The sequence below is a fragment of the Zingiber officinale genome, chromosome 3B (genome assembly GCF_018446385.1).
Source record: "Zingiber officinale cultivar Zhangliang chromosome 3B, Zo_v1.1, whole genome shotgun sequence".
In the NCBI taxonomy this organism is placed as follows: domain Eukaryota; kingdom Viridiplantae; phylum Streptophyta; class Magnoliopsida; order Zingiberales; family Zingiberaceae; genus Zingiber; species Zingiber officinale.
Window position 1 is genome coordinate 7,603,808 of NC_055991.1, and position 60,948 is coordinate 7,664,755.

At 41.8% G+C, this 60,948-nt stretch overlaps 2 protein-coding genes across 2 annotated transcripts; one reads left to right on the plus strand and one right to left on the minus strand.

The window, feature by feature from the left end:
• Positions 1-29,732: 29,732 nt before the first annotated feature.
• Positions 29,733-37,561, minus strand: LOC122055758 (probable serine/threonine-protein kinase At1g54610). Its single transcript, XM_042617356.1, has 8 exons — positions 36,004-37,561; positions 33,756-34,040; positions 33,346-33,663; positions 31,996-32,223; positions 31,436-31,536; positions 31,199-31,274; positions 30,656-31,093; positions 29,733-30,235 (listed from the first exon to the last, which is right to left on the minus strand). The coding sequence occupies exons 1-8, from the start codon at positions 36,607-36,609 to the stop codon at positions 30,023-30,025; spliced, it is 2,265 nt and encodes a 754-aa protein (XP_042473290.1). The 5' UTR covers positions 36,610-37,561; the 3' UTR covers positions 29,733-30,022.
• Positions 37,562-56,967: 19,406 nt separating this feature from the next.
• Positions 56,968-60,139, plus strand: LOC122055759 (chloride channel protein CLC-c-like). Its single transcript, XM_042617357.1, has 7 exons — positions 56,968-57,420; positions 57,508-57,708; positions 57,772-57,949; positions 58,039-58,301; positions 58,381-58,650; positions 58,737-59,862; positions 59,949-60,139. Exons 1-7 carry the CDS (start codon positions 57,275-57,277, stop codon positions 60,051-60,053), a joined length of 2,289 nt encoding a protein of 762 aa, XP_042473291.1. The 5' UTR covers positions 56,968-57,274; the 3' UTR covers positions 60,054-60,139.
• Positions 60,140-60,948: the final 809 nt, after the last annotated feature.

Below are 60,948 nucleotides of genomic sequence, written 5' to 3' on the forward strand. Positions count from 1 at the left end.
TTTCCTTAAGAACAAATTTTCTTATGGGCACATGGTTTATTACATAGTCCTTTTCTAAAAATCGGTCATTGATGCTAACAATGACCTTCTGATTTTTAAGACTATAAACCTACTTTCATTTCTCTAGGATAACCCACAAACAAGTGAATTCCTGTCCAACTTATCATTGTCTCTCTTCTGCATATGTGCTGGACTACCCGAATCCGAATATGCTTCAAAATAGGCTTACGCCTATTCAGCAATTCTATATGAGTAGAGAGTTTTGTCTTTGGAAGGTACTATATTCACTTCCGTTTCCAGAGTATATCCTTAAAATGATTTTGGTAATATTCTAAATAACTCATCAATCTACTTATTTTCATAAGAGTCCTATACCTTCCTTTTTCTACACCATTCTGTTGGGGTGTACCAGGGGCAGTTAGTTGGGATTGAATCCCTACTTCTGATAAGTGACTACTAAATTCTCCCAAGAGGTACTTGCCACTACGATCTAACCGTAGTGTCTTGATACTTTTACGTTGACATTACTCCACATCAGCCTAGTACTCTTTGAACTAATCAAAGCACTTAGACTTGCGGTGTGTTAAGTAAATGTATCCTTATCTTGAATAGTCGTCTATAAAATAGATGAAATATTCAATACTACCTCTTGTCTGGATAGTCATAGGATCACATGAACCAATTCTAACATATCTTTGACTCCATACCCCTTAGACTTAAAAACTTCTTGGTTATTTTTCCTTCCAAGTAAGACTCGCAGGTTGGAAAGATTTCCACTACTAATGAACCCAAAAGTTCATCAGCTACCAATGAATCCTACTTAAGTTAATATAACCTAGCCTTTGATGCCAAAGATATAACTGGTTCATTTCCAAAGGTTGCTTTCTCTTAAAGTTAGAAGATGTGTTACTAATTTCCATTTCTTGCATCGTGGGAGTTATTGGATTTATAAATTGCCAACCAACGTACCAGAACAGATAACTTCCCTCTTTTTCTTAATAACAACTTTGTTATTAAAAGAGACAGAATATCAAGTTCTTTGAATAGTTTAGAAACTGAAAACTAGTTCTTTCTAAACTTGGTGCGTAAAGACAATTACTCAAAAATCCATGTTTTATTCTTATCAAAAGATAAACATCTCCCACTGCAACAGCTACCATTTTTACAGTAGTGTCCATGTGGACTGTGTTTTAATTTTCATTTAGTTGCCGGGTTTCCTGGAACCCTGCAATGAATTACGGACATGATTAATGACATCTATATCTACACTCCAGGTACAGGTAGATAACACCACTAAACATGTTTCAACTAATGAATTAAATACACCTATATTGTTCTTAATTCTAAGAAGACAGTCTACCTTAATGTCCAAGTCCTTTTTCCAATCATTACAATTGGGACTACTAAGTCTTTTCTATAGTATGACTACTAGGGATTGACAAACATTTTCAATCCTAAGAATCACAAAAATATTTGGTCAAGATCAACTCCTTAAAATCTCCATGAATTTTGTGTATACAAAATCGAAGAGGAGATTTTATTCCTTAATTTTATTATCTCGTCAACTTTACTTTATGACGAATAAAATTAATAGTTGATCTGTCTTTGATCAAATATTTGGTCAAAACTTTTTGAATTTAAAATAACATTGATTCCTCAAACAATATTATTTAAATTCACCAACACCTCAAACACCGTGAATTTTGCATGCCACGTTAGTGTGGACGTATACAAATTCAACATTTGTAAAAGGAGGGTTTTAACCCATTAATTTTATTATCTTGTCAACCTAACTTTTTGACAAATAAAATTAATAGTTGGTATCATTTGGTCACACAAATAATAGCAATGACTCGGGAGGATACTATTAGATGTGTCTAAGTGTATACCATTACTTGACACTAAGTCCATTAATAAGATTATGCCCCTTCCGTTGGGGAAGATCACACGCTCTTAATTAACTTCCTATAGTCATCCAAAAATGGAAGTCTGTTCTAGTGATCCACAAACAAGCTCATCCGTTATGGAGGAAGGCACTCAGAGCCAACGCGCAAGCTTGTTTGCATCACTTACAAACCAGTAATGGAGACCATGGGATTTACTTAAAAATCCCTCTCCCACTTAGTTATTTATAAATGAGGAATTTTAACTATGCTAGCCTACTAAATATGTAAACCCAACATGCACACACAGCACAATATAAAAGCAATAAATTGAAAAATTAATTTTCAACTATTATGGCTTTTATCTCTAGTTGTCCTCCGTGTGTTGTCATCCCAAGTTGCTGCCATATTTGGACACCGCCACCGGGTCTAGCTGTCGCATCCATCTTGCTCCTAGTTCCGCTGCGCCTCTGATCCTCAAAAGGTTCCACGCCTTGCAAGATTCGATCCGCGACATAAATAGAATTTTACATTTTCTGATCCTATATTCCTCGAAGGAATGTACATGTAAACTAGATCGAATATAAAATAAAATTTACATCCATCGATCCTATATTCCATAAAAGGAATGTACATGTAACTAGATCAAAAAATAAAATCCTAATAAGACTAAATACAGCTCCTGCTGTATTTTATAATACAATCATGCACACATAATAAAATGCCCTTGACATGTCCAAGGGTCCAATCACACACATAATAACTATAAGCCATAATAGTTGGATCCTGCATCCACAAAGTTAGCACATCCTACTATTAACCTGCCTAAATTATGTATGACATGTGCATAATTAAACTAATACCAAATACACAGAGGCAAAACCCTAGCTCTGATACCAATTGTTGGTTGCTACTCGGAAAGCCTAGAGGTTCCACTGTACAAAAATTTTGTACAAAAGTCTGAACCTTTTCCTAGCTACCATGTGTTCTTTTAAATTAAATTTTGGATCGCCTGCGGAACTTAACACGTTTGATCCAAAACTTAATCTATTTGTTCTTTTAGGTTTTGACTTGGATCTCCTGCGGAACTTAACACGTTCGACCCAAATCACCTTAAGTTATTAATTCCATTAAATATTAATTTCCATAATTGGTTCCCAGTACTGACGTGGCGAGGCACATGACCTTCTTGGATATGAGAACAACCACCACCGACTAGACAAAACCTTTTATAGAAATCTAATATTTAATTTCCTAAAATAACTTTAGGTTAACCGAAAAGAACAATCAAATCACAAGGAAAAATAAAACAAAAGAATACAAAATCAAAAAATATATTCGAAACACTAAAATCATATGCCTCTTGTATTTGGTATTATTTCCAAAAATAACTAGTATGATACGGAAAGGAAAAATACTAGTTATACCTTTTAGAAAGACCTTTTGATCTTCTACCGTATTGCTCTTCTAACCTCGGACGTTGTGTGGGCAACGATCTTCCGAGATGAGAACCACCTTTCCACCTTCCTTCTTTCTTCTAGATTTCGGCCACAATAAACTCCTCCAAGGATGAAGAATTCCGGCCACCAACAATGCTCCAAGGGATGCTAGAGACGAGGCTTGCTTTCTCTCCTTCTTCTCCTTCCTTGATCCGGCCACAAACAAAAGCTCCACCAAGAGATGAGTTTCGGCCAACAAGAGGAGAGGAGAGAAATAGGGCCGACCACCAAAACCAAAGAGGAGAGGAAAGAAAAAGAATAGAAGTTCTTACCTTGAAGGCTCCTCTACCTCCTCTTTTATAATCCTTGGTTTTGGCAAATAATGAAACTTTAATAAAAACTTCCTTAATTCCTTTGCCATGAAAAAGAAAATTTAATTAATTAAAATCAAATTCCTCTTCTTAATCAACATGGCCGGCCACACAACAAATCTCCAATCAAAAGAAATTTAATTCAATCAAGAATTAAAACCTTCCTAATTTGTTTCCGGAAGTTTATAAAAATTTCTCCAATAATTTAATCCCTTCATGATTGGTTTATAAAAAGGAAATTTAATAAATTAAAATCTTTCTTTTAAACATGTGGATAAAAAGAAAAATATCTCTAAAATTAAAATCTCTTTTAATCTACAAATAAGGAAAGATATCAAATCTTTTCTTAATCTTTTGTAGAAATTAATAAAAGAGAATTATTAATTTTTTAAACTTTCTTTTAAATCATGAACATGGTTAAAAAGGAAAGTTTTTACCAAAATTAAAATCAACCTTTTAATCTACAAATAAGGAAAGAGATTTAGCTCTTCTCTTAATCTTTTGTAGAATCTTATAAAAGGAAAGATTTAAATTTTTAAACTCTCTTTTAAAACATGTTATCCACATAAGAAAAATTTTAAAAATAAAAATCCTTTTTATTTTAATTTGGGCCGGCCACACCAAGCTTGAACCCAAGCTAGGGCCGGCCACCTTGAAGCACCCATGAACCAAACTTTGGTCGGCCCTAGCTTGGTCTCTAAGCTAGCTTGGCCGGCCCCTATGGGATGGGTAAGAAGGTGGGTATAGTACTCTATAATTAAGAGGCTACGATAGGGACCGAGAGGAGGAATTGGTTTTGGTCTCCTGATAAAATTAAGCATCCCGTGTTCGCCCCGAACACACAACTAAACTTCATCAATAATAATTAATTCCACTAAAGAATTATTATTGAACTACCGCACCAATCCCAAATTACATTTTTGGGCTCCTTCTTATTATGAGTGTGTTAGTCTCCCTGTGTTTAAGATGTCGAATCTCCACTAATTAAGTGAGTTACTGACAACTCATTTAATTAATATCTTATTTCAAGAGTAGTACCACTCAACCTCATCATCATGTCGGACTAAGTCCACCTGCAGGGTTTAACATGACAATCCTTATGAGCTCCTCTTGGGGACATTCTCAACCTAGATTACTAGGACACAGTTTCCTTCTATAATCAACGACACACACTATAAGTGATATCATTTCCCAACTTATTGGGCTTATTGATTTATCGAACTAAATCTCACCCATTGATAAATTAAAGAAATAAATATCAAATATATGTGCTTGTTATTATATTGGGATTAAGAGCACACACTTCCATAATAACTGAGGTCTTTGTTACTTTATAAAGTCAGTATAAAAGAAACGACCTCTAATGGTCCTACTCAATACACTCTAAGTGTACTAGTGTAATTATATAGTTAAGATAAACTAATACCTAATTACACTACGACCTTCCAATGGTTTGTTCCTTTCCATCTTGGTTGTGAGCTACTGTTTATAATTTATAAGGTACTGATAACATGATCTTCTGTGTGTGACACCACACACCATGTTATCTACAATATAAATTAATTGAACAACTACATTTATCACAAATGTAGACATTTGACCAATGTGATTCTTATTTCTAGATAAATGTTTTATACCAAAAGCTAGACTTTTAGTATATATCCTAGCATCCTCATACCTTTGATTTCACCGGAGCTCTGCCTGAATCTGCTGGTCACCGGAGCAGCTATCACCGACTGAAAACTCTACATTCCACGCCTTCCCGCCGGCCAGTGAGCAAATGGCACCTCCAAACCATCCCCTCGCCTCACCCGTCTTCCGTGGACACTCCGGGACTGCCGGCGAGATGACCGGCAGGCGCTGTATATGATTTCCGCCGGCAACAGCTACTTGCAGTCGTCGGCACAAAACTGACAGAACACTAGCTGATCATAGAAATGAAGCACAACACACCTTGAAGCTTGACGAGTTCACTGCCGTTTCTTCTTGTCCCCGGCTCCAGAAACCCAACCTTCTTAGCTCGCCTCCGCATCAAGCCAAGTCTTCCGATCATCTTCCACAGTGGTGCCGGATGGTGGTGGAATGGGGCGGCAGTAGACTTGCACGATCAGAGGGAATCAACTACAAGAACCCCCTCCTCCTAATGCACCAGCGAGTTAACTAGGCAGCAGTCTTCGGGTCCTCTTGGTTGTAACAACCCTCTTGGTTGTAACCAGGTTAAAGTTCTGAGTTTTATTTTCTTTCTATCTTTTTGTTTTGTTATTAAGTGTTGCTTTATTTTAAGAGTTGGAAAGCTTTGAGAAAGGTATAATTTTAGTTGTAGGCAATTCACCCCCCTCTTGTCGGTCCTCGCTGCACCAACACAAGAATGATCCGAAAGAGATCCAAGGACTGTAAACTCTGCATACGCATCGAAATCTGCCATTAGCCAAAAAGAGTTTACAAGAGATCTATCCAACTTACAGGAAACACTACCATTTGACCATGTAAGGTGACATTCATGTTAAAGTGTATACTAAAAGCCTAGCTTTTGGTATAAACATTTAACTAGAAATAAGAATCACATTGGTCAAATGTCTACATTTATGATAAATGTAGTTGTTCAATTAATTTATATTGTAGATAACATGGTGTGTGGTGTCACACACAGAGGATCATGTTATCAGTACCTTATAAATTATAAACAGTAGCTCACGACCATAATGGAAAGGAACAAACCATTGGAAGGTCGTAGTGTAATTAGGTGTTAGTTTATCTTAACTATATAATTACACTAGTACACTTAGAGTGTATTGAGTAGGACCATTTGAGGTCGTTTCTTTTATACTGACTTTATAAAGAAACAAAGATCTCGGTTATTATGGAAGTGTGTGCTCTTAATCCTAATATAATAACAAGCACATATATTTGATATTTATTTCTTTAATTTATCAATGGGTGAGATTTAGTTCGATGAATCAATAAGCTCGATAAGTTGGGAAATGATATCACTTATAGTGTGTGTTGTTGATTATAGAAGGAAACTGTGTCCTAGTAATCTAGGTTGAGAATGTCCCCAAGAGGAGCTCATAAGGATTGTCATGTTAAACCCTGCAGGTGGACTTAGTCCGACATGACGATGAAGTTGAGTGGTACTACTCTTGGAGCTAGATATTAATTAAGTGAGTTGTCAGTAACTTACTTAATTAGTGGACATTGTTATCTTAAATACAGGGAGACTAACACACTCATAATAAGAAGGAGCCCAAAATGTAATTTGGGATTGGTGCGATAGTTCAATAATAGTTCTCTAGTGGAATGAATTATTATTGATAAAATTAAGTTGTGTGTTCGGGGCGGATACTTAATTTTATCGGGAGACTAAAACCAATTTCTCCTCTCGGTCCCTATCGTAGCCTCTTAATTATAGAGTACTATAACCACCTATACCCACCTTCTTACCCATCCTATAGGGGCCGGCCAAGCTAGCTTGGAGACCAAGCTAGGGCCGGCCATGGGTATGTTCATGGGTGAATTCATGTGGCCGTCCCTATTAAAATAAAAAGGAATTTTAATTTTAAAAATTTTCTTATGTGGATAATATAATTTAAAAGAGAGTTTAAAAATTTAAATCCTTCCTTTTATAAGATACTACAAAAGATTAAGAGAAGAGTTAAAATCTCTTTCCTTATTTGTAGATTAAAAGGTTGATTTTAATTTTGGTAAAAACTTTCCTTTTAATTATATTCATGATTTAAAAGAAAGTTTAAAAATTAAAAATTCTCTTTTATTAGTTTCTACAAAAGATTAAGAAAATATTTAATATCTTTCCTTATTTGTAGATTGAAAAGAGATTTTAATTTTTAGAGATAACTTTCCTTTTTGGAAATTATCCACATGTTTAAAAGAAAGATTTTAATTTATAAAATTTATTTTTATTAACCAATCATGAAGGGATTAAAATTAATGGAGAAATTTTTATAAATTTCTAGAAACAAATTAGGAAATTTTAATTTTTGTTTTAATTAAAACTCTCCTTGTTTTGGGGAGAAGAGTGGCCGGCCATTATAATTTGAAAAGAGAAAATTATTTTAATTAAATAAATTTTCCTTTTCAATGGCAAAAGAATTAAGGAAGTTTTTATTAAATTTTCCTTATTTGCCAAGACCAAGGATTATAAAAGAGGGGTAGAGGAGGCTTCAAGGCTAACGACTCTATTCTATTTTTCCTTTCTTTTCTCCTTGGGTGTGGCCGGCCCTTTCTTTCCTCTCCTCTCCTTTGTGTGGCCGAAACCTTCTCATGGTGGAGATAGCTTTGGTGGCCGGATCTAAGAAGGAGAAGAAGGAGAGAAAAGAAGCCTCTTTTCTAGCATCCCTTGGAGCATGGTGGTGGTGGCCGAACCTCTTCATCCTAGGAGAAGTTTTGATGGCCGAAACTTGTAAGGAAGAAGAAGGTGCTTGGTGGTTCTCATCTCGGAAGATCGTTGCCCACACAACGTCCGAGGTTAGAAGAGGAATACGGTAGAAGATCAAGAGGTCTTTCTAAAAGGTATAACTAGTAATTTTTGTTTCCACATCATACTAGTTATTTTTGGAAATAATACTAAATACAAGAGGCATACGATTCTAGAGTTTCGAATTTGTTTTCGATATAGTGTTCTTTTGTTTTTCTTTCCCTTGTGATTTGATTGTTCTTTTCGGTTAACCTAAAGTTATTTTAGGAAATTAAATATTAGCTTTCCATAAAAGGTTTTGTCTAGTCGGTGGTGGTTGCTCCCATATCCAAGAAGGCCATGTGCCTCGCCACGTCAGTACTGGGAACCAATTATGGAAATTAATATTTAATGGAATTAATAACTTAAGGTGATTTGGGTCGAACGTGTTAAGTTCCGCAGGAGATCCAAGTCTAAACCTAAAAGAACAAATAGATTAAGTTTTGGATCAAACGTGTTAAGTTCCGCAGGTGATCCAAAATTTAATTTAAAAGAACACATGGTAGCTAGGAAAAGTTTCAGACCTTTGTACAAATTTTTGTACAGTGGAACCTCTAGGTTTTCCGAGTAGCAACCAACAATTGGTATCAGAGCTAGTGTTTTGCTTCTGTGTATTTGGTATTAGTTTAATTATGCACATGTCATACATAATTTAGGCAGGATAATAGTAGGATGTGCTAACTTTGTGGATGCATGATCCAACTATTATGGCTTATTGTTATTATGTGTGTGATTGGACCCTTGGACATGTCAAGGGCATTTATATGTGTGTGCATGATTGTATTATAAAATACAGCAGGAGCTGTATTTAGTTTTATTAGGATTTTATTTTTGATCTAGATACATGTATATTCCTTTTATGGAATATAGGATCAAAAATGTAAAATTCTATCTATGTCGCGGATCGAATCTTGCAAAGCGTGGAACCTTCTAAGGACCAGAGGAGCAGCGGAACTAGGAGCAAGATGGATGCGACAGCTAGTCCCGGTGGCGGTGGCCAAATATGGCAGCAGCTTGGGATGACAACACACAGAGGACAACTAGAGATAAAATCCATAATAGTTGAAAATTAGATTTTCTATTTATTGCTTTTATATTGTGCTGTGTGTGCATGTTGGGTTTACATATTTAGTAGGCTAGCATAGTTAAAATTCCTCATTTATAAATAACTAAGTGGGAGAGGGATTTTTAAGTAAATCCCATGGTCTCCATTACTGGTTTGTAAGTGATGCAAACAAGCTTGCGCGTTGGCTCTGAGTGCCTTCCTCCATAACGGATGAGCTTGTTTGTGGATCACTAGAACAGACTTCCATTTTTGGATGACTATAAGAAGTTAATTAAGAGCGTGTGATCTTCCCCAACGGAAGGGGCATAATCTTATTAATGGACTTAGTGTCAAGTAATGGTATACACTTAGACACATTTAATAGTATCCTCCCCAACGGAGTCACTACTATCACTTGTGTGACCAAAGGGAAACCAACTATTGATTTTTCATAAAACTAGATTGGCAATATAATAAAATTAATAAACCCCTCTTACAAATGTTTGAATTTGTATACGTCCACACTAACGTGGCATACAAGATTCATGGTGTTTGAGGTAATTTTATTTGTCAAAAGTTATATTGACAAGATAGTCAATGGGTAAAACCCTCCTCTTACAAATGATGAATTTGTATACGTCCACACTAACGTGGCATGCAAAATTCACGGTGTTTGAGGTGTTGGTGAATTTAAATAATATTGTTTGAGGAATCAATGTTATTTTAAATTCAAAGAGTTTTGACCAAATATTTGATCAAAGACAGATTAACTATTAATTTTATTCGTCATAAAGTAAAGTTGACGAGATAATAAAATTAATGAATAAAATCTCCTCTTCGATTTTGTATATACAAAATTCATGGAGATTTTAAGGAGTTGATCTTGACCAAATATTTTTGTGATTCTTAGGATGTTTGTCAATCCCTAGTAGTCATACTATAGAAAAAGACTTAGTAGTCCCAATTGTAATGATTGGAAATAGGACTTGGACATTAAGGTAGACTGTCTTCTTAGAACTAAGAACAATTTAGGTGTATTTAATTCATTAGTTGAAACATGTCTAGTGGTGTTATCTACCAGAACCTGGAGTGTAGATACAAGATGTCATTAATCATGTCTGCAATTCATTGCAGGGTTCCAGGAAACCCGACAACTAAATGAAAGGTAAATCACCGTCCACATGGGCACTACTGTAAAAGTGGGAGATGTTTATCCTTCGATAAGAATAAAATATGGATTTTAAGTAATTGTCTTTACGTACCAAGTTTAGAAAGAACCTGATTTCAGTTTCTAAACTATTATAGATATTGTGTCTATTTTGATAACAAAGTTGTTATCAAGAAAAATAGGAAAGTTATCTATTCTGGTATGATGGTTGACAATTTATAATCCAATAACTCCCATGATGCAACAAATGGAAATTAGTAACACATCTTCTAATTTTAAGAGAAAGCAACCTTTGGAAATGAACCAATTATATCTTTGGCATCTAAAGCTAGGTTATACTTGAGTAGGATTCATTGGTAGCTGATGAACTTTTGGGTTCATTGGTAGTGGAAATCTTTCCAACCTGCGAGTCTTACTTGGAAGAAAAATAACCAAGAAGCTTTTAAGTCCAAGGGGTATGGAGTCAAAGATATATTGGAATTGGTTCATTCTGATTTGTGTGATCCTATGAGCATCCAGGCAAGAGGTTGTTTCAAATATTTCATCTATTTTATAGACAACTATTTGAGATATGGATATATTTACTTGATGTGCCGCAAGTCTAAGTGCTTTGATTAGTTCAAAGAGTACGAGGCTGATGTGGAGAAATGACAAAGTAAAAGTATCAAGACACTACGGTAAGATCGTAGTGGCAAGTACCTCTTGGGAGAATTTAGGAGTCATTTATCAGAAGTAGGGATTCAATCCCAACTAACTGCACCTGGTACACCCCAACAGAATGGTGTAGAAAAAGGAAGGTATAGGACTCTTATGGAAATAAGTAGATTGATGAGTTATTAAGAATATTACCAAATTCATTTTAAGGATATACTCTGGAAACGGGAGTGAATATAGTACCTTCCAAAGTCAGAACTCTCTACTCATATAGAATTGCTGAATAGGCGTAAGCCTATTTCGAAGCATATTCGGATTCGGGTAGTCCAACATGTTAGGACCAAAAGTAGCTAGAGGGGGGGGGGGGTGAATAGCTCGTCGCGTGTTCGTTGCTCGGTGTTGCTTGTTTCTTCAAGAATGCGCAGCGGAAAATACATAAACAAACACAAACACGCTAACACTAGGAGTTTACTTGGTATCCACCTCCAACGGAGATGACTAATCCAAGGATCCACACCACGCACGCACCCTCCACTATGAAAACACTCCTTTTCGGTAACTACCGAGGGCGGAGAAGCCCTACAAGACTCTCAGTACAAGAAGAAGAAAGGGTAGTAAAGAATAAGCAAAAGCTTACAAGAAATGCAGTAAAAACCCTAGCTTCTTCTTCTTCTCGTTGCAACTCGCCTCTTGACTTGGATGAACCTCCAAGAACCTTCAAGAACTGGCGGTGAGAAGCTTAGAGAGTGCTGGGGAGGAGCTGTGATGAATCTGGAATGAATCGGTGAAGTTCTGCTGAAGAAATCGCACGCCAACAGCTATAAACGACGCCAACGGTCGAATCCCAATCGATTGGATTGCTCCCAATCGATTGGGGAGGCTTTGGATCGATCCACGGATCGATCCAGAGCGCCTCTGTGCTCTGGAAAAACTTCTGGATCGATCCACGGATCGATCCAGCACTTATCGCGCGAAGCAGCAGCGTCCCAATCGATCCACGGATCGATCCAGAGAGGTTCTGTTCGTGGGGACTCACCGGATCGATCGGTGGATCGATCCAGATCTTCTGGATCGATCCACTGATCGATCCAAACCTGCTGGATCAATCCACGGATCAATTCAAACCTGCTGGATCAATCCACGGATCAATCCAAACCTGCTGGATCAATCCACGGATCAATCCAAACCTGCTGGATCAATCCACGGATCAATCCAAACCTTGGTTTTTGCCCAAAACCAAGCCCAAAGCCCCCTAAACCAACATCTAGTCAACCATGACTTGTTGGTACATAAGACCTAGCATCCGGTCACCTTGGCCAGCTAGGACTCTCTCACCAAGTGTCTGGTCAATCCCTTTGACCCACTTGGACTTTTCTCTTCTTGCCAAGTATCCGGTCACTCCCTAAGACCTACTTGGACTTTTCTTCCTCGTGCCAAGTATCCGGTCAATCACTTTGACCTACTTGGACTCACTAGAGGTTCACCTGGTTTCACCCATCTGGATTTTCTCATTGCCTGGCTTCACTCACCGGGACTTTCACCTGCCTAGTTTCACTCACTAGGTCTTTCACCTGGCTTCACTCACCAGGATTTTCCCACTGCCTAGCTTCACTCACCGGGACTTTCACCTGCCTAGTTTCACTCACTAGGTCTTTCACCTGCCTTCACTCACCGGGATTTTCCCCTGCCTGACATCCCGTTAGGACTTTCCCAGTCAAGTATCCGGTCATCCTTGACCTACTTGACTCTTCTTCACATCAAATTTGTCAAACATTAACCAAACCAAGACTCAGCTTGGTCAACCAGGTCAACCTTGACCTGAGGGATGTTGCACCAACAATCTCCCCCTTTTTGATGTTTGACAATACCACAATAACACTTACAATGCCACATGTAAGTTAGGCTAATCCCATAGCCTCATTCTTCATGCCACTAGGTAATGAAAGCATAAGTTAAGCTTTTCATTTTCCCCCTAAGAGGGAAAACTCCCTCTTAGATAATGAAAGCCTAACTTACTCCCTTTTACACGTCCTTTCATTTTCCCCCTATTGGCACACATCAACCTATGCCCCCTCTTTGGGCACACTTCAACAAATCCATTTGTTGAAAACTCTCCCCTGAAGAGTTGCTCATCATTGGTTACAACTTCACTCGTTGAACCAACATGATAATGAAGGTCCCATACCCTTCATTTATCCTTAACTTCTTCCTCAATGTAGACAAATACCCAACCTTGAGCATGTTCTAACATCTTGAGTTCCCACTTGAAATAATGAGGATATCCACTCCCCATTTCAAGTTCAAAAGCTCGTCCATGAGCATTTTCTTTAAAGAAGGTTAACCACCTTCCAAGGTTCATGAAAAATAATTTTCATGCCTTTAAAGAGTCCCTCCCCCTAAAGACTTGGTGGTAACTTCTGTCATTGCACCAACAATGACTTGGAATCCCTAAACCTTTAGGAAACCCAGATTTAGAAGTTTTGAGGTTCAAATGTTCAAAATTTGAAACAAACCTCAACCTAAACTTCAATGAAGTCTTCCTTAATCATTCCATCCTTGTTTTCAACACGAAAACACCCTTTTTATGTATACAAATGTATTTTAAGGGTTTGGAATGGTTACATAGACTAACCATGGTTCAAAGATGCTGAAGTCAGGCCTTCCCAGCCAAAATCAGCAACTTGGATCGATTGGAGTTGGGATCCAATCGATTGAACCAACCGAATCGATCCACTGATCGATTCAGTATGTGTGGATCGATCCACTGATCGATCCAGCGAGCTTCTGCTCGCAAGATTTACCTTCTGAATCGATCCACGGATCGATTCAGGAACTCCAATCGATCCATGGATCGATCGGAGTTCTGATAGTTGCTGAAATTCCATTTCAGTCAACTTCAGAAACCCCTAGAAAATTCTACAAAAATCCAAAAATCATGAAATTTCGTGTAGACATTATTTAGGGCATACTTAATCATGGAAAAATAATTTTCTATGAAAATACTTCATATTTTCAAAGATTGACACAAACTTGAAAACTTGCAAAAACTTTAGCGTTTTCTTCAAGTTTGTGTCTAACTATTCAATGGTGATTACTATCAAAAGATAGCCTTCACCAAGGTTTTCCAAAAACATTTTAAAAACATTTTCAAAACCAATATCCCATCATGTTCCTTGGGCATAATGCACACGACTTGTACATTAGCTTTCCCAATGATGGGAAAACACATAAGTATGTGTTTTGATGAACCTAAAACTCAAAAGAATGCACTAAATCAACATCTTGAGTTTTGTTCATCATCCTAACATCTCACTTGTATCTAATGTGTACTAAAAACACATACAAGTCATCTTATAGGTCTTTGTGAGATGTAGATTTTGGTTTTGCCCTAATCTAGGGATCATGCATATCTATCTAGGCATTTTGGAGATATTAGACACCCACCTAGGATGTCACTTGTTAATAAGTGTTGTTAAATGCCTTTTGTCCTTAATTACAAGGAATTAAACTTAATGCATGATAATGTTATGGCATACATCAAAAAGAAATAATTTTCAAAAGAAAATATCCTATAATTACATGATGTATGAATGTCATGACATGGTATTTTTGGATTTTTCATAATAAAACATGAATGCAAAAATAGACATGATGTCATGACATATGATGGGCAAACAATCATGGCAAGATTTAGCATAAATAAAATATACCTAGATTAACTATCCAAGTATCCTTAAAACCTTAGCTAAACTTACAACTTAAACCTAGATTGCCCTAAAGTGCTTCAAGAAAATGCCAAAGCCTAAATTGGCATTTCTAATTCCCTTGATTAATTTATGCCAGTCGAAATTAAGCATATCCTCAAATGTTGGCATATTTCATTTTTCCACAAGAGTAACACTTTAACATAAGGCTTCAATTGCCTTTAATTTTCTAAGAACATACCAAAATCACAACTTGGTAGTTCTTATGATTTCTCAATATGTGCCATTTTAAGATAAAATCAATTTTTCAACCATTAGGCACATTTACCTTTTTCCAAGAGTAACAATAAATCCATTTCATTTTCAAAGGTTTAACAAAAACCTTGAAAATACTCCTTGAGTGTCAATTTCCTCAAAGTTGGGTTAACTACCCTTCTAATCGGAGTTGACACTCTCTAACCCATCTATGGGGTAGAGAAGATGCTCCTAGGAACCCAACACCTATTGGTGCTCCTTGGATGCTCTAGGTATTCACTAGGGATAACTTCCCTAGATTCCTTCCTAGTGACCTTGTTTGGCTTCTTAGAAGCCTTGGTCACCTTTTCTAGGTCAACCCTAGGGATTTCTTCCCTTGTGACCTTCTTTGACTTCTCAGAAGTCTTAGTCACATTTGTTGCAAAAATACTCTTAGGGATGACTTCCCTAGTATTTTTGACTTGACCACTAGACCTAGGGTGTGTTCCATAACTATATGGAACCCTATGGTAAGAGGGCACATCCTTCTTAGCCTTGGGTTTGTATCCCAAACCTCTATGGCCATTAGATGACCTATGTGCTCCTAAACCTAGGCTATGCTCATTTTGCCCTTTTAGGATATTTTCCATCCTTTTTAGGGTCTTTTCTAGTTTGTCAAGTCTTGACCTCAAGACTTGGTTTTCTATCATTAAATCCTTAGATTTTGATTTTTCATTACACCCATGAGCATTTTTGTTTCTAGGCTTGTATCTATTATCCTTAGTGTTCTTGCCCAAATCTCTATCTACCTTTCTAGCCTTAAGGGTAGTAGATTTGGCATGTAGGGCCACATGCTTTTCCTTAATGCCCTCATGCTTCCTATTCTTATGGTAAATCGCATTAAAATGATAAAAATTAGAACTATCATGCTTTTTACCATAATGTAAAGAGGTAGGCTCAATAAAAGATACCTTCTTCTTTACCTTGGAGGCTCCCCCTTGACTAGTGCCTCCTTGAGCCTTGACCACCTTCTTCCCCTTGGGGCATTGACTTCGGTAATGCCCCTTTTGATTGCAAGAGAAGCATATAATATGCTCCTTGCTCTTCTTTATGTTGGGGATGATCTCCTTGGGCTTCACCTTGCCTTTTTGTGCCACTTGGCCCTTCTTCTTGGCCAATTTAGGGCACTTGCTCTTGTAGTGCCCAAGTTCCCTACACTCAAAGCATATAATATGATTTTTATTATTAATTGAAATATTTATACCTTTGCTTGTAGGGGTGGCATCTTTTCCTTTGGATCCGGAGGTAGAAGCTTCCTCTTGATCGGACCTTGATTCTCCTCCATTTGATTTTTCTTGACTTGTGGAGGTAGAATCTTCTTCCTCCTCTTCGTCTCTTGACCCGGATGTAGAAACTTCTCCTTCTTCTTGATCCGGCGTCACCAAGAGTTGCTCCCCCTCAATCCTAGAGGTGGAGGCTTCATCATCTTGAATATGAAACAAGGAGTATGCTCCCTCCTTGTTCCCTTCGTTGCATTCCCTTGAGGATGAAGCTTCTTGGATTTCCTCTTCTTCGGAGGTTGAGCATCTCTCAACCTCGGAGTCCTCCTCTTGGTCTTGCTCCAAAGAGTCACCCTCTCTGGATACTTCTTGCTCTTGTACAGTGGAGGGGATCTCTTCATGAAGCTTGGCCAATTTGCTCCATAATTCCTTTGCATCTTCAAATTCTCCAATTTTGCAAAGGATGGTGCTTGACAATAAATTGACCAAAAGCTTGGTCACTTTGTCATTTGCATCGCACCTTTGGACTTGCTCCGAGCTCCATTTGCTTTTCTTGAGAAGCTTGCCCTTGGAGTTTGTTGGAGCTTCAAATCCTTCCATTAGAGCAAACCATTGCTCTATCTCCATCATAAGAAAGTTTTCGATTCTTGATTTCCAAGAATCGAAGCTCGTGGAAGTGTACGATGGAGCCACCCTTGTGTCAAATCCAAGTCCATCTTGGAATTGCATCTTGAAGTTGAGCTTCTTGAAATCTTTAACTTTTGATGAATTTGCTTCAACTTCTTCACCCTCTAGCTTTTCTTGTTATACTTGACCCTTCCGACGATGATTCCGGTGAAGAGCGGCCTCGCTCTGATACCACTTGTTAGGACCAAAAGTAGCTAGAGGGGGGGGGGGTGAATAGCTCGTCGCGTGCTCGTTGCTCGGTGTTGCTTGTTTCTTCAAGAATGCGCAGCGGAAAATACATAAACAAACACAAACACGCTAACACTAGGAGTTTACTTGGTATCCACCTCCAACGGAGATGACTAATCCAAGGATCCACACCACGCACGCACCCTCCACTATGAAAACACTCCTTTTCGGTAACTACCGAGGGCGGAGAAGCCCTACAAGACTCTCAGTACAAGAAGAAGAAAGGGTAGTAAAGAATAAGCAAAAGCTTACAAGAAATGCAGTAAAAACCCTAGCTTCTTCTTCTTCTCGTTGCAACTCGCCTCTTGACTTGGATGAACCTCCAAGAACCTTCAAGAACTGGCGGTGAGGAGCTTAGAGAGTGCTGGGGAGGAGCCGTGATGAATCTGGAATGAATCGGTGAAGTTCTGCTGAAGAACGCCAACAGCTATAAACGACGCCAACGGTCGAATCCCAATCGATTGGATTGCCCAATCGATTGGGAGGCTGGATCGATCCACGGATCGATCCGGAGCGCCTGCTGCTAAAAACTTCGGATCGATCCACGGATCGATCCAAGACTTATGCGCAGCCTTCCAATCGATCCACGGATCGATCCGAGGTTCTGAGGACTCACCGATCGATCGGTGGATCGATCCATCTTCGATCGATCCACCGATCGATCCAAACCTGCCGGATCAATCCACGGATCAATTCAAACTCTGGATCAATCCACGGATCAATCAAACTCTGGATCAATCCACGGATCAATCCAAACCTGCTGGATCAATCCACGGATCAATCCAAACCTTGGTTTTTGCCCAAAACTAAGCCCAAAGCCCCCTAAACCAACATCTAGTCAACCATGACTTGTTGGTACATAAGACCTAGCATCCGGTCACCCTTGGCCAGCTAGGACTCTCTCACCAAGTGTCTGGTCAATCCCTTTGACCCACTTGGACTTTTCTCTTCTTGCCAAGTATCCGGTCACTCCCTAAGACCTACTTGGACTTTTCTTCCTCGTGCCAAGTATCCGGTCAATCACTTTGACCTACTTGGACTCTCACCAGATGTCTGGTCAACCTTGACCCATCTGGATTTCTCTTGCCTGGCTTCACTCACCAGGACTTTCCCAATTGCCTAGTTTCACTCACTAGGTCTTTCACCTAGCTTCACTCACCAGGATTTTTCTCCTGCCTAGCTTCACTCACCAGGACTTTCCCAATTGCCTAGTTTCACTCACTAGGTCTTTCACCTGGCTTCACTCACCAGGATTTTTCTCCTGCCTGACATCCCAGTTAGGACTTCCCAGTCAAGTATCCGGTCATCCTTGACCTACTTGACTCTTCTTCAATCAATATCTTATTGTCAAACATCTAAACTCAAACCAAGACTCAGCTTGGTCAACCAGATCAACCTTGACCTGAGGGATGTTGCACCAACACAGCACATATGCAGAAGAGAGACAATGATAAGTTAGACAGAAATTCACTTGTTTGTGGGTTATCCTAGTGTAATAAACCATGTGCCCATAAGAAAATTTGTTCTTAAGGAAATAATAAAAGGCATGTCTAATTTAGTACCAACTGTACAAGATGAGATACCACAAGGAAACTGCAACACGTATCACAAATGATACACAATTATAGAAAGTGCCTTGTTGTAGTGGGAGGGTTGTTAGGCAACCTAAATAGGTTCATGTTTTGGGAGAGTTTTTGGACTCGATCCCTGGAGGACATGAACCTGATCTCCGGTCATATAATGAAGCACTCCAAGATAAAGATGCAGCATCTTGGCAAAGAGTAATGAATAACAGAATTAGAATATATGTATTCTAATAAAATCTGGAAGTCTTGAAGAAAGCATCCATATAAAGCAACCAGAAGGATTCATTGCAAAGGGCTAAGAGCATCTTGTGTGCAAGCTCAATCAGTCTATGGACTGAGGCAAAGCTTCAAGGTCTTAGAACATCCGGTTTATCAAAGTCTATGGATTTAGTAACCGGATAAGTCTTGTGTATACAAAAGGTGTGATGGAAGCGTGGTGGTATTTCTTGTACTATACGTAGATAACATTTTTGGTAGTTGGAAACAATATCAAAATGTTGTCAGAAGTAAGGGTATGGTTGTCCAAATAATTTGATATAAAGGACTTGGGAGAATGTATATATTCTCGAGATCAAAGTAATAAGGGATCGCAAGAAGAGAATATTTTACTTATCCCAAGCTTGATACATCGGAAAAATCCTTGCTCGTTTTAAGCATGCAAAACTCCTAGAAAGGTTTCTTACCTTTTAAGGATGGAGTGTCTTTATCTAAAGAGATGTCTCCGATGACATCAAAGGAGATTGAGGACATATAGGCAGTTCTTTATGCTTCGGCAGTTAGACAACCTAATGTATGCTATGCACGAGATCAGAAATCTATTTTGCCAAGGGCATAGTTAGCAGATATCAAAGTAACCCTAGACAAGGACATTGAACTGCAGTAAAGCATATATTAAAGTACCTTAGAGGCACTAGAGAATATATGCTAGCTTACAAGATAGTTAATTTGGTCCTTGTGGGTTGCATGGATTTTGACTTCCAATCGGATAGGGACAATAATAAGTCAACCTCGGGGTTTTGTGTTTACTTTAGGAGGTAAAGTCATAACTATGGAAGAGTGATAAAGCATAGGTGTTTTTCTGGACTCCACCATAGAAGTTTAGTATATGGCAAGCCTCTGAGGTAGCCATAAAAGCTGAATGACTCAATAACCTCAAGATAGACTTAGATATGATTTCTGGTTTGTCCAAAGATTATTACAATTTATTGTAATAATATTGGTGCAGTAGCAAACTCGAAGAAACCATAAGTCTATAAAGGCAAGTAAACACAATAGAGCGCAAGTACCACCCAATACGAGAAATCGTATAAACGAGGAGAAGTTGTTGCTACCTAGAATGCATCAGATGATGACCTATAGATCTTTTCACTAAGGTCCTTAAGGCGAGAGCTTTTGATGGTCTTGTTGAAGGGTTGGGAATCAGATGTATGGCAGCAGATATGGCAGCTTAGTCTTTTAGTATAAGTGGGAGATTGTTAGAGTGTATACTAAAAGTCTAGCTTTTGGTATAAACATTTAACTAGAAATAAGAATCACATTGGTCAAATGTCTACATTTATGATAAATGTAGTTGTTCAATTAATTTATATTGTAGATAACATGGTGTGTGGTGTCACACACAGAGGATCATGTTATCAGTACCATATAAATTATAAACAGTAGCTCACGACCATAATGGAAAGGAACAAACCATTGGAAGGTCGTAGTGTAATTAGGTGTTAGTTTATCTTAACTATATAATTACACTAGTACACTTAGAGTGTATTGAGTAGGACCATTTGAGGTCGTTTCTTTTATACTGACTTTATAAAGAAACAAAGATCTCGGTTATTATGGAAGTGTGTGCTCTTAATCCTAATATAATAACAAGCACATATATTTGATATTTATTTCTTTAATTTATCAATGGGTGAGATTTAGTTCGATGAATCAATAAGCTCGATAAGTTGGGAAATGATATCACTTATAATGTGTGTTGTTGATTATAGAAGGAAACTGTGTCCTAATAATCTAGGTTGAGAATGTCCCCAAGAGGAGCTCATAAGGATTGTCATGTTAAACCCTGCAGGTGGACTTAGTCCGACATGACGATGAAGTTGAGTGGTACTACTCTTGGAGCTAGATATTAATTAAGTGAGTTGTCAGTAACTTACTTAATTAGTGGACATTTGTTATCTTAAATACAGGGAGACTAACACACTCATAATAAGAAGGAGCCCAAAATGTAATTTGGGATTGGTGCGGTAGTTCAATAATAGTTCTCTAGTGGAATGAATTATTATTGATAAAATTAAGTTGTGTGTTCGGGGCGAGCACGGGATACTTAATTTTATCGGGAGACTAAAACCAATTTCTCCTCTCGGTCCCTATCGTAGCCTCTTAATTATAGAGTACTATAACCACCTATACCCACCTTCTTACCCATCCTATAGGGGCCGGCCAAGCTAGCTTGGAGACCAAGCTAGGGCCGGCCATGGGTATGTTCATGGGTGAATTCATGTGGCCGTCCCTATTAAAATAAAAAGGAATTTTAATTTTAAAAATTTTCTTATGTGGATAATATAATTTAAAAGAGAGTTTAAAAATTTAAATCCTTCCTTTTATAAGATACTACAAAAGATTAAGAGAAGAGTTAAAATCTCTTTCCTTATTTGTAGATTAAAAGGTTGATTTTAATTTTGGTAAAAACTTTCCTTTTAATTATATTCATGATTTAAAAGAAAGTTTAAAAATTAAAAATTCTCTTTTATAAGTTTCTACAAAAGATTAAGAAAAGATTTGATATCTTTCCTTATTTGTAAATTAAAAGATATTTTAATTTTAGAGATAACTTTCCTTTTGAAAATTATCCACATGTTTAAAAGAAAGATTTTAATTTATAAAATTTCTTTTATTAACCAATCATGAAGGGATTAAAATTATTGGAGAAATTTTATAAATTTCTAGAAACAAATTAGGAAGTTTTAATTTTTGTTTTAATTAAAACTCTCCTTGTTTTGGGGAGAAGAGTGGCCGACCATTATAATTTGAAAAGAGAAAATTATTTTAATTAAATAAATTTTCCTTTTCAATGGCAAAAGAATTAAGGAAGTTTTTATTAAATTTTCCTTATTTGCCAAGACCAAGGATTATAAAAGAGGGGGTAGAGGAGGCTTCAAGGCTAACGACTCTATTCTATTTTTCCTCTCTTTTCTCCTTGGGTGTGGCCGGCCCTTTCTTTCCTCTCCTCTCCTTTGTGTGGCCGAAACCTTCTCATGGTGGAGATAGCTTTGGTGGCCGGATCTAAGAAGGAGAAGAAGGAGAGAAAAGAAGCCTCTTTTCTAGCATCCCTTGGAGCATGGTGGTGGTGGCCGAACCTCTTCATCCTAGGAGAAGTTTTGATGGCCGAAACTTGTAAGGAAGAAGAAGGTGCTTGGTGGTTCTCATCTCGGAAGATCGTTGCCCACACAATGTTCGAGGTTAGAAGAGGAATACGGTAGAAGATCAAGAGGTCTTTCTAAAAGGTATAACTAGTAATTTTTGTTTCCACATCATACTAGTTATTTTTGGAAATAATACTAAATACAAGAGGCATACGATTCTAGAGTTTCGAACTTGTTTTCGATATAGTGTTCTTTTGTTTTTCTTTCCCTGGTGATTTGATTGTTCTTTTCGGCTAACCTAAAGTTATTTTAGGAAATTAAATATTAGCTTTCCATAAAAGGTTTTGTCTAGTCGGTGGTGGTTGCTCCCATATCCAAGAAGGCCATGTGCCTCGCCACGTCAGTACTGGGAACCAATTATGGAAATTAATATTTAATGGAATTAATAACTTAAGGTGATTTGGGTCGAACGTGTTAAGTTCCGCTGGAGATCCAAGTCTAAACCTAAAAGAACAAATAGATTAAGTTTTGGATCAAACGTGTTAAGTTCTGCAGGCGATCCAAAATTTAATTTAAAAGAACACATGGTAGCTAGGAAAAGGTTCAGACCTTTGTACAAATTTTTGTACAGTGGAACCTCTAGGTTTTCCGAGTAGCAACCAACAATTTAACAGACCGAAGATCCACCAAACCACAAGCTTGAGCAAAAATCTGCATGTCTCTCATTTCATGGTTTGTAATCGGAGAACCACCTTGCTTTTCATGAATTGATAGGAATGAGTTGAAATCCCCCATTATCATCCAAACTTCAGAAATAGTAACTCCAAGATCAGTAAGAGCTTCCCATAGCGGCCTTATTGTGACAATAGAGTGAAGTCCATAAACAAAGGTCACCAAGAATCCCCTGCTAGAGATACGACAACACATGCGGCAATATATATATTGTTCAGTGGTCAAGATAATATCCACATCTACCTTGTGCATGTCCCAAAGAAGAAATATCCTACCATGATTAGACAAATCAAAATTATGCGCATAACCCATACCTACAAACCTTTGTTGTAATATGGGACTTAAAGAATCTTCATTGAGCTTTGTTTCCATTAAAGCCATAATTTGGATATCTCTCTGTTGGAGGAGGTGTTGTACTCCCCCATGCTTTAGGGGTTTGTGAAAGCCCCTAATATTCCATGCAGCAACCTTCATTGACCCCCTTTGCGGGCTGCTCACGCCCGAAGTTGTCTCCCACAACTTGGTACCGGCACTGTAACTCCAGCAGCCCCACTTGCGCTCGAAAACGTGGTTGACGATAATAATGAAGTTGACGTCGTAGATGTCGTATTAATTGTCTCACTTGATGTTGTATTGTTCTGTTCGGATGATAAGGACAAAGAGGAAGAACTTCCCAAGCTGGAATGTGCTGAAAGGATAGCTTTCTGTTGACACTCCTCTTCTACTGTCCGTATTGCCTCCACACCATGGTGATCCACATCTTGTCTCCCATTTTTGTCAACATCATGGACAACAACTTCATTACCATGTTGGTCAACAACTTGGACTTCCACTTGAGCAACAACGTCAATATCTATATTCCCATTTTGGTCAACGTCATGGACGTCCACAGGAGCAACAATGTCATGGGCTTCACCTTCAACTTCAATAGCAATTTCGCTCCCTCCATCAGTATGAGCCGCAAGATGATTAGTAGGCTCCGGATTAGGATTTACCCCAATGGTCTCCAAGTTATTACGCTCAACCGGTGTTTCCATATTTTGTTTTTGCTGTGTCGGCCTCCATTGTTGCTTCCTTCTTGTTCTCCCCCGTCCCTTTATAGATTGTGATGGCCTTTGATACCATTTTGCATATTATCTCTTGAACGATTTGTTTGCTGCCCTACTGATGCACCACTTCGACGACAGTTGTCCAAACGATGCCCCAATCTTTTACATACTTCACAGAGATCTGGTAGACTTTCATAGACGATACGGAGATCAACTTGAACATCAGTAGGCAAAGTGATGGAGACCTCATACACCCTCTCTCCAATGGCCGGAATTTCCACCATAAGTCTAGCATACTCCAAACAGTCTCTTGTACGCGTCAAGTTGTTAGTGTACATTGGTTTACCAACCTCCGATCCAACCATACTTAACACCTTTTGCGTCCAACAATCCGGCGGTAGTCCATGGATTTGAATCCAAGCAGGGACGAAACGACAATCTCCGTTAAATAGAAAACACTTTGGCATGATCTTTATAAAAATAGGAATACCAAAGATAAAATATGGACCGCCCTTCAAAACCTTTTCACGATCTTCTTTGGTATCAAAACAATAGACCACCCACCAATTTCTGTGCAAGAAATATGTGTGCGCTATCCTCCAACGAGCGCCAATAATTCTCACGCCATCTATCCTAGGGTGTCAGCCCATGAAACAACCGACGAGACAGAACCCCATTGTATCTTCAATGTCATCTATATCATCATAGTTAAAAATAAGTCTTTCTCCTTTAGCTTCATATTGGTCCAGTGACATGGCGAGTTTCGTCTTTCGATTATCCTTGAAGAGACCAGCCCAAGACTTCTTATGAGATTGTTTGTTGTCCTTATCTCCATCAGTCTTGTTGTATACTTCCGTCAGATTATTCACTGCTGGGGGTGATTGTTCCAACGGAGTTTCCACCACCACCTCCGGCGATGATGATCTTGGCACTCCTTGAGCCTGTCCTAGGGGAGGAAACTCCTACGTCCCATGTGGCAAGTCAGTCACATCAGCTGCATGATCCATCTCAATTTGATGATACACTGCACCTGCCACATAGGACCCATGACCCACCACGTCATCAGCCTTACCACTAGCCACACCATCCAACTGAGAAGAAATGTCAACCGTGAGAGCCACATCATCATCCCTGTCCATATCATACTGTACAGTAAAACCATCTGTCAAATTAATCGCCGAAATATCTATGTTGGCAAACCTTGATTCTTCACATGACACTTTTGCATGCTGTTCAATCAAAGGAGAATATTTAAATCCTTTTTTCCTTTTACCCATTACCAAGTGTCAACAAATCTCAAAACCTCCAAAGATCACCGTTTAAAAGTGCCACCTATCCTTCCAAAATCAGCAAGCCTCAATACCGTGTAATATTGCCACCACAACATGCAATTGACCAATTAAGCATTACCGAGCACCATTTAAGAAATTTTAAAAGTGAAAACGTCTAATTCAAAATGTGGTCCCTCCCAGCCGAGCACTAATTCTGAATTGCCACAATAACCTTCCAAACTCTGCACCACTCAATTAATGCGAAGATCTCGTGTAATTACTGTCAGCAAAGACTTTCCTTTTCTGCAATAGATGGCCGAAGATGCTGTTCACAAAAAAAGTCTTCACCAGTGCACGGGAAATTGACCAGCCAAGAGTCTTCTTTTGAGCACCAGAATAGAAGGGAGGAGGAAGGGAAAACCCGAGAAGACCAAGGAGAGGAAAAACCAAGGAAAACACAAAGAAAAACAAGGGAAGAAGAGGTACATGTTTACCGAATAGATCAACGAGATTTCCAATGAGAAGATAACCCCTATATTGGAGAAGAAAAACTCCAATATAGCCAGTGGGATATCCTACGACACCCTCTAGGTCCTCCTAAGGAACACCGGAGAAAAAGTCATCTTCCACGAGTAGACGTCCACCACCAAGAGGAAAGCCCGTCCACCACGAGTGGTCGCCGAGGAAGAGCCTTCCAAGGTCACTGGAGAAAGAGCCTAAGGATCACTCAACTCACCGTGTGGAAGATGGCCAAAAATCCTAGAGAGAAGTTGGAGTTTCTCTCTTTAGGAAAACACCCATCCTGACTCCTGAGAGATCTTTCACGATTCAATGGGTGACTGAGAGCTCTTTCACTGTGACAAAAGGCGAATACGCTTGCCCCCAGCGCCCCCGCCAATCCGTCCCAAAGCCAACACGGAGGAGGTAAATCATGAGTGGCTACTAGCCTTTGGAATAGTGACTAGCACATAAGGGAGGTATTTACCTCGGCTTTACCGAGATTCGAACCCCAGACCTCATTGTGGCAACACCTCATACGCTAGCCACTAGACCCATCAGAGGGGACGATTGAGAGCTCTTTCACAATTCTATGGGTGGTGGTGCATGGTCGTTCTTAGTTGGTGGAGCATTTGTCTGGTTAATTCCATTAACGAACGAGATCGACTGAGAGCTCTTTCACGATGGCAAAAAAATTAAACTGAGAGCTCTTTCATTTTTTTTTTATGAAAGGTAAATTATCATATATGGAGCGAAAGGAACGTACAACAACCTATGGCTCAAAGGTCCCCGCCCGTCATGCCCGGACCAATGCCAGATCGGAACGAGAAATCTATAAGGTCGCCTAAAGATACAATGCCGCACAAGGCTAGGCATTGGTATCGCAATAGCAGGTTGGCATACACAGACACCAACCGTCATCACAAGTTCACAAGTTCTTAAGTACAAGCCCAACCATACAAGCATACAAGCAAGCAATACTCTCACTAATGACTGTATCAACATGGCCTCCACTGTGTCCTCCTTGGCTCTCTATCTCTGCAAGCTGATGCCGGATAACCTCCACGCCCGGGACACAAAACTAACCCAGCATCTCCTCAAATGATAACTCCATGATGAAGAAGGTAGTAATCAATCCCTCGCGTGCGCTGGCATATGGTAATCTACTCCATGCAATGAAGTTGACTTGCTGACAGTAATTGATTCCAAGCAACCTGTGGATTCCAACTGTCGGATTCTCTCTCCCCTCCCTTTGTTGCCACTGAATCCATTGTGCCCTCAGCCCCTTCCTCACTAATGTCGTTGGAAGCATCAAGGACCTGTTGGTCACCGGAAGAAACTACTGTCGACAGAACCCTTTCAAAACATGTCCTCTTGCCGGCCAATGAGCATCATGGCAACACCAAACCATTGCCCTTCACGCCTGTTCTCTGCAACTACAGCGGGACCTCTGGTGAACTGGCCGACAAGCACCCTCCTTGATGTATGCCAAGAAACAGTCCCTTGCGATCATTAGCACAAACCTCGCTACTGCCGGCTGATTTGTAACGAAGGGCACTCCTCGTTGTTCACCTTATCGCTGCTTGTCCCCTTTGGTCCCCAGCTCTCAAACCATCAGCTAATATTGCTCGCCTCCATGTCAAGCCAAGTCCTCCGATCAGCGGCTAATGAGTTATGTGGAAAGGGCAGAAGAATTTGAATTAATGCAGAAACCGAACTCACAGTGTCGTGGCCAAACTGAATTCACGCTTTGAGGTTGTCATGTCAACTCTGGTTCGAATTTGAATTGCTATGTCAGCTCTGAATTTGAATTTGACAGCAACGTGAATTCGAATTTGAGGCGCCGTGTTAACTCAAAATTCAAATGTGAAGTGACGTGCCAGCTGTGGATGAATTCAAATTTGAATTACTGTGCCGAATTTGAATGAATTTGAATTTTGAAGGTGGCTTGCAACGTTGAATCAGGTGGTGGTCCATGGTCGTTCTTAGTTGGTGGAGTGATTTGTCTGGTTAATTCTGTTAACGAACGAGACCTCAGCCTGCTAACTAGCTACGCGGATGCATCCTTTCGCGGCTAGCTTCTTAGAGGGACTATGGTCGTGTAGGTCACGGAAGTTTGAGGCAATAACAGGTCTATGATGCCCTTAGATGTTCTGGGTCGCACACACGCTACACTGATGTATTCAACGAGTTTGTTGCCTTGGCCGACAGGCTTGGGTAACGAAGACTCCTCGTGATCATGCATGTCATAGAGAGCGTTAGTGACCGGGCCAGGAAAGGGGACTTCGACATTGGTCCTCCAACGCTCAAGTCAGTATATGGGAGGCAATGAACAGTAGTATAAATAGTGGAAATTGTGTAGTCTAGTGTAATGCGAGTATACATGCGCCTGTAGATAGAAACCTCATTTTATAATGTTACTATTTGTTTGTGCACGAACCTTAAAGTATTTTCCTAAAAGAATAAATCATAAAAATGCTCCGACACTTTTTATAAAATGGATTCGCAATTTATGTGTTTAGTAGAGAGGAAACTTCTAATGTACAGCTGACATGTAAAATATTCTTTATCCTCCATGGTACAAGACGTCAAAAAAGATTGTGAGGCTATTGAGTTAAGGGACCCACAGTATGTTTACAGGGCAAGTCGGTCGAGCTCCATCTATGACTCGATCGACAATCCCTCTAGCTGATTGAACTTATAGAGTGTTGTTGGAAACTCGACCCTCAATCGACCTATCTACTTAGCGACAGAGTTTGATCGGATCGGGCGTCCAGTCGATCGGACTGCAGTTCCGATCGATTGGACCACTTGATCAAGCTAGCTAATTGTACTATATTAAAGAAATCCTAGAGCTATTCATCCATAATCAGAGGCTTGACATTTGATTAACTCAATGGTCTAATCGACTAACCTCTTGGCCCAATGGTTCGATCGATCCATTGGTCCTGTCGGATAACCTCTTGGCTGTGAAGTTTGATTGTGCTGGCTTCAAGGATTGATGTTTTTTTGACTTTGACCGCCACATCAACCGACTTCCTAGACTTTGACTTAACTTGGGGGTCCACATTAATTATTATATCATAAGTCTTCCCCTTAAGTCTAGTCGAAAAAAATTGCAAGTCCAACTAATTCGACTCTAATGTTATTTGTGCTTATTGTTCTCCGATCGAACATCCATTTGCCTTGAACGGATATTACACTTAGCCGCCAATGTTTCTAAACCCTCTATTTTCTTATCGGATGATCATACTTTGTTTCATCGTCCGGCTTAAGCTGATGAAATACTTAGCAACTGTTGCTTCAGGCGTCTTTTGTCTCCTGCCAGGACATTCATTTGTTGAACCATCGATTGGCTCAAGCCGACATCATCCTTATTTATTTCTTGGAAACAGAGCAAAATATTTATTATTAATGTAGAACATGATAAACACGACTTTTTAACCATTAACCTACTTATTGCCTTCCATTCCTCCTTAATGAGGCCCATATAGAAAAATATCCGATATGACAGACGATTATTTCGATTTTAATGTGACAGCAGTATGTTCGAATTTGATGATCCAGATTAAAGGCTGATTGAGGTGCCGAAGTGAGGCAATAAATTAGCTTGTTTTTGGTACAGAGAAGCTACCTAAGGATTTCAAGCTTGTGCCATTTTAAATCCAAAAATGGAGTGTACAGGGCAAATTTGAAATTTATGTTATTTTGAAAACAAGATGGTTATTATTATTTTTTTATTATTCTCAATGTAGTAGGTCATGAGTTTCCGTTCCGGAAATAATTTTTTATAAAATGCAAAGTAAAATTACCTACATAGTCTGATTTTTTTTTCAAACTTATTATTCAGGGTATTTTATTTTATTTCTGACCAATTCAAACAAAATAAATAAGAATCAAACACATTCACAAATCATCACACAAAATGAAGAACTTGCACATAAATCACAAGACACACATTTCACATACAAAATCTGCTCGCGCAGCAATTTCTTTCTTCTTTTTTTGTTTTCCTTTTCCCCTTCCCAAATTCAGAATGCAAACTTAGGCAACACCAATGGAGAGAAACATAGGCCAAATTTTGTCACGAATTGTTTCTATTGTATATATACAATTAATCATAGGATGAATTTAGATCAGGGTCAAACTAATGCTAAAGTAGAGCTTTTCGATCATTCGATGTAACAAACAATTCAGAACTCACTTTTCGACATAGCGAACTGGATGTGTTGGTTATATCTTTTGTGTAGACCAAGCAAAGTGATGTGCTTTACCATTTGGTTTCATCCCGAGGTTCACAATTGTCCAAGTTGTCTAATGTCTTCTTCCTCCCGGAGAATGGAACTGTATGTTTGACACATTAATGATCTGACCTGCCATTTCTGCTAGCATAAAGCAAGGCTTCGAACTGAGCCCTCTCGCCATATTTTCGGGGTTTGGCTCGGTCATGGCGGGCTCTGCGTACAGCCTGCTGGATTTGTCGCTCGTGTTCTTTGAGAATTTCGTCAATGTTTCCCCTTGGAGGCATCAAAGGTCCAGAGTAATGGATACGGTTCTTCCTAGTGCCGTGGCCCTGAATAACATGTGGCAACATAAATTGTGAGGGTATAAATATGTCGGTTTACGAGATTAAGCAGAACCTACAATCTGAAGGATAGGATAAGATGCATAAACATAGATCCTATGACAGTATTACAAGAGTTCAGATTCAATTTTTAAGCATATAACAGAGCGATCAAACCAATTATCTACCTTAATTTCCATCTTCTCTATGTTTTCCTACCTCCACTTTTGCAATATAAGCTAAGACAATGGATTTCTATATGATCGTTACCTAGCAGTAGGAGTATGTTAAACCGTTGGTTTCGTTGGAGAAGCAAAATGATAAAAGAACAAAACTAATTAAAAATCATGCATTGCGCGTTTTCTATGGCAAAGGTGTTTCGATAAAATGTGTCATTTGGCCAAATCGCAAGATTCTACGAGCACTTACAGCTGCTTGTTCCTCTTCTCCAGTTTTCTCATCCTTCTTGCGGGAAGAAGAAGGGGCATCCAGCAAGTGGTGAGTCCATTCTGGCTTCTCCGATGAATCAGATTCAAGTTGATTGTATTTGGAGGCCGATTGATTTTCCGGCAAATGTGTGTGCTTAGCACTCTGCCTACGGTCCAACTTTGCAGTATGGCTTCTCGCAACCACTAGCCCTGTCGTGAGAGCAGTTCCCCCACCCTGAGGAATGTACGATGCATGTGTTTTTATTTCCGGGCCAGTGGGCACTCCAGTAGTAGATAATCGACCAGAGTGCATCGAAGGGCCACCATGAGGGAAACCATTCTGAGCTGTTCCTCTCGGATGGTCTACCCAGAAACCTGCCAGTGCATCATCTTTCGGTTTGTACTTGTCATTGCTTGTTCTAAGACTTCCATGCAATTTCTGTAATTGCAGTGAAAAATAATATTGCTTTAGTTATGGAGTTCCATTTTTGTTGTACATTGAAACAAGCTGAAGATTTGTTAATAGTTTATTTAGTGAATATACCTGTGACTCGATGTTGCTATCATGCACAGGTATGCCTTTCCTACTTCCATACTCTTTGATGGCGGCTTCCCTCTGCCTGCTAACAAAAAGGTTGCTCTTTTAGTTATATGGTGAATTTCAAGGCATGTCGATATCTTAAACCAAAGACAGTTTCAGTTTAAATGGCTTCTAATTATAGCTAGCGAATATGTAAGGAGTGGACTTTTGCGAAGTGTGCTTGAGCATATAGTAAAGCACCTTCTAGCTTCCTCGTTCCGAAGTTTGGCATCATATTCCTTGCTTGGAGGATACTTTGGCAAACTTGAAGGGTCACAAGCAAAAGGCATTGTGGTGAAGAACTGATAAGAAGTAACAATTAAATATTAAAAACGGAGATATGGAACTAATGTAACATTCAATGGGAAAAATTAATGTCCCCAAACATCTTGACAATCATTTTATGGCACCACAGTTGCAGTTATATATTAACTTTTGGAGTCGAAAGGGAATATGCCTAAACAAAGGCCAAAACAAAAGATCCACTATGCAACATAATCGCACATACAAGTTTCCATGCCTTCTTTTGTGCAGGATAAGTTCAAACAATGGCAAATGTTAGCCTGTAGTAAGGCATCTTGAGGAACAAATGGAAGAATTTAGAAATAGAATTTAGCATGAACCAGTGAATTAGTGATCATCACAAGCAATTAGTAAACCAATAGAACGATAAATGATGCCAAAAGAATTATTTGTTTAACTTGTTGAAATGATGCTGGCCTAAGGAATTAGCCAAACCAAAGGAAAGGGAAAATATTTACTTGGCTCTTGAGGGCAGAAGTTGCTGTTCCACGGAATCTTGGATCTACTGAAAGTAGACAATCAAGAAGAGCTAAAGCTGAAGGAGAAAAATCCTTAAATGTCTCCCTGATGCGGCGTGGATAGGGTTGTTGGGGTTTAAAGGACGTAGCGTGGGGCAACTTTGATGTTCTCCAGAATTCCTCTGCAGGCGAGCCACATAACTTGAATATCTTATGCAGTTGCTCCACCTAAAAATCAGGGGATACTTGTCAATAAGATTGATGTGCAAATACAAGTTGTACATAGCAAAAGAAAACTGGAAAGAGAATGACATAAGAAATCGAACAAACTGCTAAGCAGAAAAATATGGAATTAGAACTCCGATTAAAACTAGCTTTGTAATACTCATTATAAAATGCTTGCAATGAGTACACTAAGAAGCTTTTGTACACGTTGCATATTCTATTTCTTTTACTAATCAAGTGAATGCAATAAATAATAGAGTTTGCTAGATGTTATTTTGTTGCGTGTATGATAATGCAGATTGAATGAAGTGTAAGTCAGCATCTGCTTAAAGGTTTGAGAATCACTAATATAGTCCAATCCACAGCAAAATATCAAAATTTCACTTGGAAGTTCCATTGCAGAAGTTGGTAATTGCCCCACAAACATTTTTCTTCTTCTTTTTCCTTCTTTTGGTCACAGACCATGAGTTGAAAGCGTGTTCTCAACCATCAATTCAACATCGACAAGATGCCAAAACTTCTTATATTTGGTTTAATAATGTAATAACATATAATAAACATAAAGTATTAGTCAGTTAGTAACCAGGATTTTCTTTTCAATTTTTTATATTTGACATAATTTATTCAGATTTAGCAAGAGGATCAAAAGACAAATGTAATATTTACTGATTTAGCCAGAGGTCAGAACAATTAACCAAAAACTGGTAACTATAAAAGCTTGTGAAGTTAATCTGAGCCAAATCAAATATTAACTGAAAATAACGTCACAAAGGATGTCAATTAACAAAGAGAATCAGTATAGAATTATCATAGAGCATAGAGTTGGCCTTATGTGTGATCTGTTCTTTCTTCTGACACATTTTCCTCTTCTTGGAACAACCCACTTAAACTCTATTTAATAGCAATAGTCCCTCTCCATACATCTCACTGTGCTACGGGTGATGTTTACTTAACCATGTAGTTCTATGCTAGATATCAAAATTAGATATGATAATTTCCAATTTTTCAACTCACCATAGTCCATTCTAGATGTTTTTGAATCAAACCCTTCATAGTTTGATCCCTTTTTTCCAGATGCAATCATGAAATGTAAGTGCATGCCTAGTTTAAAAGACGAGGTGCTACCTCTGTTCTTCCTGGCATAATCGGTCTCCCAGAAAGCAATTCCGCAAGAATACAACCAGTACTCCACATATCGACAGCAACACCATACTCTGTGGCGCCCAGTAAGAGCTCGGGAGGACGATACCACAATGTTACTACTCGGCTAGTCAAGTGCTGCTTCTGACCAGGATTATATAAAGTAGCCAGTCCAAAATCTGCTATTTTTAAGATCCCATTATTGTCGATCAAAAGATTTGAACCTTTGATGTCCCGGTGCAACACACCACGGTTATGGCAATGCTCGAGACCAAAAAGTAGCTGCTGCACATAGCATTTGACCTGGATGTAGTTTTCCATAATGAGTATACTCCCAAAATAAAAACAGGATCGGTAAAATTACATGGTAAGAAATTATGTGTGGAGGAAAATACCTGAGGTTCAGTAAACTTGATGCCAGGTGTCCCCAGAAGTCCTGCAAAATCATGCTCCATATATTCAAAAACAAGATATAAGCTGGATGATATTTTCGAGGTAATTAAAGCTTCAAGCTTCACGACATTGGGGTGATCAAGTTTACGTAAAATGTGTATTTCCCTTGCCATAAACCGTACACTTTCTGGATCCATATTAGCAAAACGAACTTTTTTAAGTGCAACAGTTTTGCCAGTTTCAAGATCACGGGCTTTGTACACAGTACTATAAGTTCCCTGCCCAATCTGCAGGAATGATAAAGATTATCAGCAGAAAACCAAAAAAACTTTTAACCATCACATATTTTGAAATGAACTCAACAGCATATATTTATAATTTACAATATGCAATGACATATATATCTAAACAATAATTTCCACAAGGAAATTAGACAAGACAAAATTTCACGAGCAAGTAACATCTAAAATTAACCTGTTGCTGGTAAAAGACAACAGCGTCATCATTATGATTGGTCCTTAAGATAACAAATGAAGTTTCAGAATGGAAAATCTCTAAACAACAAAATCCAGACCTATCTCTCATGCTTCTAGGTTCCAACAAGATAGTGAACAGAAACAAAAAAGTGTCAAAAAGTCATCACTTACAAACCTATGATGCATAAAAACGATCAAGATGAGCTAAAATTTCCATGCCTCCAGTTTGTTTATCAAGAAACCATGAAGTTGACTGGGAAACTGATGCATAAGCTGTATAACTATTATTTTTTAATAGATAAATATACATTATATTGCATTGAGGTTCATGGGTTTACATTGTCCTAATAGAAGCAGAATAAACTCAGCACAAGTAGTATAATTAAATTACTTTTTCCTCAAAATATAAATACAGTCTTTCATTCAGTTCCATGGGTTTCAATTGTCCTTATAGAAGCTGATAAACTATGTTTGACGTGGATTAAACATGATTGGAAAATGTTATCAACTGCTGCAGATAATACTCTTAATTGATGAGTTTAAATAAATTAAATTAGACGTTGAAGTAGTGGAGAAAAACTACAGCTAAAAACAAGTAATTGCTAAGATAGGAATCAAATGAAGAATAAGAAGTGTTAAGTAGAACTAAAACTGAATACGAAATGTAGTTTCCATAATAAAGTAGTTTTTTTTTTGAAAAAAAAAAAGACCTCTAATGAGGAACCATTAGGCAAGCTCTGAGTAATTATAAAAATGTTAGAAAATAAACTGACATGATATGCACATGTTGAGAAGTTACTAATAAATTTTATAGTTAGTTGAATTGAATTGGTTATAGTCAAAGATATTAAGGATAGAGGGAGACTCAGACAACTTTAGTGTGATAAACATGATTTAGCTAACTTGAATATCACTAAAAATATAGTCTTGCTTATTACTCAATAGAAAGATAAATCTACATGGTCAACTCCAAATAGTTGGGACAAATACTTAATGATAATTTCAAAAAGCAACTTTGTCCTTCTAAATAAATAGAGATCAAGAGCAGCTGTGTCACAACAGGTTTTGAATTTCATGGCTCCCTTTGGTATTGTATAACAAAACTAGCTTTTCTGAGGAGAAAGTAAGGTAATTGCCACTAAAATAGCATGCTTTTGTCATTTTAGCTCTTACCCAGCTTCCAGCACAAACTTATCATACTTCAACCATAAACATTATTTTCCCCAGTAATTATACCAAATAACATGTTAGCTTTTGTCGCAACGTGCCCTTCCCCCTACTTCACTAAATTGAGTTTAATCTCCACTAATTATTCTATGTGCAGGCCAGCTAATTATGAATTGGAAGTGTTGGCCATCGTTTGGACCTTCCTAACCCAATATGTGGCAGTGACAGACCATGTTGTCCAAAATAAAAATATCAACCAGATAATTGTGGAAACAATAATTTTTTCTACTTTGTATATGACAATAACACCAAAATGAATGCCTCATAACAGAATTTACATTATTTGATATAAGGAAGAAGTCTGAGCTGAGATTTATAGTTTCTGTGAAGCTTCAGAAGGCATTAAAAAAAAAGAAGTTAATCAAATTTCTTTAGTATGAGCATTATACACAAAATAATTGAGAGGCAATTATATTTTCAGGTATAGAACAGCAACTGATTAAACATACAAACAAAAGATTCACCATATACAACGTGCAAATGATAAATAATTTGCACAATACATGATCCTGTGAAAAAAAAAAACTCTAATGATGCTGTTACTCACCTTGTTTAATTTCTCAAAGGAATCTGCCCTTCGAGGAAGCCAGCCTTTCACTGCATCACCAGCAACTGCTGTGAGCCAAGAAGGCCAACCAGCTGCAGCATACTCGAATTTAAACCCATTTGGTACATGAGGGATCATCGTTTTGTGTTCATTCACCATAGCAGAACTGACAACTGCTGAAGATGGCTCTACCATACTTGCCTGAGCATCAAATGTTGCTTGTCTCTGCAGCCCAGCCCCCTTAGAACTCCTAACTGCAGGGGATGCCTTTCTTTCTCCATCATCCACCGAGAGAGTTGTGACTCTACCATTCCTCTCGACCATAGGCAATAACTTCCTCTCTCCCGTGCCAACAAATGGAGAAGGAGAAGTGATTCCATTTTCCTGTGGCATTGATATAAGCTGTGCGGTACTGAGATCAGTGCTAGCAGCAGCATCAACATCAATCACTCCAACTTCATCTCTCCTTGAAGAAGAAACCAGCCTATTCAAAGAATCCTCAGTCGTTGAAGAAAGCAGTCTACTTAGCGTCCTTCTTGAGGCCTTGGGTCTCTGAAACTCCGGGACATCATCTCCCCTGAATCCCTTGGAGGAAACACAGCCCATGAGAAACTTCTTAATCCTCTCCCGTTACAACCAAGCGATCGTAATTATTGATGCACTTAGATCAAGGAAAAATTCGGCTTTTGCACTGAAGGGAACCAAAAAACCATTTTGAAATCTTGAACGGAATCACGAACTCCTTATAAGCTGAATCCAACGATGCACGAAGAAACAATCACGAGATCTCCAGAATAACCCTTTAGGTTGTCCCAACTCCCCATAGAAAAATCCAAAAGGGAAGCTATCAGTTGAAACAATAACAAATAGCCAGTCAAATGACGATCCAAATGGCATAAACAGCCTTTATTAGCAGACGGACGGACATCAAAGTCAGGATATCTCTCCGTCGGCCAGTTGCAGGCCTGCAAACCGCCAAATAGAAGAATAGACGAATTCAACAACGAAGACCGTCGGAATCCGGTAATGATCCTATGTAGTCAGCGCAAATCTGAGCATTTTGCTCGAACTTCCGAGTCGCTTCCTCTGATTCTCCCACCTCCAATCTTTTCTCGCCAACGAATCTTTTAGAAGACGAGGAAACCAAATCACAAATGAGAAACAACGAAAAGGAGCCAAAAACTATCAGTATATTCCCTCTCTCAAAAGAAACGACTCAAAAAAGGGTAAAAGGCGTGATTTTTGTGTGATCCAATGTGAAGAAGAACCAAGAGGTCGCCGCCGCAAGAGGAGAGATCTCGCCAGCAGGAGACACGCATGTATTTTCGCAATGGAATCAAAGAGACGGCGGAAGAACAAGATGGATCAGAAAAGACGCACTTTTAGGGCTTCAAATACTGCGACCGATGCGAAAGTGATGGGACTAGGCGGAGGAAGTTGAGGAGGAGAGAAGAAGAAGAAGAAGAGGAAGAAGGAAGCCGCAACGCGAGGTAGCACGACATTCCTGTCCGAGGTAGCCGAAGAGGAGGGCGATCGGACGGCGGAGATCCATCGCAGCGGTCGCTTCAACTCATCGTGGCGTCTGGCTGAAGGAGATCGAGGCGGGCGGAAGGGATAAGCTGTACGCTGCGCTGCCACCACACCGCATCAAGGGTCTTCCGCCCAACCCCACTACGTCCACGCTCCGAAAAATGATTCCTTTGAGGGCTAAAATGAAAAATGCTGATAATTTTATTTTAAAATTTATAATTTATTTTATATAATTTTCATTCGATCGATTTCAATCGATTGAAGCCTTCTAAAGCACTGCTAATTCCTTGTTCCTCGCCTGCGACTTGCGGCCATGTTTCCTGTTCATGGTCATCAAATTTCCATGTGCTCTCCTTCCGATTAAATTCCCCGCGACACCAAACAATCTCAAAATCCGATCTTCCGACGATGCCGGGTTTCAAAATCCGACCTTGCGCCCTCCTCCTCCTCCTCCTCGTCTTCCCCGTAGTAGACTCGCCGGCCAGCCGACCAGTCCTCCGCCTACGAGACACTTGCGAAGTTCCAGAGGGGCTGCGATCTGGCCTCGGACGGGAGCTTTGGGTGTTCCTCGGCAGCTGGTACTTGATCGAGTACGGGAGGGAAAACGGCGGGACGGTGGACGCCGGGACGCTGACGGAGATGAAAGAGTTCGGCGTTAAAGTCCTCTTCTCTTTGGTTGGCATCGACGCGGCGATTCGACTTCTACGTCGGCCCGCTCTCAGCTTGCTTTCCCGTCTCCAACTTCGACGAGTGTCGTCGGCCGCGACACTGTCACAACTCACCGTCGCCGTAGCCAACGCCGTCGCTGCCGCCCGCTGAGCAAAATAGTTTTGAGACTTAATAAGATGGATTTAGAATTTTGTTAGAAACCAAAATAATTATCCAACTGCTACGTTGTTCCTATTATTATTTTCCACTTATATTTCGTGTATAAATCCCGGACAACCTACGACATGAATAATAGAGAAATAAAATTGAATACGTATTGTAGTAATGGATAGTAATTACGGTTTTATATCTATTTTAAGATTTAGATAAGAAACATAGGTAAAAAATAATAATGAAAAAAATTATAAATGAGAGAGTTGGGTAACTGTAAATGAGTTACTTATGGGAGTTAGGTGCCTTTTAAAAAATAATCAAATTTAAAAAAAAAATTAAAGTTAAGGGGAACTTTTATACATTCGTGTCCACCTAGTGTATTTTTTTTAAAAAAAATCTTAAAATATAAGATGTATAGTATTTAAATTAAAGAAAGCGAAAAATGTACACTTTTAGTGCACCCGGGTGTGTACCATAACATAAGTTAATATTATCTAACGTTGCATACCTCGTGAGGAATGTGTATTTTTTTTAAAGTTCTCTTAGCTTAATTAAATACTATATCTAAATCTTAAATTCTAAACTTAAGTCATTTATATATATATATATCAATTTTGATATGTTACATGCCCGCATGTGTATTTGAGGGGGGCGCTCATGTGACGGGTATTGACGTTCTCCTGTCATGTAAGTAGGAATGTAAATAAATCAAGTAACTCATGAACTATTCGAGACTCGTTAGCTCATGAACATGTTCATTAAGCTCATGAATTAACTTTTAAATAAAAAATAATAATTTTGATATTAAATTTATAAATTTTATACTATACTTATGAAACTGATAAATAAATATATTAAATTTATTTATTAGATTAGAATTATAAATTTTAATAAGAATATTATAATTTTTTAAAAATATATAATTTAGTTTTTAATAAATATTTAAATTTATAATTTATATTTATTAAGCTCGTTTAAACTCGATAAAAGTTCGAATAAATTCGTGAGTTCATTAAATAAATCTCAAGCTCGGCTCAATTATAAATGAATCAAATTCAAACATTCAAAAATCTGACTTGACTCGATTACACCTCTACATATAAATACCCGTGGGCGTGCAGAGGGCATGCAACTTATCATAACTTTTATATATATATATATATATACACTATAAGAGTGCGTTTGGTTCAAGTTTTCATATATGACTTTGGTTATGTGATTACTAGGTAATCACATAACCAAGGTTATGAGGAATAAAACATAATCATAATCTTGTTTGGTTCAACCTAGGTAATGCTATAATATAATTTGATATTTACTATATTACCCTTTTAAATTACATGATTAATTTTTTAGAATAAATTAAATTATCAATAATTATTATTAAAATGATATTAATTATTAAGTTGATAATATATATAATAAATAAATATATGTGTGCAACTACAAATCAATGGGCAATTCACGAACATATTAGCGATTTCGCTGTTCAACACTTCATGAAGCACACTATTGTATCTGAATTCTATCCTTGCAAACAGCCCAAACAGCATCGATCTAGGTCGTATCTTCTTTCCTTAGCACCACCGAAGGGAGGTTCTGGACCACTAACTTAGCCACCGACGGACTGCCCTTGGACTTGCTATTTTGCTCGAACAGTTGCCCGAATAATACCTCATAGGGCTCGTAATCGGAGGCATAGGCGCGACCATCCTAGTCCTCAAAGCAGGCTCCGACTTCATCAGGATCGAGTGGACTCCTTCCCAGGTCGTTCATGGCCAAGAGAATTTGCCAATCGACGTTTCTGACCACTACTTCATCTTCAACCTTAGTAACCATCAACATTCTACTCTCATCTGACCTCGCATCATGCCCAATAACCATTACATCAATAGAATCTCTTTCTTTGTCCTGACCGTCGATCTCCTCCCACTCAAATCCCTCGTTGACATCCCTCCGGTTGTCGCCCAGTTGGAGGCTGTCCCAATGGAGAGGAACATCGAACTCATCAGAGAGCCCGTACTGCCCTACGCCATCATCGGAGTCCATGCCCATTTCAACCACCATTTGCTCGCCGAACATGGCGACGATCTGTTCATCGGAATCTGAATCGGAGGCGATTCCGGTAACCCTAAGGCCACCTTCATCCATATGCCGGGTCTTGGAGAACTCGGCCGAGTCGGAAGGGCAGCGTCTCTGCCCAACGAAAGAAGTCGTCGGAGGCCCAATCCGGGACGATCATTCCCTGATCCGCAACATCCATCGTTTCGCTCTCGGCCTCTTTCCTGTCTGATTCGGTAGTAAGAGCAGGGGCCCCGCCATGGGAAGTCAACGCCACGTGGAAGCCATAGTGGCAGTCGTCCGTCCGGAGAGGGCAGGGTCCGACCGGACGTCCGACCGGCCGATGGAATCGAACGCCCGGAGAGGGATGAGTCCGATCGGCTTGCCGACCGGACGATATACGGCTGATGGTTAAAGGCGCCCTGTCGAAAGCAGGGTTCCGGCGCTCAGGGGAGAAGGTCGTGGGCCGAGCGGACCCCACGCTCGGCCAAAGCCATAAGGTAACACTGCTAATAGTCCCCATAAAGCATGTGATGGAGAATCTCCCAAGTAAACCACCGCATAGGTCCGGCCGGATGTTGAGGGAGTTGTCCGCCCGGACGCTAGATCTGGAGCAAAGGGGAAAAGGACAAGGGGGAAAAGGACAAGGGAGGTCTTTTTCTGACAACAGGTATGTTTCACGTGTAGGCCATGCTCCAAATCTTGTGACAGGGGATTCTGCTGTCCCATCGAGGACATGCTTTGACTATAGCGGTATGGGTCAGGTGAGCTTTCTGACAACCGCGTACCGAGGAAAGGATATAGGACACATATGCACCTCGGTATGCATGCCCTAACCCTTCACAACTCTATATAAAGAGCCTCAGACTTCGCCGGAGGTACGCATTCTGAGACTTTGGGAGCCACCTTTTTCATCGTTGCTTACCTGACTTGAGCGTCGGAGGGTCGCCGCCGGGAACCCCCCTTCCCGGCTCGACTTCTGTGCAGGTTCGCCGGAGCTTCGTTCTAGCAGTTGAAGAGCCACGTCAGTAGTCGAAGAGCGCTCCGTGCCCAGCGTCCATTGATTCAGCCTTCGGACAGGATCAATTTGGCGCCGTCTGTGGGAACGCTCCTGCATCCGACCGGAAACAATGGATGAGGCTGGATGACAACACACGGTGACGCTTTCGACGGAAGAACTCGACGCTCTGGTCGAGATAAGGGCCGCCAAACTTGTGGAGCAAAAACAGAAAGCATTTACCGAGCGGCCGGAGCAACAAGCAACATCTGCGTCGGGTGGCCGAGCAGAAGCACCTCAAGCCACCCCTGCGTTCCATCGGGCCTTATTTCGCACCCCTGAAGCCGTACCAGCTCGAAGAGATAGAGGATCTTCTTCAGACGAAATGCCTAAGCGAGATGAAAGAAAGGGGAAAGCCCCCCGAGCGGACGCATCCCCCGAGCGGATCAATCGCAAATTTTCGGAGGCTATTCTACTAGACCCTCTGCCCAAGCACTACGTGCCTCCGACAATCGGCGAATACAATGGAACAACGGACCCGGATGATCATCTGGGTAAGTTTGATAACACAGCTACGCTCCATCAATACACAGATGGAGTAAAGTGCCGAGTCTTTCTTACCACTCTCTCGGGATCGGCTCAACGGTGGTTTTGGAGGCTGCCGGACGGATCCATCACAAGCTTCAAGGATTTCCGAACGGCCTTCCTCCACCACTTCGCTAGCAGTCGGCGTTATCAGAAGACAAGTGTCAGCTTGTTCGCCATCAAGCAAGAGCCGAGAGAATCGCTTCGTGCTTACATCCAGCGGTTCAACAAGGTGGCAATGGACATTCCAACGGCCACCTCGGAGACGATGATGAATGCCTTCACGCAAGGCCTGGTGGATGACGATTTTTTCCGATCACTCATTCGGAAACCGCCCCGAGATTATGATCACATGCTACACCGAGCCAATGAATACATCAACGTGGAGGAAGCGCAAGCGGCCAGGAAAAAAGAAACACCAACCGAACGGGCTCCACCTGCCGAGCGAAAACCCTTCGCCGCTCATCAACCGCCGAAAGGACCAAGGGCCGAAGCAATCCGCTCCCTTCGTGCGAGGTCCCAAGTGCAAGAAGTAGCTGCCGCTCGGAGCAAGCCAAAGAAGAAATGGACCCCTATGTTCTGCTCCTTCCACCGGACGGACACACACAACACGAGGGATTGTCGAAGTCTTCCCTTCGTGGCTAATCCCGTTCCCAGGAATGCCGAACGACGGTCTCCTTCCATCGACAGGAGACAAAGGATCCATGAAGCCGACCGGACCCGCGCCGAGAGGCGACATCAACAGACGCCCGATCTCCAAGACAGGAGAATCACCGAGCGTCCAGAGATCGGTCCCGACCATCCACTCGGGAAGAGGAAAATAGGAGCAATACTTCTCGGGGAGAAATCAACGTCATTGCTGGTGGCCCGACCGGAGGTGACTCCAACCGAGCCAGAAAGGCGGGCGTCCGGCAGCTCCAGATCCACGCGGTCGGTTGCAGCCAGGAGCGGGCAAGTGGACCAGAAATCACTTTCGGGCCCGGGGACTTAGAAGGAGTTGAAGTGCCCCACGACGACGCTCTGCTCATTAAAACGGTAATAGCAAATTACACTATTCACCGCATATTTGTTGACACAGGGAGTTCGGTCAACATCATATTCAAGAAGGCGTTTGATCAGCTGCAAATTGATCGAGCCGAGCTGCTTCCCATGACGACCCCGCTCTACGGGTTTACGGGCAACGAAGTTCAGCCGGTCGGACAGATTCGGCTGGCTACCTCGCTGGGAGAAGAGCCGCTCAGGAGGACCAGGACAATAAACTTCGTGGTGGTCGACTCCCCCTCGTCCTACAATATCATTTTGGGGCGACCGGCGCTCAGCGAATTCCGAGCGGTCGTCTCAACCTTCCACCAGAAGATGAAGTTCCCCGTCGAAGACAAGGTGGGAGAAGTACGGGGAGATCAGTTAGCGGCTCGACGATGCTACATCGAGATGGTCCGAGCCGAATCCAACTCCGCTCGAAAGGCGCCCCGAATCGAGGTGAATGCCATCACTGAAAAGCCACCCTCTTTAATTTATGAAGAAAAAGAGGAAGTGCAGACTCATCCGACCCGATCGGAGTCCACGACTTTTATTGCGTCCGATCTGGAGGAAAAATAGAAAGAAGAACTGATCCAATGCCTCCAAAAGAATCATGATGTCTTCGTCTGGTCGACACACGAACTGCCCGGAATTTCGCCGAGCATAGCGCAGCACGAGTTACATGTCCGACCGTACGCTCGGCCGGTGAAGCAGAGAAAAAGGGATTTCAGTGCCGAGCAGAATGCCATCATCCGGGCGGAAGTCGAGAAACTTCTGGAGGCAGGCCATATACGAGAAGTACAGTTCCCGAGCTGGTTGACTAACGTAGTATTAGTCTCTAAGCCGGGCGGCAAGTGGAGAGTCTGCATCGACTTTCGGGACTTAAACAGAGCATGCCCCAAAGATTTTTATCCCCTGCCCCGAATAGATCAGCTGGTGGATTCTACGGCTGGCTGCGAATTAATCTGTATGCTCGACGCCTACCAGGGTTATCACCAAGTGCCGCTCGCCCGTGAAGATCAAGAAAAAGTCAGCTTCGTGACGGCCGACGGCACATATTGCTATAACGTGATGCCGTTCGGACTGAAGAATGCGGGAGCCACATACCAACGTTTGATGAATAGAGTGTTTAGAGAGCAGATCGGGCGGAATCTAGAAGTTTATGTGGACGACATTCTCATTAAGTCCATCCGAGCGGCCAATCTCTTCAAGGACATGGAGGAAACCTTCCGAATGCTGCGTAAGTATGGAGTCAAGTTAAATCCCCAGAAGTGCCTGTTCGGAGCAAAAGGAGGGCGTTTTCTGGGGTATATAGTGACCGAACGGGGAATCGAAGCAAATCCCAGCAAGGTGAAAGCTCTACAAGATATGCCGCTTCCAAGAAATACAAGAGAAGGGTCGGATAACTGCTTTGTCCAGATTCATCTCCAAAATCGCCGACCGGAGCCTACCATTCTTCAAGATCCTGCGCAAGGCTGCTAAGTTCCAGTGGGATGAAGAATGCGACCGAGCGTTCGGAGAATTGAAGACATATCTTAATTCCCTGCCTGTACTTGCTAAGCCGATCGGGGGTGCGTCACTTTATATTTATCTGTCTTCAAATGAGCATGCTGTAGGCTCAGCACTTGTGAGGGAGAACGGCGAAGAGCAGCCGGTGTATTTTCTGAGCCACATTTTAAAAGATGCTGAATCTCATTACACTGAGCTCGAGAAGTTGGCCTTCGCTCTGATTCTAGCCGCTCGGCGCCTTCGACCATATTTCTTGGCTCACACCATCATAGTCCGGACGAACAGTCCACTGGGAAGAGTATTGTTGAATCCAGAAGCGTCCGGACGGCTCACCAAGTGGACGACAGAACTAAGTGAATTTGACATCCAATACCAGCCCCGCTCGGCGATCAAAGCGCAATCCTTGACTGATTTTGTGACCGAAGTGCAAAGGCCAGAGCCGGAAGCTATGTGGAGAGTATATGTGGATGGGTCGTCCACTCGTCTCGGGAGTGGGATTGGAGTATTGCTGCTCTCACCTCAAGAAGAGAAGATGCATCTATCCGTCCGGTTGGATTATAAAGCTACCAACAATGAAGCAGAGTATGAGACCCTCATAGCCGGATTACAGGCAACTCAGCATGTTGGCGCCGGTCGGGTAACGCTTCATTCTGATTCGCAATTGGCCGCGCAGCAACTCTCTGGTGCATTTGAAATTAACAGCGCCCGGCTCAAGCTCTATGCTGATGCATTTGGGAAACTTAAAGCCAATTTCAGAGAAGTTATCGTCCAGAAGATACTTAGAGCAGAAAACCAAGCAGCCGATGAGTTAGCCAAACTCGCAAGCTCAATAACGCCGGTCGCCATTCAGCAACCAATCGAAAAAGTACTGCTGGTGGCGCACGTCGACCGGATGGAAGGCCTCCCGTTTCCAAGCGACTGGAGGACACCCATCATAGAGTTCCTCCGCTCGGGAGCTACATCGGCCGACCGGAATGAGGCCCAACTACTAAGAAAGAGAGCCGGTCGGTTCACACTCATCGGCGATCAGCTTTACAAAAAAGCATTCTCACGTCCGCTGTTGAAATGTGTAAGCTCGGAAGACTCGGCTTACATTCTCCAAGAAGTACATCAAGGATCATGCGGAGGTCATCCGGGCGGACGATCATTGGCTAAGAAGATCTTGTTAGCTGGATACTTTTGGCCAACCCTACAAGCAGACGCCGCTCGGACCGTATCAACATGCCTGTCGTGCCAAAAGTACCATAATTTCTACCACCGACCGGCAGAGGAAATGAAGACATCAACAGTTTCATGTCCGTTCGACCAATGGGGGATGGATATCGTTGGTCCGTTCCCGATGGCGACCGGGCAGCGGAAATTTTTGCTAGTGGCGGTTGATTATTTTTCCAAGTGGGTGGAAGCCGAGCCGCTAGCCAGGATCACCGAACAGATGGTTAAAAAATTCATATGGCAACACATCATATGTCGGTTCGGCATCCCTCGTCGGCTGATTTCCGACAACGGACGGCAATTCACAGGCAAAATTCTCGAAGATTGGTGCCAAAGCTTCGGCATTGAACAACACTTCACATCTGTAGCCTTTCCCCAAAGCAACGGTCAAGCCGAAGTAGCCAATCGGGAAATTCTTCGTATTCTGCGCGCTCGACTCGATCATTTAGGAGGAAGTTGGGTAGATGAAGTGCCGGGCGTTTTATGGGCCATCCGAACGATTCCTAAGGAAGGAACTGGCGTCACACCTTTCCATCTGGTGTACGGTGGCGAAGCAGTCATTCCAGTTGAAGTCGGCGTCGAGTCCGTCCGGGTCCTAAGTTACGATGAAGGCAACGCCGAGCGGAGGAGCATGGAGCTGGATTTGGTTGACGAGGAGCGAGCCAAGGCATCTGTTCGGCTGATGGCGTACCGGCAACGGATGAAGCAAAACTACAACCGGCGCGTCATTCCCAGATCATTCCAGGTCGGCGATCTGGTCTGGAAGAAAGTCAAGCCGGTCGGCGACGTCGGCAAGCTTGAAGCTCCGTGGGCAGGTCCCTTCAAAGTCATCGAAAAACTCTGCTCGGGCGCGTATTATCTGGAGGACGAAAACGGTCGGCAGCTAGATAGGCCGTGGAGCGCGAACCACCTCCAGCCTTACCGGGCGGGGTGAAAGGTGTGCCAATGTAAATCATCCTGTGCACTTTTTTCAACTGAATACTTGAAATGCAGAAATGAAAAATCAAGATAACAAATATAAGGCATCGTCAACGAGACAACGAAGGCCCCGTGCCGCTCGCCCTGAGATAAATTATCTAAGCCAAGCGCTCAACAACGAAAGCCCTGAGCTGCTAAGCCGGAGGTATATTGTACGAGCCAAAGGCTCAATTCCGAAGACCCTGTGCCGTTCGGCCAGGTAAACGTTGTCCAAAATTATGCTTAAAAGATCGTCGAGCTCCGACGTTAAATATCGAGAGACGGGCCGGCGTCTATAAATAATCCGAGCGGAAGACCGTCGAGCTCCGACGTTAAATATCGAGATACGGGCCGGCGTCTATAAATAATCCGAGCGGAAGACCGTCGAGCTCCGACGTTAAATATCGAGAGACGGCCCGACGTCTATAAATAATCCGAGCGGAAGACCGTCGAGCTCCGACGTTAAATATCGAGAGACGGGCCGGCGTCTATAAATAATCCGAGCGGAAGACCGTCGAGCTCCGACGTTAAATATCGAGAGACGGGCCGGCGTCTATAAATAATCCGAGCGGAAGACCGTCGAGCTCCGACGTTAAATATCGAGAGACGAGCCGGCGTCTATAAATAATCCGAGCGGAATATAGTCGAAACTGCGATTACCCGTATTCTCCGCCGATATCGTTCGACCGATTCAAAGCTCCGCTCGGACTCAAGGCACAAAGGTTCTGGTCGGTTTATAGCGAGCGACTCTTGATAGCAACACAGAATGATAGTTGTCCGATCGGAAGGGCTTGGCATATGCCGAAGGTAGGATAATAGGCGAGCGGGTAACACACATATTAGCAAAGGAACAAAGTGCAAGAAGATAAAGTGCACGAAAGGAAAGCATTTCATTGAAGTTAAAACCTTGGGCCGAGTGGCCTAAGTACAAAAAGGTTCATATTCAGCCGAGCGACCAAATTACAAGAATTACTCAATATAGTCGTAGAGGTCCCTCGGAATATTGCTCAGGAGCTCCACCTGATCGCCGGCTGGAATATTGGTGGACTCCGGAAGAAGGCCCTTCGACTTCAGATAGGTCATGGTGGCCGTAATGGCCAAGTCGAAAGCTGAGTACATCCGCTCGCAAATTTTCTCCGAGAAGTCAGGCGATCGGATGTGGTTTTGTCGAAGAGCAGCCACTCGGCTCGGCTCGGCATCCTGGTATTCTTTGAAGGCCGCCTGGGAGCTTGTGAGGGCCTCATTCAGATGCTCAATCTTCTCCGTATCGGCCGAGCGGCCCACCTTCTCCCGGTCGAGCTGCTCCGTCAGCTCCTTTATCTTCAACTCCAGGCCTCTGGCCTCAACATTCTTTTTCTCCAGGTCGGAGATAGCAGTATTCTTCCGAGTGGTGGCTAGAGTTATTTTTGTGTCAAGCAACTTGACTTGTCGCTCGGACTCGGCCAGGGCGTGGGCCTGATCAGCTGTTTTCTTCTGCTCGGTCGCCAGCAGAGTTTGAGTTTTCTTCAGCTCCTTTTGTAACTCGGCGTACGAGGGGCCTTGAGAGCCGCTCGGACCGCCTGCCGCCCGCAGTTGCCTTATCTCCTCGTCCGCCATAGCCAGGCGGCTGGAAACCGCTATCTTTTCCACCCATCTCTGAAGCAAGAAGGCGCAGTTGTTAAAAGCCGAGCGGAAAAATTACAAGCGAAACTTTAAAAACGAACTTACCCCCGTAGCCTCCCGCATGTGGCTGTTGACTAAATTCCGAAGGGGGATGATTGCAACTCGCGCCCGAGCGTCGGCCCACATCTCGGCTAGGGGCCCTTTCAAAGTAATGGTGTGCTCGGGCACGGTTGGTCGATCGGCTTCTGGTAGCAACTCTTCAGTCGGGAGATGAAGAGTGACCCGTATTTGTGCGGCCGTGACCAGGGATGGTCGAGCGTTGGACTGAATGGCGAGCAGGGGGGAGAGTGTTGACCGGAGTGGCCTCAACCGGAGCAGTCAGCTCATCCCAATCAGAAGGAGTCCGGTCGGACGAAATGGTTTCTGCCATAGGCGCTTTGCCTCTAGCAGTCTCGGCGGCCCGGTCGGAGGGTTGGACCGCTGAGGTAGCCGAGCGCAGCGGAGTCTCCACCCGGCGCCTCTTTTGCAGGGGCTGTTCCTCCTCCCGAGCGGACCCTTCCTCGGGGGCCGTTGGTTCCCCGGAGGGGATAGTTCCGCTGGCCACCTGCTGTTGAGAGGCCTGAGCGGCCGATTCAGCTTGGGTGCCACTCTCTCCTTCGTGAGAACCGACCGGTTGAATACCCAGCGCTTCCATTTCCTTAGCCGCAGCGGCCTCCAAGGCCGCTGTCTTTCTCTTCAGAACGCCGGCCATCACCGAGTCCATGACGATGTTAGCTGCATGGAAAGGAGAAAAAATCAGTTAGCAATTAAAGCAAATGCCCAAGCAAAATTCTTACCGAAGCCGGTCGGAAGTGGGGTCCGTATAGGACTCAGCCCGAAAATGTACATCACTCCCTCGTGAAGAAGTTTGTTGATGTCAAGTCGCAAACCGGCTAGTACATTTGCGGCATGAAGATAATCCGGTCGGGTCTTGAATTTCTTCAACTCGAGAGTAGGAGGCAGACTGACCTGCCACTGGGTCGGGAAGTTCGGCTGATTGGGCATGCGGATGTAGAAATAATAATCCTTCCAATGTTTATTGGAGGTGGGTAGTTTGTTGAAAAAGACCAAGCCGGGTCGAGCTTGGAACATAAAGGTGCCCCGCTCGGCTTGCTTAGGGTAGTAGAAATAAAAGAAGACCTCCGGTCGGAGGGGGATGTTGTGAATCTTAAACAAAACAACAACGCCACAGAAGAGACGGAAAGTATTGGGCACTAAACTGCCGAGCGGCACACCAAAATAATTACAGACATCTACTATGAAGGGATGTACAGGAAACCGTAGACCAGCGGTAAATTGGTCGTGAAAGACACAGAAAGCGCCGCGCGGCGGTCTGTTTGGCCGAGCGGAGGGACCAGCAAGGCGGACTTCGAAATCCTCGGGGATTTCGAATTTGTCTGTCAAAAGATCGAAATCCCGTTGTTCGAATCGGGACCGCATGGTAGTATACCATGGGCCGAGGGATTGTTCTTCGGGATAAGAAGAACTGGCCATGATCCGGACGGAAGAAATCAAAAAAGGAGCAGAAAGGCCAGAGGAAAACAACCGACGAAGAAAAGAAGTTTCAAAGATTGGAGTTAGGGAGAGAAATGCGAATGAGACACCGGAAAAGAGGGAGGAAAGATATAAAACCTTACTGCGGGGAGAGGGATTAAGGAAAGGCGCCGGAGAGCGTCGGAGGGCAGAAACAAGATCGCCGGAGCACCAAAGCGCAGAGGGCAGTAGCAGAAGTCGCGGAGGCGAGTGAGGGAGAGAAGGAAATGAAGAATTTATAGGGTGAAGGCCGGGCGGCCTCAACCGTCGGATCCAGGTCACGGGAATCAAAGCATGCATCCAGCCGTCCATTTCGAATTGCTTCGATCACGTCAAAATATCATGCTACCGCCGCCGTACACCGATGACAGTGCTCCACGTGGCATTCAATCATTCGGAGCATTTAATGAAAGCGTGCTCAACCTTAATGTCGAAGATTGGCGCAGAATACGAGGAGATCCGGTGAAGACCATTGTTGATTCGCTTAGGCTACCTCTATGGTTGGCCGAGCGGATGATACAAGCACGGAGGAACCGCTCGGCCGGATTCTTAGTCCAGTCAGTCGGACTATTCGCCTCCTTCGACTAGACTTGAAGGGAAGGCAAGTGATCCGGTAGTAAGAGCAGGGGGCCCCGCCATGGGAAGTCAACGCCACGTGGAAGCCATAGTGGCAGTCGTCCGTCCGGAGAGGGCAGGGTCCGACCGACCGATGGAATCGAACGCCCGGAGAGGGATGAGTCCGATCGGCTTGCCGACCGGACGATATACGGCTGATGGTTAAAGGCGCCCTGTCGAAAGCAGGGTTCCGGCGCTCAGGGGAGAAGGTCGTGGGCCGAGCGGACCCCACGCTCGGCCAAAGCCATAAGGTAACACTGCTAATAGTCCCCATAAAGCATGTGATGGAGAATCTCCCAAGTAAACCACCGCATAGGTCCGGCCGGATGTTGAGGGAGTTGTCCGCCCGGACGCTAGATCTGGAGCAAAGGGGAAAAGGACAAGGGGGAAAAGGACAAGGGAGGTCTTTTTCTGACAGCAGGTATGTTTCACGTGTAGGCCATGCTCCAAATCTTGTGACAGGGGATTCTGCTGTCCCATCAAGGACATGCTTTGACTGTAGCGGTATGGGTCAGGTGAGCTTTCTGACAACCGCGTACCGAGGAAAGGATATAGGACACATATGCACCTCGGTATGCGTGCCCTAACCCTTCACAACTCTATATAAAGAGCCTCAGACTTCGCCGGAGGTACGCATTCTGAGACTTTGGGAGCCACCTTTTTCATCGTTGCTTACCTGACTTGAGCGTCGGAGGGTCGTCGCCGGGAACCCCCCTTCCCGGCTCGACTTCTGTGCAGGTTCGCCGGAGCTTCGTTCTAGCAGTTGAAGAGCCACGTCAGTAGTCGAAGAGCGCTCCGTGCCCAGCGTCCATTGATTCAGCCTTCGGACAGGATCACCGTCGAACACGAAATCGAGGCCAAGGCACCCAGGGCGCTCGAGCTGTTTAAGGTCGTTGTCGGACCAAAACACCGGAGGGATGAAGGGGCGAGGGCGGGAAGGGGATCTTGGGCGGCGTCGGAAGAGGTCGAGGGAGACAGATGCGTGGTTGTCGTCGGAGTAGTCGGAGGGCAATTTTGGAAGAAAAAGATTGATAACCCTGGAATCATGAAAAACCTAAGCTTTCCAAGGTTTTCTGATTCCGGGTTATATTCCCTAATTGCTGACGTGGCGGGAATATTGTATTATCGGGAATCATTGATTACTTAAACCAAACAAGGTTATCGTTGATAACCTACCAAGGTTATCATTGATAACCCCCAACCAAGCACGCCCTAAGAATCTTATGTTGCTTACTGTGTACATCCAAAAACTTGTTTCAATTTATTTTTTTTACGCTTAAGACTGTATACATAATCGGAAGCCTAAAATTATAGGCACATATGGTGTACATTGTTTTATAAATATATATTTAACATTAATAATATACCCCAAACTTTAAACCATAAACATTAACTACAAAAAAATACAACGAATACCGACTGAATTTTTCGTCACAATTCCTTCGGTAATTTGGATTACCGATGGAATAATGACGGAATTTGAGACATCGGAAGTTATTGCGTCGGAAACGTAATTTACCGACGGAAATGATATTCAGTCGGTATTCTCCGACGGAATATAAATTTCTATCGGTAATGTTTAACGACAGAAAACTACCCCGTCGGTAAATAGGAGACGGAAGATAATAGACTTTACCGACTGAATCATGATTTCAGTCCGTAAATTACCGACTGAATTCACGATTCACTCAGTAATTACCGACTGAAATCACGATTTAGTCGGCAATTACCGACTGAAATCACAATTCAGTCAGGATTTTATCGATAAATTACTGTACAGATTCGATATTTACCGACGGAATCGTGCTTTGCGTCCGAAATTACCGACGGAAATCATAATTCCGTCAATAAATTTTAATAAAAATTCACCAGCCCCTCTTTTGTTTAGATCCTATTCTATATACAATTTTCATATCAATAAAAACCATCACAAATGATGGCAACACAAACACAAAACACACATAATCACAATTCCTACAACATACTCACAACATACAAACAATCAAAATATCCAAAATTCAATATGAAACACAATCATAACTATCCAAATCTCTAAAATTTAGTACAAAACACAAGCATAAGTATCCAAATACAAAATGCTCACAATCATAACTATCCAAAGTGAATGACAAGTAAAAGACAAATACAAAATATATACAAATATAATATATAACTCAAAAATTATAATATATAACTAATTTTACATGTAAAAAAATACCTATATTATATTTTGGATATGCAATGATAGTGATGGTGAATGTATCAATACGGACTCCTGAAATACACCTGGCTCTGCATTTCTATTTTGGCCACCTGGCTCTGTATTTCTATTTTCTCGATCTTTTAGAGTCTTTCCCTGCCATCTATCTGCAGACCAAGTGATCGTCTATGCACCGCAGATCTCCTTGGATACATAAGATGACCTTGTGTCATCCTTTCTCATATAATATAAGAGGTGTTTGTATAATTTGGCACAATAAATATTTCATGTCGCTGTAAATTTTACCTTGTGTCCATCCTCCCACGTATATTTTTTCTGCATTTAGAAATTAAAAGTTTAGTATAATAAAGGATAAATATATTGTACATAATCAATTTACTTACTACAAATTCATTATAATAAAAATCTTTTGTCTCCTGGTCTACATGTTTCCATGTAGTACCAGAAATGTAGACTCTTTCTTTAAATTTTCTGCTAATATATGTCACTACTCGATGACCATCAGAAGTAAACCTACATACAAAAAATATTAAGATATAAGATATATATTATAAATAAAGAACTTGAATTACTAATAATAAACAAATACTTATGACTCTCCAACAATCCTGAGCACTGTAGATCCACGGAGTGGTGCTGGATGGTCTGCCATGATATATATTATCTACAAAATAACATTACAGCACATCATAATAAAGTTTACTAAATGATAATTAAGTAATAAAACATGATTGAAGCACAAGTATTAACAAAGCATTGTAAGAATATAAGCTAAGAAAATGCAAAATTAAAAGAGACAAATGATTGGGGCATTTCAACGAACACTTGGTGAGCATGAATTGAATTAAGCAAAGTGTGAGCAGATCAAATTGATTACAAGTATTCAATATTACAGTTAACAATCAACAAAAATTAACCATCACGCAAGAAGAGGCGGCAACCCATGACCACACAATAAGTAACTCAAACTCATCGATGTGGTGGATGGAACACGAGTAGGCCCCTGCGGTCGGCAGCGAGCAAGCCCCTGCGGTTGGCAAGCCGTGAGCACGACCCTGCGACTGGTCGGCCGTGAGCAGGACCCTGCGGCCGGCTGGCCGCGAGCATGACCCTAAGGCCAGTCGGCCGAGAGCATGACCCTGCGGCCGACCAACCGCGAGTAGGCCACTGTCGCTGTCGGCTAGCCACGAGCAGGCCACTGCTGCTGCTGGCTGGCCGCGAGTAGGCCACTGTTGCGGTCGGCCAGCTGCGAGCAGACACTGCGATGGCCGGCCAGCCACGAGCAGGCTTGCGACGGCCGCGAGCTGGCTTGTGACGGTTGACAGCGAGTGCGCATGAGAATAGGAAGAGAGGAGGGAGGAGGAGAGGAACATACTCCAAGTCGTCGACTGCCGGGAAGAGGAGATTGCCGAGAACGGGAGAGGAGAGGGTTTGCCGAGGTTGATCGCCGAGAGAAATTCGCGCGAGGAGAGGAGAGGAGAGGAGTTCGTGCCCTAATTTCTATTTGGGGTTTCCGACGGAATATGCATTCCGTCAGCAATTACCGACTGACATTGGTATTCAGTCGGTAATTTTCGACAGAATTAAAATTCCGTCGACAAACTCCACGCCCGCAAACTTGAAACCATGCCCGTTATCGACTGAATCTAATTCAAATTCCGTCGACAAACTCCACGCCCACAAATTCAAATTCCGTCGGAAAACTCCACGCCTGCAAACCCGAAAACATGCCCGTTATCGACTGAATCTAATTCAGTCGGTAATTACCGACTGAAAACAATATGTAGTCGGAAATTACCGACTGAATTAGATTCAGTCGGTAATTACCGACTGAATTTAATTCAATCGGTAATTCTGTCGTTATATCTATGCTTTTTTGTAGTATATTAGACCCTAAATGCTAAACCCTAAAGAACTTTTTTTATACATAGTGCTCAATAGTGCTCGCAAGGTGTATCATTGGGTGTATACGTAATATGTACACTAACATATTATATATATAGGACTGAGATAACTCAGGGTGGTTAAAATCATTAAGGGTGCCCTGATTCATTTAAGACGTCCCATTGATTTAAGGCATATCGAGTCGTTTTAGTTGCAAAAATACAACATAGAAACAAGTCGAGGAAAATATCATTATGTATATGAGGCTTGTTATGTTGCGCCCCAAATGTTCATGACGAAGTGGTTGGGGCTCTCACTATATATATATATATATATATATATATATATATATATATATATATATATAAAAAGATAAATGAAAACTTTGAAGATTTGCCTTTGAATTTTTAATTACTTTTAGAAATTAGTGAATATTTTCCAAATTATATTCGAACCTCCAATATAATATAAATTATTTTACAACTATTAATGACACATTTATGTTAGGATTTTTAAAATTAACAAGTTTATATTTTATCCTTTTTAACGTTTATTTTTTAAAGAGTAGTGATTTACATAGGAAAACATTTCAAAAAAAAATTTAAGGATAAACACATAAATTCATGGTCCATCATTATCATTCATTTTTTTTTTCTACGTAACATTTTTAGAAAAATATACTTTTTCTGTTTTTATTTTTCACTTAAAAGTATTTCTTATTTATTTCTTTATTTTATTTTATTTTATTTATCTACTTGGTACAGTGTCAGCAAGCGAACTATTTAAAGCAGGGAATGCCGCTCCTTTCTTCTCGCCGGCAATCTCTCGCCAACGCCAGAAAACGGTGTCTTCCTCTCTCCCTTGGGCACAATCCAAAGTCTCCTCCTCCTCCTCCTTCTTCTTCTCCTTCGCCAAAGGGTTCCCCGAAGATTGAACTCTCATCAACCTTCCGAGCTTTTCCCATCGATGCGGATACTACCGACGATCCCTCTTCTCCGCATTTGATCCCGTCTCCGATCGAGGTAATATCTTTCGCGCCTCTCCTCGCTTGATCATTTCGAGAACGGATTTAGGGTTCATTGCGTCCGTGATCCCTAATGTCGATTGTTCGGCCTTTTTTTTTCTCCTTGTCGAAAATTTGCAATTTGGTGGATTAGCCGTCTGATTTGTTTGAGATTTCGATTCGTCTCCCCCCTCCTGCTTTATTTTCCCCTTTTTTGATTTTTTTTTTTTTTGTCGATTCCTTTGTTTCTTCAAGACTGAGCAATCGGCATCTGCTTTGCTTCCAAAAAAAGTTGATCTTTTAGGGGTTTATGTTCTGCTGCTTATGCATTATCCAGAATCATTTAGTGATAGTTCTTAGCGATGCTTCTGCAATATGAAACCCTATATTTCCATTCTGTTACAAATTATGACACCATCTAATAGTAAAGCTACTTTAATCATACTTGAAGTTCTTAAAGATCATATTCAAAGCTAGAATTTTTGTTTAAATACTTTTACAAAAGATATTTTTATGAAGAAAGTGATATCCACTCCAAATTATCGAGTACATTTAAAAAGCAGAACATACAATTACACGTTCAAATCAGTCCTCTAGATTAGTTATCTTTTCATTATGGTGGCAAAAAAGGACTTTAGTGATCCAAATTTATTTATTTTTTGATTATGTTTTCTTAAAAAGAATTAGCATTCAAATAATGCCCAAGTAGGCCTCCTCTCTGCCTAATTAAGCTGATGGCATTAAAATATGACCTCCATATCAATCAAAAGCTAGAAAAGTTACGGAAACAAAACAACAACTCATTGATGCTCTCCCAAAAGGCCTACATTTAATTTCCTTTTCACTAATTTTTTCCTCTCAATGAATTCAAAAAAGATATATATATAAAGTATTTTTTTTATAGAAATGGTAAAAATTGGGATAGTGTTATTTCTTTTGATTAAATATCTTTTTATTTCCTAAAATTCAATTTAAATTACTTTAAAAAATATTTAGTAAATATATGTTCTACTCTACTATGTTTATCAATCAAGCTACTTGAACAATTGAATCATTAAAGTAGTTTTTTTGGGGATCATACGGTGGTTGGTAGTTTGGGATTGTAATAATTTTTATTTTCAATTTTATTTCTAAGTGTTAATTTTTTAAAAAAAAATGTTAATAAACATTTACATTTGTTTTATTTGGAAAAGTGGAAAATTGAAAATGAAGAATTGATTGAAAGTGATTGAGGCTGGTTTAAGATCCCTTACGCAATCACATCAGGAAGGAGGCCTCATTTGTCAACCATCAATTAAAAGTAAAAAAAAAATCAATTTTTGTTTCTTCTTCTTTTCCTTTTATGTTATGTATTTGTTCTTATTTTATAGTTTTTTGCTGGTCGAATTCTTGGTCGCCTCTGTTCTTGATCTCCGAAAGCTTCAGGAAGCTTACACGCTTCCAGCCTCCAGGGCATTGCTTCACCACATCAAGCCCATCTACTCATCTGCATACAGTTGATTATTCGTGATTGCACGCATCAAAATGGCAAAATTCCTGTTATTAGACGAGATTTCTACGCTACTGATCGATCCAGCTTTTTTGCTTTCCCACAGTTTTCTGTATATTTTTTTAACTTGCTGCAACATTTTGTGCAGCAGCAGCAGAAGCAGCAGTTCTGCTGCTGGCACCGGAGCAAGAGATGGAGAGGAACTCGTCGAGCTTTTACGAGGACAAGGAGACAGGAGCAGCGGAACCCTTGATCAGGAGGCGCGCCGTCACCAACACCACCTCTCAGAGCGCCATCGTCGGCGCCAACATCTGCCCCATCGAGAGCTTGGACTACGAGTACCTACTCCCTCTCCCCCATCGCACTCCTCCATTGAAATTCTCAGTCGCAAATGCTTTAACTGTCGATTTTTTTTTTTCTTTAAGGATCGTGGAGAATGATTTATTGAAAGAGGATTGGAGATCTCGAAACAAGGTTCAGATTTTCCAGTACGTAGTGCTCAAGTGGGCACTGGCGCTCCTTATAGGCTTGGCTACTGGATTAGTCGGATTCTTCAACAACCTCGCCGTCGAGAACATTGCTGGATTCAAGTTGTTACTCACGAGCAACTTCATGCTCAAGCATAGGTAATTTTCTACCTGTCGATTCTGTAAAGTAGTTTCAGTGATCATTTACGCGGTCAAGTTCAGGTATCATGAAGCATTTGTCGTCTACGCTGGCTGCAACTTAATTCTGGCAGCAGCGACTGCTGCTCTATGTGCTTATGTTGCTCCGGCAGCAGCTGGGTCCGGCATACCTGAGGTGAAAGCTTACCTAAATGGGGTCGATGCTCACTCCATCTTGGCTCCCAGCACACTGTTTGTAAAGGTTTTGTAGAAAATCTGAATGACCGCTGTTAGATCAGTGATGAATTGATTGTGCCTAGGCAAGTAATTTTTTATTTGTCGAATCTGCAGATCTTTGGTTCCATAGGGGGAGTTGCTGCTGGACTCATGGTGGGTAAGGAGGGCCCTATGGTTCACACAGGGTCATGCATAGCTTCCTTCCTCGGTCAGGGTGGATCGCGCAGGTATCACTTGACTTGGAAATGGCTTAGATATTTCAAGAACGACCGAGATCGTAGAGATTTGATAACTTGTGGAGCTGCTGCCGGTGTAGCAGCTGCCTTTAGAGCCCCCGTGGGTGGGGTTCTTTTTGCACTCGAAGAAGTCGCATCATGGTATCTTCTCAATTTACAATCTACAACTTCTGTAATCATAAAACCACTTGTCATTTGTGTTTTTTTTGATGACTTTTAGGTGGCGAAGTGCTCTCCTCTGGAGGACATTTTTCACGACGGCCGTAGTTGCTGTCGTATTGAGGGGTCTGATAGGTTTCTGCCGCAGTGGAAGGTGCGGGCTGTTTGGACAAGGAGGACTGATAATGTTCGACCTGAGCGCCACTGTCGCTACCTACGGAACGCCGGATCTGGTCGCGGTGGTAGTCATCGGAGCCATAGGTGGACTTTTGGGAAGCTTCTACAACTTCTCCGTCGACAAGATACTTCGCAACTACAGCGTCATCAATGAGTATGCTAGCTCTCGCCATTGGTTTAATTTGTTTCGGCGTTTGGAATGAATGTATGTAATTATGGGACTTGTTCATCTCGTTGCAGAAGAGGAGCTCCATTCAAGATCCTCCTCACAGTTACGATCTCGCTCTTGACCTCCTGCTGCTCGTATGGACTTCCATGGCTGGCCAAATGCACCCCGTGCCCTCCAGGTTCTCAGTGCCCGACCATCGGCCGGTCGGGCAACTTCAAGAGCTTCCAATGTCCGCCGAACCATTACAACGACCTCGCTTCCCTCTTTCTCAACACCAATGACGATGCCATACGCAATCTTTTCAGCGGTGGCACTGAGGATGAGTTCTACATTTCTTCTCTTCTCATCTTCTTCGCTGCGAGTTTTTCCCTCGGCATCGTCACCTATGGCATCGCCATCCCTTCTGGCCTTTTCATCCCCGTCATAATGGCTGGGGCTTCGTACGGTCGCCTTTTGGGGACCCTTCTCGGCCCTCTGTCTAAATTGGATAAAGGCCTGTTTTCGCTCCTCGGCGCGGCTTCTTTTCTCGGCGGAACCATGAGAATGACAGTCTCAGTTTGCGTTATCCTCCTGGAGCTCACCAACGATCTTCTAATGCTCCCCCTGGTGATGCTCGTTCTCCTCGTATCCAAAACCGTCGCGGATTGCTTCAACAAGGGAATATACGATCAAATTGTGAAGATGAAGGGCTTCCCCTACCTGGAATGCCACCCCGCACCTTACATGCGAAACTTGGACGCCGGCGACGCGGTCTCAGGCCCGCTCATTACCCTTGCCGGGGTCGAGAAGGTGGCAAACATAGTTTACACTTTGAAATTGACTGGCCATAATGGATTTCCAGTAATCGACGAGCCGCCTTTTTCGGAAGAACCAGGACTGTGTGGTCTCGTATTGCGGTCTCATCTGCTCGTATTGCTCAAAGGGAAGCAATTCACGAAGGAAAGGGTGTCCACTGGCGCAGGACATGTTTTGCAGAGATTTGGCGCGTTTGATTTCGCCAAAGCAGGGTCTGGTAAGGGTGTGCAGTTGGAGGACCTTGACATCGACGACGAAGAAATGGAAATGTTTGTGGATCTCCATCCCATTACCAATAGATCACCTTACACAGTGGTAGAGAGTATGCCCCTATCCAAGGCTGCAGTTCTATTCAGAGACCTTGGCCTCCGGCACCTGTGCGTCGTGCCCAAGACTCCGGGGGTCAGTTTTCCTTGCATTTCTTTAATTTATCCTCCTCTTGGCCTGATATTTTCTCATCGCCTGAACCTTTTTGGTTTTGCTTGCAGAGGCATCCCATCGTAGGGATTCTAACGCGGCATGACTTCATGCCGGAGCACATCCTCGGGCTGTTTCCTCATCTCAAACATCGCCGTCCTCATATGAGCGTTTGATCGTTGTCGTTGTTGTTTTCATACTGGGAATATTTGTGGTTGCATCTGGGCGTGCGATATGTTAAAGCCCCTTGTTTTAAGAACAATCATGCCGTGCTCTGTTGTGCCTCTGCATGTCGTACCCTCTGCTTAACCTCAGCGCGACTCCGTGAGGAGCGGAAGCGAGCGTTTAGCGTGTGGCAGGTGGAGGCGACCTCGCTGTGCGCCACCACCGGCACTCCGCCGAACCACCCCCTTCCAGACCTCGCGAACCTCATCCGATTCCTTCTTCCCCAAATCAGAAGCAGTCGCCACCAGTTCCATCTGCCGCCACAGTTGAATCATCAAGGCACCACACTGCAGTCGCCATCTTTGAAATCGGATGAGGAGATTTCAGCGGTAGAAGTCGTGGCGGAATCTCACGGCGTATGTGCGTGTCGCCGAGGAGAAGACCAGGAATTGGGAATCCCGCTTGATCGTTCGGAGCCGGTGAAAGCGATAGCAGCCTTGTACTCCTTGAGGTAACTCGGATCGAAGCTGGGGACGGAGTCGTTTAGGCTTTAGGGGGTAGTTCGTGAATAGGTCGTGGAATAGTCGTGTTCCTAGTCGTGAGGGTGCTTAGAATAAAATGCTCTAAAATATATTTAGGTGGCTTTTGGTACATGAGAATGAGAATGAGAATGAGAATGAGAATGAGAAATTTTTCTTAAATTTTTTATTTTTGGTTGATAGAAATAAGATTTCAGAATATGATAAGATAGTCAGATATTTATTGTGGAGTAATAGAATACTAAGGAGATCAGAGAGCTTGTCTGAACTGGAGGGCATGCTACTATACTCAGTCACTGTAGGGAAGAGCAGTTGAGGTCGATAGAGCGGAGAAATCCTGGCTGAGTGGCTATTCCGCTCGGCCAAG

Excerpts from the sequence above, each read along its gene's own strand:
- LOC122055758 (XM_042617356.1), bottom strand. The coding sequence starts at position 36,609 with ATGGGCTGTGTTTCCTCCAAGGGATTCAGGGGAGATGATGTCCCGGAG. Across the intron at positions 33,664-33,755 it reads TCAAGTTTACTGAACCTCAG|GTCAAATGCTATGTGCAGCA; the intron begins GTATTTTCCTCC and ends AACTACATCCAG. Across the intron at positions 30,236-30,655 it reads GAGAAGAGGAACAAGCAGCT|GGCCACGGCACTAGGAAGAA; the intron begins GTAAGTGCTCGT and ends CATGTTATTCAG.
- LOC122055759 (XM_042617357.1), top strand. The coding sequence starts at position 57,275 with ATGGAGAGGAACTCGTCGAGCTTTTACGAGGACAAGGAGACAGGAGCA. Across the intron at positions 57,709-57,771 it reads AACTTCATGCTCAAGCATAG|GTATCATGAAGCATTTGTCG; the intron begins GTAATTTTCTAC and ends GGTCAAGTTCAG. Across the intron at positions 58,302-58,380 it reads CTCGAAGAAGTCGCATCATG|GTGGCGAAGTGCTCTCCTCT; the intron begins GTATCTTCTCAA and ends GATGACTTTTAG.